The following is a 71,908-nucleotide window of genomic DNA, read 5'->3' on the forward strand; positions in this document are numbered from 1 at the left end:
AAAGAACCTTAAGATCATCAAGTTCCAATACCCCTGCCATGGGCAGGGATACCTCACACTAAACCATGTCACAAATCACTTGAATTTGATTAAAAAATTAAATTTCTGAAGGTTTAATAGTTCAACTTATTTTGGGTGGGGTAACGTGAATCCATTTGAATACCTCAGCTATATGTCCTGAGAGGACAGTAACCTCTGTGCAGGCAGGTAGTGGTGAGCTGGAGGAAGCCACTGACAGAATGTGACATATTAGTAAAGTCTTTTCATCTCTTTACTTTTGGCCTGAATCTGTATTCTTGACCATGTGTTTCTCTGTTAACTGCAAGAATCATATGCTCAGAGGATTTTTTATATAAATTAAATAGAGTATGAATTTAATATTTGCAATATTCCAGAAAATGGAAAATCTCTTCCAAATTACTCAGTCCAAACCATTGCAATCAAATTCATATGTTAATATATAACATGCTAACAATACAGTTTATAGAATCATAGAATCATAGAATAGTTAGGGTTGGAAAGGACCTCAAGATCATCTAGTTCCAACCCCCCTGCCATAGGCAGGGACACCTCACACTAAACCATCCCACACAAGGCTTCATCCAACCTGGCCTTGAACACTGCCAGGGATGGAGCACTCACAACCCCCCTGGGCAACCGATTCCAGTGCCTCACCACCCTAACAGGAAAGAATTTCCTCCTTATATCCAATCTAAACTTCCACTGTTTACGTTTTAACCTGTTACCCCTTGTCTTGTCACTACAGTCCCTAATAAAGAGTCCCTCCCAGGCATCCCTATAGGCCCCCTTTAGATACTGGAAGGCTGCTATTAGGTCCCCACGCAGCCTTCTCTTCTCCAGGCTGAACAGCCCCAACCTTCTCAGCCTGTCTTCATACGGGAGGTGCTCCAGTCCCCTGATCATCCTCATGGCCCTCCTCTGGACTTGTTCCAGCAGTTCCATGTTATGGAAATAGCTAAGCAGCTGTTAAGAGACGAGCTGATCAAGTGAACATGGGACAGAATTTTCTGTTGGCATGTTTTCTGTCCTACAAAACCAAGAAACTACAGTAAATCTTCTTGAAGCTAAATGATGATAACCTTAACTACCAACCCAGAGATCGGGAAGCTTGTTGATACCCTTTATAACAGAGTAAGAATTGTGTGGGTTCAGGTTCTTGACCACTAAAATTGGTGTATGGGAAGAGAGAGAGGCAATATTTTACTGAGCATTCCCCTTCACGAGTAAAGGTGGGATCATGCCTACATTTCAGTTTCTTCAGTGGTTTGGTGTAATGTGACAGTGACATAGTCTGAATCTAGTAGAGAGCAGATGGGAAAGAGGAAACAGTGAATTAATTGTGTCTCACAACCACAGTGCTTTTTGCCTCACCATTGCTCAGGGCCATATCTAAATTCAGAGTACGGCCCTGATAAATGATGACCACTGATGAAATAAGCGGTCATCTTTAGGGTGCCAAAATTTCAAAATTTGGTATTCCAGTTTAATTCCTGCAAACCTCAGAATTCTTGGGCATTGGATTCTGGCTTGTCTCTTGTTCACTGACAGATGGTATAACACCAATGGACTGCAGTTGCTTTGTGACTATGCCTTCGTGAGAAGCTACTAAGTCAGATATTGCTGAAAGGAAATGACATGCAACTTAGGAAACTTGTTTATACACTAAATACAAGTACGGAAGTGATTTCAGCTTTGTTATTGTTGATAATACTCAAGGAGAGGATACAGACATAAAAAAAAATCTGAATTTCTGTTGAATTAAAAACAGCCATTGAGGCTGTCTCCACACGCCATCCCTCAGTCTCAATGGAACCTGGACAGAATGCTCAAATGAAGTAGAAAAACTACTACCATAATTATTAGCAGCAGCTCTCTCTTATAAAACTAGAATGAAGAGATCCCACTGATGAAGGAAAGAATATGGAGATACAGGCAAAATTGTGGAATCCAAGTCAGTTCTTATTTCAGGCTCAGTTTCAACACTCTCAAAATACTGTCTTGCAGAGATAGATTGAAAGTGTTTCATTTTCAGTAAATATCTGGTTTACCTGAGTTGTTTAATAGCAGAGCTTTTTTATTTTTTAAAATGTGGCAAATTTTCCACTTGCTCACCTCCTCCAACCATGTCTTTGCTATTATCTAGCTGATAGCTAGCAGACTGGCCCATGTAATGATGTAAGGGGCTTGTGTCTTTTCCTGTTGTTATTGTTCCTCAGGTCTCAGAATCTGCTTGTATAACTTCATATTCCAGTCCTATTCACATGGAAAAACCCAGCAGCTTCTTCCATGTCTGGATATTTTAAACCACAACAGTCCAAGACCTTAATACTCCATCCTGCTTCTTTGGCACATGCGGAACAGAGAGGGAGAGTTATAAACAGAATGAGGGAAGAGAAGGTGGGAAAGAAAGCATCTACAGATCCTTCTATAAATTTAGGAGGTGAAATCATAGTGTGTGTATGTTTATTTAGTTGAGGCTTCCTTTGACTTCATTTGCAATTGTTTATGCAGTTAATGGCAATTGTTTAGATGACTATGTTAAGTATCCTTCCACTACTTCTTTCCATAAGTAAAAACTGCCAAACAGAACAAACAGAACTGGCATGACATTTCTGGTTGGAATTTCAGCCATATAAAAATAAGAAATGGCAAAATTCCCAGGTAGGATTTTGACAAATCTGCTAAAAAGCCTGGCATCTGGGCTAGACTCCACAGGATAATACGAATTACACTGTCAGAGGACAAACAGTTCAGTGGTAACGTATTAGCCTGGATGTTGGCAGGCTTTCCAGTAGAATGCTCTGTTTTACTGCAGGGGTCTTCCTGGGAAAGCACCCACTCCTGTCCCCTGACTGAGGCGATTAAGGCACTTACCAGTGATATGGGATGTATGAGTCTGAGTGCTGATGAGCTGAGGGAAGAAATGAGCAGTATTCCTGAAACCATTCTAGCTGCTTTGCTGATGTATAAGCTGGCAAGAGTCATGGCTGCGGTCTGTGCAGTCTCCAACCCAGCTGGAGGGCAACAGTGGCCTCAGGGCACAGAGTGGAGCAGTGTCCCAGGGCAGATGGGGAGGTTATCATTTCATTGGCATGAAACAGGCATCTGCTCAGCTTTGTCAAAAGTTAAGTGTTTCTGGGCACCATTGAAGCAGAACTCACGGACCAGTAGACCTATAGGTAAGACTAAAGTGCCATGTGAAGTCATCGCTTCAGATCAGCTCACCCCATTTAAATCAGAGCTGTGCCTTTGCCAATAAATCTTCAAGGTGTCCACTGACAAGGCAATTTTCAAGCATTTCAAGCCTTCTTATTAAAGCAACAACACAGTTTCTGCTTGCATCTTGTAGCATCATAGAACCATAGAAGAGTAAGGGTTGGAAAGGACCTTAAGATCATGTAGTTCCAGCCCCCCTTCCATGGACAGGGACACCTCACACTAAACCATGTGCACTCAAGGCTCTGTCCATCCTGGCCTTGAAGACCGCCAGGGATGGAGCATTCACAACTTCCTTGGGCAACGCATTCCAGTGCCTTACAGTAAAGAACTTCTTCCTTATATGCAATCTAAATTTCCCCTGTTAAAGTTTTAACCCGTTATCCCTTGTTCTGTCACTACAGTCCCTAATAAAGAGTCCCTCCCCAGCATCCCTATAGGCCCCCTTCAGATACTGGAAGGCTGCTATGAGGTCTCCACGCAGCCTTCTCTTCTCCAGGCTGAACAGCCCCAACTTCCTCAGCCTGTCTTCATACGGGAGGTGCTCCAGCCCCCTGATCATCCTCGTGGCCCTCCTCTGGACTTGTTCCAGCAGTTCCATGTCCTTTTTATGTTGAGGACACCAGAACTGCACACAATACTCCAGGTGAGGTCTCACAAGAGCAGAGTAGAGGGGCAGGATCACCTCCTTCAACCTGCTGGTCATGCTCCTTTTGATGCAGCCCAGGATACGGTTGGCTTTCTGGGCTGTGAGCGCACACTGAAGCCGGCTCATGTTCATTTTCTCATCGACCAGCACCCCCAAGTCCTTCCCTGCAGGGCCGCTCTGAATCTCTTCTCTGCCCAACCTGTAGCTGTGCCTGGGATTGCTCCGACCCAGGTGTAGGACCTTGCACTTGTCGTGGTTGAACTTCATGAGGTTGGCATCAGCCCACCTCACAAGCGTGTCAAGGTCCCTCTGGATGGCATCCCTTCCCTCCAGCATATCAACCGGACCACACAGCTTGGTGTCATCGGCAAACTTGCTGAGGATGCACTCAATCCCACTGTCCATGTCAGTGACAAAGATGTTAAACAAGACCAGTCCCAACACTGATCCCTGAGGGACACCACTCGTTACTGGTCTCCAGCTGGACACTGAGCCATTGACCACAACTCTTTGTGTGCAGCCATCCAGCCAGTCTAAACCCATGTTATTTTGAACTCTAAAAGCTGTTAATGTCTTTGGGGTCAGCTCAAGAAAGCAAGTTGTCCCTTAGATCCCCATGCAAGGGAAAAGCACGTTTGCTTACACATCCCAGAGCACGCAAGCTGCCTCAGGTGTGAAGTTTCCCCACTCGTGCAGCCAAACACATTCACAAGGCAAGACCCAGCTCCCCCTCCCAGCACTCACCAGCCACTCCATAAATGTCAGCTCAAGAACAAAGGCAATGGACTCTGGAAGGGGAAGCCAGCAGCTTTGAAGGAGCTGTAACATGCCTACCGTCATCCATGCAGAAGTCAGTGAGAAATAATAGTTCCTTAAACATTAAAAAGGGCTTGCTAACATGTTTGCCAGCTAGTTGTGCTGCATCTCACCGTTCTGACTGCTTTGCCCCAGATCCCCTGGACATGGCAAGCAGGGTGTTTACAGAGCATTTAACTGAAAGCAGAGATAAGTGACATATGCTAACTGTGGCTGCTAGATGCAGAGGTACAAATGCAGAGTTTAAAATGGCCCTGCTTTGTCTCTGAATTTCATTGCAGAAATGCAGACACCATACCATACAAATGAAGTTTGGGGTGCTGTTCCATGACCAACAGAGAGGTTCTAGTGTCCTTCCTGGCTGCCTCCCTGCATCCCCATTCCTATCTGTGATATCCCACCCTTTCTTCATACCAGCTCAGGTGCTCTTCTTACCCCTTAAGGAGCCAGTGCAGTTGCTAACCTGTGCAGAAAAATAACATTGGTGGGGTTTGGGTTATTTTTCTGGGCAATTTTCCTGTAGCTTCAGCCCTCTGAATCAGTTCACTGAGGGCACATTTGATATCAGAAGAGCACAGGGAAACAGCAGGCGTGCTGGCCAGTATGGGAGAAGCAGAAGCATACCGTTACAGCAGCAGCGAGCTACTGGCAAAGTCACCATCATCCTACTGCAGCCTTAGACATAAACATCTGTGCCACTTACCTCAGCAGCCCAGGGACCTGGGCTCTGACCCGGGTCAGGCATGCAGTGTGACCCCAGTCCAGCCGGGCAGTTCAACTCCAGTTTCCTTTGGAAGGAGGCCATCTGTCTTCCCCAGGCTACCTCACAGAATGCAGAGCTCAGCTGCTGTGGTGCTAGGGTTGTTTTTTTGAAGTTTCCAATATGTTTGCTCTCACTGGAAAAGTGTTTATTCCCCCTTCTTTTTCTCATGTTCAAAAAGAAGTAGGTTATTTTTAGCTCATATTTCTCCTTTTGAACTTTCATTTAGGACTAGGTCAACAAAGGACAATTCTGTTTCGAAAGGTGGATGTCTCAGAAATGACAGGCAAGAAAGAGGCAACTGACTGACAGTGGTTCTGCAACCCCTGCATTAAGTGTAATACGCCACATTCAGAAAAGGACATAATAACTGAAAATAGAGCTTCTGGTAAATTGGGGACCTTGGACTCTACAGCTCCATATCCACATCATCTTCCATTTGACTCTGGAGACATGTATTAAGAAGTTCTAAAGACCTCCACACCCCTGAGGTGGCTGTAGTTCTCTAGGGCAATTTCTGCTATTTCTTCTTTAACTGTGAAAATTCCCTTGGATGATAGGCTATGCAGACCAGGATATATGATCTGGGGTGCTCTACTGAGACCTTTACATTGTGGTGTGGGGGAACAAGGGGATGCGACCATAAATATGTGATTACATGGGCAAGGTAGCAGCACAGGTGATGGTTCGTAGCCGTTCTGGGATATCAGATTCAAGAAAAGAGGTGAGTTTGTATAATCAGCTATGTCACTAAAATTATCAGGAACAAGATGGGCTAAAGGAAAGTGTTCATCCTTGTCAGGCTGAGGTCCTCCACTGAGAAAACTGAGGGGCAGTTTCTGGAGGTCTCTTATCACATGCTATAAGGCATTACACATTGTTGTCCCTCAAAAAAGAGCCAGCTTTCTTTAGCACCACTGAAAAATGAGGCGGTTTTTGACCTAAACTGGTCCAGTTCAGGAATGAAGAAAAAAAAAATACTGTCCAATAATAAGATTGCGAAATCAGGGGTTTTCGGGCAAGGTAAAGTATCATGTGTTAACTTGCTTCCAAAACCAAATTTGTTTTCTGGGTTCCTGTGGGAAATCAGAGGATGTTATAAACTGAGTCATGCAGTTTTTGGCTTTAGCAAGCGCACAATTGATATAAATAGAGAAACACTGGTGAGTCTTGGACAGAAGGCAGAGATTGAGAGGTCTTCTAGCAAGGGCTGATAGGACAAGAAGGCAAAGATGAAGACAAAGATCCTTTCTTTCCTTGGGTTACTATATGTTGCATGTTCTTGTGCTTTCCCAGTGGGTCCAGAAAAGGAAAATGAAGATATGCAGTTTGCTAAGGTAAGGACTACAGGAAGAACTTAAAAAATAATTAATTGTGAAAATGAACACAGTGATGTGTTAATGTTCTAGAATATTTTATTAACAACTCTCTGCATTTGAAAAGAAACATTTATGTTCTTAGCTGTTGCTTTTTCCTCCCCATCAGAAATACCTGGAAAATTTTTATGATTTTAAGGAAGAGAAAAGTTCTCTCTTTAAAGCAAAGGACTTCAATCGCATGGCTGACAAAATCCGAGAAATGCAGTCATTCTTTGGGCTAGAGGTGACTGGGGAGCTGAACCATAAGACAGTGGATATCATGAAGCAGCCTAGATGTGGAATACCGGATGTCCGTTCATACAGCACCTTCCCACAGAGCCCTAGGTGGAAGAAAGAAGATGTGACTTATCGGTAACACACACTAAAGCATGTTTGGCTGTACAGCACTGAAAAGCTTTGTGAACACTTTCTGCTTTGTGGCAGAAGTGATGTCAACACGTTCTTTATTATTTATTCCTGTATTTCCCTATATAAAAGCTCCATTCAGAATGAAATGGCCATGAATGTGAGAACTATTCATATCCTTTGCTTTAGGCTTCTAAACAGTGATGAAAATACCAAATAGAAGTTTACATTAGTTAGTTAGCAGCCTACTAAATAATAAATTCAGTGCATAAAAGGGTTATAACTGAGAGCGCATGTTAGTATTTCTGAAAGACATGAAAGAAAACTGAAAACTTCCTCTGTTATGTAAGCAAATGATTGAAAATAAACAATCTGAGACACACAAATGATAATAACCACTGATTAAAATATTTGACCTTGATACTTTGTGCTCCAGCCATATGTGATATGGTTGCTTTTAATTCTTTCTCCTTATTTCACAGGATTTTGAACTACACTCCCGACATGCTACAAGAGGATGTAGAGGAAGCAATTGCAAAAGCTTTCCAGCTCTGGAGCAGTGTGACCCCTTTGAGATTCACCAGGGTCTACAGTGGTCAAGCAGATATAATGATCTCCTTTGCATCTGGATGTAAGGGAACTCTTTTGCTAGTGTGTAAGCAATTTTCACTTTTTCTTACAGACATGATGAAAAGCATCACCTTTTCCCCCTCTTATTTTTAGTTCACGGTGACTTCTATTCCTTTGATGGTCCAGGAGGAACTCTGGCTCATGCCTACCCACCTGGCAGTGGGATAGGAGGAGATGCCCACTTTGACGAAGATGAAAACTGGACCAAATTTACTACCTATAGTGGTAAGTAGCCCTAAATATTACAATGTCTGGTTTTTATTATATGGCGTGTCTTGAAGACATTGTAAAGTCACAGAACCTATGGCAGTAGTTCCAGTACTTATGGAGATGTAAAATGTCAGTGCAATTTATTTCGACCTGGGCTGCAGTCAGGACAGTCCCCTGAAGTTAACGCACAGACTGCAATTACAGCTCCATTGAAGGAAATGGGATTAGCATGAAACTGCTATGTTAGGTAATCATGACATTGTAAGGCAGGAGATTTTCACCCTCAGGTAATGACTGTAAAAGTTGGAATATTGAGATCTCACTTTGCAAAAGTTAAAGTTTTGCATAACTTTAAATAAGAAGAAAACAAAGGAAAAAAAACAATCTTGAGTTGGTAAACACAATTAAATAAAACAGTGAGGTGCTCTGGTTTTCAAGCAATGTCCAGGGATGATATTACATGCTACTGGCCTTTGTGAATTAGTTACCAGATTTTGCTGTTTCATTAAGATTGTGAACAACATATCATGTATGAGAGAATGGCACCTGTATCCCACTATTATGCGGGAGAATTTATTAGTTCTTTGTGCTGGATTTTTTTTAGGGTACAACTTATTTCTTGTTGCTGCTCATGAGTTGGGTCACTCACTAGGTCTTGGTCATTCCAATGTCTTTGGTGCTTTGATGTATCCTATATATATGGCCAGGGATACAAGGAACTACAGGCTTCCTCAGGATGACATTGATGGCATTCAGGCCCTCTATGGTAAGCCAGATCCATCGTTTTTTAGTGGATGATGGGTAAACATTTCTAATGAATTTTACTGAACAGCTAAAATGTATTGAACTTTCTGCTGCAAGGATACTGAGGCTTAATTTCATGATATTTTTGGGGCAAATGTCTTGATTTCTTTGTGGCTAAGAGTCTACATTTGCAAAATAGAATCTGTGGGCTGTATCCATGACAGTGAGTCAAAAGATAAGAGAGCCTTTCTACAATGATACCAGGTTGTGTCTGTAGTATTAAACTCATCTTCCACAAAAGGGTGGTCACATGCCTTTAGGAAATGGTCTTTGCTCTACCTTAGCCCCTGAGCACATACAGTTTAATAATTTGCCAGGACAAAACAATGCCAGAGACCATTTTAACAGTCAGTGTCATGGATTAAATTGCCCAGGAACTTTTTCTGGCGTTAATTTGCTAGATGAATTCTAACCTTAACAAACCCATGCATTTGGCTCCATACGGCACATCCTGAAGCTCTGCAACATGAAACTCTAATTCACCTTCCAATTCTACACTTATTTATTTCCCAAAGGACCCCCCAGGGAATCTTCTGCACTTCCAACGAAAGCTTTTCCCCCACAAGAACCAACTGAAATGACACCTGCAGAAGCACCAACTGAAATGTCACCCCGGGAAGAGCCAACAGAAATGACGCCCTCCAAACCCCCCACAAGACCAGAGGACTGTGACCCTCATTTGACTTTTGATGCTATCACCACTCTCCGTGGGGAAATACTGTTCTTCAAAGACAGGTAAGTGTTTTCATTTCTAGCAACACATTTTTGTGAGATTCACAAAGGCAAAGCATAATGTTCAGTTCAAGGAATTTATCTTCCCTTGGTAATAAAGGAAGGTATTTCTTTCTGAAAGTATTAAAGCAGCTTTGCAAAATTTTTCTAGCCCAGCCAGGCTAGGTGAGTAATATGGTTACTGACAGGTGAGTAAAATGTTTTAAGCCATCATACATCATCATCCATGTCTCTTAAAATTGTGCAAGGCTGAATAATCCCAGTGTCATTCCTGAGCCTGCAGCTCCTTTGTGCCCAGCGCTGTCCTTAGCACACCATCCCGTGCAAGGGTCAGGGAGCTATGAAATGTGTCAGACTTTTGGTGGCACTCTGACCTAGGGGTTTGCACTGGACCACTGCCCAGTACTGTCTGTAGGGATCTCCTGCTGTTAGAGGTGTCCATGTTTTGGGCACACTCCTACACTGGGCACTGTAGCAGGTTGTCAGCTGGGCACATCCACTCTGGGGAGGGAGAACAGAATGTCAGGCCAGTATTTCACCCACTTCTTGAGTTGGTAACTGTGTTTTGATTGAACAAGCTTCCTTTGATGATGTAGGTCTGATATCCCTTCTAAAACACATGATGAAGCATTGTAAGTTGAAAACTTCATGATTTTCAGGGAAGGGGAGGAAGGAGCAATTCCTCCTTAAAACGGGTTTTAACATGTTTCTTAAGAATATTTAATGAATATTTATAGCCAAACTGAAATTAAGAGCACAGCTGTGCCTACCTGTATGTGACATGGTGAAGAGAAAGCTGTAATTGTCAACACTACCACAGACAACATATGTTGTCTTGGGCAACCCATCAGGGTGCCAGTGAAGAGATCTACAGGGCCAGTAGCTCTAGGGACCTCTGGTTGAGCCATGGAGCTGGAATAGATGACCTCCAGAGTTCCCTTCTAACCTCAGCTGTTTTGTGAGCCCAGAACAACCTGCAGTAAGGGTAAATATCTATGAGAGGGCAAGTCAAAGTAAAGCACTGTATCCCAAAAGGGGTGATACCTCTGCCTCATAGAGAAGACTGGCTCCAGCACTCAGAACAGTAGATTTAAAGTCCATTTCTGGGCTAAGACAATGAAACAATGCTATTTTCATTTCTATCAGCTATGTTTGGCGTAAAAGTCCATATTTCTCAAGCATTGAGCACGACACCATCTCCTCATTCTGGCCATCACTGGCAGCTGGATTTGATGCTGCTTATGAGGTTGACAAGAGAGATCGAGTGATATTTTTTAAAGGTATTTCTCTTACATTTCCATCAGTCCTTTTTTATGAATGAATAAGCTTATAATAGTACAGCTAACGCTATGTAATAATATTGGCAGCATCATTACATTACATTAACGCTAACGCTAATGCTAATACTAATAGAAGATATTCTTAATGTTTGTTTAAATCCATCTACATTTTGAAAATGCTGTTTCTGTCATTAACTAATGCTGCTTCACAACAGCCCTGCAAAATATAACACTCTTCTTCTCAATGAGAGAGGTCACAGCTGAGACAATCAGTTAAGTCATTTTAAAACATTTTTAAAAGTACCAGACACAGCTAGAAAATACGTTGAGTTCTAACTATTGAGTATATGACTATGAAAAGTGGAAAATCCAACAGCTCTGAAGTATTCAAACCTCTGTGTGCTCCAGAGGGTAATGTTCTCAGCTGGGTATCTGTGCAATTTGGTGGCTTTTCCTACACAAAAACTCTGCTGCTTTGATGGAAAGGAGCTCAGCCTTCTCAGGAATCCATACTAACTTTTTCTGATTTTCCTGCAGATGACCAGTACTGGGCTGTCAGTGGCTATAGCATAGAGCCAGGCTTCCCTAAGCCTATTCAGAACCTGGGCTTCCCCAGCAGCATTGGGAAAATTGATGCAGCTGTTCATGATCAAAATAACAAGAAAACCTATTTCTTTATAGGCAACAAGTACTGGAGGTAAGGCTCATTCCTCTATTGTACAGCAGATTATCAACATAGATTTTTAAAATGTCAAGTTGTATTAGTATTTGTACTTAACTTCATGGCCTTTTGTTGTCAGCCTTCTCAGCCAGTATAAAGCTAAAATTCATCTTTTCATGCAACAAAGTCTGTAACGCCTGAGATGATAAACACAACATCCACTTGCTCTTACCAGTCTGTGATTAACAAACAAATGAGCTTTGTTTACTCATCAGGAAACAGTATTACATGAACTTGTTTTAAAAGATAATGTAAGTAGACTTTGTCATCATGTCATGTATTCATTCAGTGGCTTTTAAGGGGCCAGAAGTGCTGCCTAAAACTTACAAATAACAAATCTACCAAGAAAGTTATTTTAATAAACAGTTCAGCTAAGCAGATGTGTTAGGTATATTAATCTGTAGTATTATCTTGAAAGAGTATTATTACACCAGAAGTTTACATTCCTCTCATGGGGTCACCTCATAGATTGAATGTTGTAAAATTAAAATACTCTGAATAGTTATTTAAGTTTATTGGTCAGTATAAACCCCATCAAGCCTTATCAGTCTCAAGGAATGGAAGTAAGCTATTTACTCTGATGTTATGAGAACAGCCTTGCATAGGCAAGTAAAGATATAAATATTCACACAGCCAGGATTTATAGAGTTCTATGAGATCACAGAGATTCACAGTTATGGATTTTCAGCTGAGAGTAGCCTTTTTTAGTAAAAACCCCACCTGGTTTCAACATTGAACATCGCATGCTTGTTTCTTGTTTTCATGTAATTTTTTTATTTAGTTTCAATGAAAATACCCAATCAATGGAAAGGGGATATCCAAGAAAAATAGCTGCTGACTTCCAAGGAATTGGCCACAGAGTTGATGCTGCCCTGCAGAAAAATGGTAAATAAATTAAAATGTAATTAAAAACAAAAGACAACCAACCAAAGCAAAAAAGGTGTATGTTTCAAATACATACATATATACAAAATGTTTGTTCTGTTTTGGTTTTTTTTAATTGCTCAAGAAAATAGCAAATGTATATCAAAGGGTACAGAAAAAGGAAATATTAATTTGTCAATATTTTATCCTTCCAATTCTAGGACATTTCTACTTTTTCCATGGATCAAACCAGTATGAGGTTGACATCAAGAACAAGAAACTTGTCCATATAATGAAAAGTAACAGCTGGTTTAATTGCTAGAAATACCAAGTGACAATGCGGGGCTGTATTTGTACCAGATATGGTTTTCCATGTTCCTTGGTTATAAACAATATCACTCAGCTGTTACTGTGCATCTGAGTCTGAAATGATGGCCTTTGGTGATTCTAATTTAAAAACCTTAAAAACATAAAACTTCATGTACAGTTTTAAGTTATTTTGTTTTCCAACTATTTATTAATCAAGTTGTTTTTGAGTAATAAAGTATTTTGCTTGAGTATAGCAATGTTTTTGTGTCTGGTTCAGCCTGCTGGAGACAAGGTATCTGATATAACCACACACAAGCCTGGACGGTGCCAGGACCCCACCACCATTTTTAGTAGGGCTTGTTGTCTGTAGGGGGAAAGTTAGAGAAAAGCAGAAGCAGATGAGCAGTTTCTACAGGCAACAAGAAATGCCCTGAGGGACAGAAGAGGGAAACAGACACTCAGAAGCAATGCAGGGGAGGTAGAAGAGGTAGGGGGAGATACTATGCAACAGTGTGGGAAGGGCTGCGGAGAGACTGATGGCTATGGCCTCACCTTCTGTGACCCCAGAGCACAGGGACAGAGGGGTCAGGGACTGGAGGGGGCTGTGTGCCTGCTGGTAGATGGGCAACATGGCAGTGGGCTGAGAGGATCTGTGCTCCAGAGCCACTGTGCGCGTTGGTGGTGGGCAGAGTCAGTGCAACAGGTCATGAGCAACCAGAGAGAAGAGTAGGTGTCCAGTTTGAGGGTGGAGGCAGCATTCAAACAGAGTGGGAAGTGATTGAGATATAGTTATGGGGTCCCAGGGAGTTAGGAGATTACCCCTGCTGAGCTGTGACCATATGCCTTGGGAACAGAGTGAGGGCTGACAGTCCATCTCGCAATGCTGGACCAAAAAAATGCTGACAAAAACCACTTTCGAGAGCAAACCAACCAAAGTGACACGAAAAAATAACTCATTATTTTAATGTAACTACACAAAGAATTACTACAAACCCTCCAGAGGAAATTTGGTGACACACAGACAAAAGCATGTGAGCTTCCTCCATCCACCTTGTTTGGGTGTCCCTCATAAGGCAATAGCTCAATGACTTAAACACCACTTGGGCTATAAGAAACTTTGACTGAAGTCCACCCTCTCTTTGAAAGGATTTAATCCCATCTCTCACAACACTGCTCTGATGCTGTGATTTACAAGGAAGTCAGCTCCTCACTATTCCTCTTTATGTAGAAGAACTGGCAAAGGCAGCAAGAAAAGATGGCAATGGCTGATGAAGATAGTTTTCCAGTTGCCACAACTCAAACCCTGTTAGGCAGAGGTGAGATTCGCTCCTGGTCTTCTTCACAGGGCAGATCCCTCGGACATCTGGTCAAAACACCTGCTAATATTGGTTGCACATTCCATCAGAGCCAAAGGGGCCTATAGGGATGCTGGGGAGGGACTCTTCATCAGGGACTGTAGTGACAGGACAAGGGGTAACGGGTAACTTAAACAGGGGAAGTTTAGATTGGATATAAGGAGGAAATTCTTTCCTGTTAGGGTGGTGAGGCACTGGAATGGGTTGCCCAGGGAGGTTGTGAATGCTCCATCCCTAGTGGTGTTCAAGGCCAGGTTGGATGAAGCCTTGTGTGGGATGGTTTAGTGTGAGGTGTCCCTGCCCATGGCAGGGGGGTTGAAACTAGATGATCTTGAGGTCCTTTCCAACCCTAACTATTCTATGATTCTATGTGTGTACCCACAGACCCACTGTAATAGATGAGACCAAGGACAAGCTGCTGAGATGCTGCCATGTCTGATTTTGGAAAACCTTTTCTCTACCATGTTCTGCTCCTCATGTATGTTTTATACCACGCTAAATATGCACTAAGCACTGCTAAAGCAAGGGCTAAAACCAACCTAAGTGAGAAATGAAGCCATGAATCTCAGCAGGGCTTGACAGTCAAGTAGGGACTTAACAGCTCAGCATTGCCACAGGGGCAGTGGTACACGATGGTGAAGTCATGGACTGACAAGTGTGTGAGCTCACCTGGCAGCAGTCCAGGCAGGGCAGAGACACAGGAAAACTGGTGCTGCCCCAACATCTTCCAGTATGTTTCTCAATACTTGTGGTGTTACACAGCAAGTCCAGAAGAAACTTCCGTCCAAGGACTTTAGATGCCCCCAGGGTTAGGCAGGGTGCTAGTAAGTACTGCTTGTATATAAATAATATAGTTAACTCCCTTTGATTTTGAAAGTGCCTATGCACTGACATCCTAACTAAATACTTTCTTGTACATGAAGCTTGCCTTCAGAAATCAGGCCTTAAGGCTCTTTCAGGTTGTTTGCTGAGACTTGAAAGTGGTTAAGAAGGAATCAGAAAGAACATTTCAGCAATGGTGATGCACAGCATTGACAATGTTTACAGTGACTCACCTTGGCAGTTATATTAACTTATTTCTTTTATACAAGGTTAGTTCTGTTTTTTAGTTATGACCCCAAGAAAACAGCTCAATAAAAATACTCTCCCCACCTCCTGTATTAATTAGCTTAAGCTACTAGCATGTGAAAAATAAATTATATTTACTTGGATGCAAAGCAGAATCTAGAATGTGTCCTGTGTTTTGGTCTATAATATGGACCATAAATGGGAAACAACATAGCATGGATAAGGGGACTAGTGAGATATGTTAACCATGGATTTTTCATCTGTATTTCTGTTTTGTTCATATCTTAAACTTTAGCACTGAAAGAACATTACCCTTGGTTTAGGAAAAGAAATAAAAATGATGGCAAATGGTATAATAATATGTAATTCAGATGGGTTTGGAAACAGGAGTGCTGGAGCTGCCTGTCTACACTTAGTGGTCAAGAGAAGATTTCTTGTAACTATGATTTTGTTATAACTCATAAATGATTTTTTGTGTTAGAGGTCTCTTGGATACCAGCAGGGGAAATTTGCCCATAAACATACTTCAAGTACTCATTCTCTATGAATATGAACTTTCCCTGGAGTCTGAAAGCAGTCATGCAAAAATAGAGACACAAAAGTCTGTTAGGTCTGAAATTCTTGACTGCACAGCTGTTGTCCCAGACTCAATCTCTTGCATATGAAAACTCAGGCAAAAATGTCTTAATGACTTCACTGACAGTTTAACAGGATTCTTACAGATTATTAGCTGTGTTAGTTGTAACAGTACATATTAACACAAAAATGTCAGCGGACCAAGAAGCAAAAAGAGTCCAGGGAGCATCTGCTTTCCTGGCCCTTCAGTCACATATATCGGGCACTTCTAAATGCTATAGCAAAGCAATGGGTCCAGACGTGGACATCCAACAGCTCAGCCACAAGCATTTGCTCTGCAGCTCAAAGGTTGGTCTAATCCTATTCCCATTAGCAGCTGCTGTTATATGTTGCTTTTTGGGAAGACAAATAAGTGATTTACACAGAAGTCTTTGGAGATGTTGTGACAAAGATCTTCTCCATTGTCTCTTCTTGCTGTTTCTGTACCAGCTCTAATTTTGCATGACAGGATGCCCTCAATGGAGCCTGTAACACTCAAAAGTTGATGTGACAAGGATGTGAATGATTGCTGCATGACCTTGGGGTGACATGGTCTACTGTTTGGGCAACATGGTCTAGTGGAAGTTGTCCTTGCCAGTGGCAGGGGGGTTGGAACTAGATGATCTTAAGGTCCTTTCCAACCCTAACTATTCTATGATTCTATGATTCTATGATTCTTGGCCTGATTTTCAAGGCAGTTGCTATGATTGCAGAGGAAATTTGGATAAGTATGTCTAATGATGTTCTCTGTGCCTTGCATTCAAGACCTCTATGGGTAGGCTTTGCGTATGAAGCAAGACTCTACTCAGACAGCACTGACACAAAAAGAAAATGAAGAATTAAACTGCCAGGAGGCCCTGAATGCTCAGCGCTGGAGACCAAGGGTGACCTTGTGCAAGCTGACTTGGCCAAGAGGAGCCCCGTCAGTAAGCCAGCATTGCTGTGCTGAAGAAGGATGACTGTTATATAAAAGCTAGAAGTAGGACACACTCTTTTCGTCTGCAGTATGGTATTTCTGAGCCTAGGTTTGTGCAGCCAGATCTGGGGGTTTGCAGCAGAGCCAGGAAGCTGCCGAAAGCACCAAGTTAAACACTGCTTATCAGCAGCACAAGCTGAAGCTGCAGGTTTGCAGCACAGAGGCTTTCTTCCTGGAAGAAGGAAAGATAAAGTCAATATTATGGGATTATCCAAGTAGTTATAAAGGTTGAAAGGAGAACAGCAATTTTCACACTCACTTCTTTAATCCAAAACAAGAGATTGTTATTATATGTTGTACTACTTCTGGATGAAGTCACCTCAAAGGATGACATCAAAGAAGAAAAATGCAGTTATGAAATTTTCTTCATACAGCATATTCCAGGTGATTGAAAAATGCTTGAGGAGGTGATTGATCTTTTGAGGGCAACGGTGTACAACATCAAGAAAAGTGAGAAAAGTTGATAGAGTAGCAAAAAGATGTATTTGAGAAGGCCGACAATCAGAAAACTGTACAAATTTCTTCAACAGCTTTCTAGATGGTTTTGATGGCTTCTAATGGTCTTTACATTAGAGAGAAAGGTGAGTGAGGAAAATGTATCAAGCCCTATAGGCTTCAACATCAATTCCTTCCTCTAGAACCATAGAGATGTGTGACATTACTGAGGTAAAGGACTCAACTGAGTCAACAGATCCTGCACTGCCAAACACCTGTGGCCCTAATTTAACTTTTGATGCTGGCACCACTTTCTGTGGAGAAATAATATTGTTTAAAAATAAGTAAGTCAGCTTACTAAAATAGCTGGGTATCTTTATTATGCCCCGCAGCATGGAAAAATAACTTTACTCAGAATATCAGCCATTCTAGGCAGGAAGGTGAGGCAGGAAATCAGGGTAAGAGGTGGGAGGCAAAAACAAAGAGGGTGGTCAAGAACTGTGGATATATAAGGAGGAAGATGACCTTTGAAACAGGGCATGCTATGAACAGAAAGAAGCCTCCTCTGAAAACATGGGCTGTTTTCACTTTAGGCTGTAAACAAATCCAGGTTTTCGCCACCTGGAAGAGTTCAGCTTTGGCGAAAGACACCACCAAACCTGGGACACTTGGCACCTTCACTGATGTCCTTGCTTTGATAAAGGGTTTACCAATCCTGTAATAATACCTGCCGGAAGAGCCCCTGAAGAGGTGATTTAATATAATAAAAATGAAACAAAAGGATAATTGATTCAGTGCTAAATTCAGACAAACTAGCCTTCTCTAGGGCATGACAGTCCAAAGTCTCAAGGAGAAGGGGTAAAAGAGCTGATTCCCTTCCTCTTCGTGTGTCAGGGCTGTGCTTCCCTGTTTCAGACCTTCTCCAAAATCAACAAGTTTTGACCTCATAGTTTGGAGTCTACAAAGCCAGTAAAGTGTTATTTTGCAGATCATCAGGCACACCAAATGTTTCTCTAAGCTGGTGCTGGTAACCACAGGGTAGGGTTCCGTTCCTCAAATCTTACCCTATACCAGCCATGCTAGGCAGGTCTCTCTAAGCTCCCTTTCTGCGTAAGGGAAAATAATAACTGTTTTAAGAAAACGGTTCATCTGACCTAGTTTAGATGTCTGCATCAAGATGAGAGGCATACCACCGTGAAAATAACTTTATTTCTGTTGACATTACAGGGAGAATGTAGGGTGACTAAACCAGGATACATGGCTGGGTTTAGTCAGAAGATCCTACCCTGGTTGTTGTGATGTGGTTTCATGCATTAGTGTGTGTGAATGTCTGATTTTATTTAAAACCTGTTTTCTATTTATGTAAGGCGTTTTTGGAGCAAATATCCTGCAGTCAGAGCAGCCGATTTCAATTCAGTATCTTCATTCTGGCCACGGCTGCCACCTGGTGTTGATGATGCAAATGAAATTCCTGAAAAAAGGTGAAACTCATTTTTAAAGGTAAAAAGTTGTCCTTTTATTTTCCTATGATGCCTTTCCAAGTAGCCTTAAGAGTTTGTATATGATTTGAAAAACAGTAGATCTCCTTCTGTAGGATTCCACAAGCTTTAATTTAGTCCAGTAAGTTCTTGTATTTCAATTACAGATAAAAAAACTATTATCCAACATAAGGAACATGTCCTTGCCAAAATAAATGTCATTATTTTCCTCTTTTTTTTTTTTGCCTGGAAAATTATCTATTGAATTTAAATATTATAATACATGCTTCTTTCTGGTTTGTGGAAAAATAACGTAACTATAAAGGAAGCCTTCCAGTATCTGAAGGGGGCCTATAAGGATGCTGGGGAGGGACTCCTCATTAGGTGACTGTAGTGATAGAACAAGGGGTAATGGGTTAAAACTTAAACAGGGGAAGTTTAGACTGGATATAAGGAGAAAGTGCTTTACTGTTAGGGTGATGAGGCACTGGAATGGGTCGCCCAGGGAAGTTGTGAATGCTCCATCCCTGGCAGTTTTCAAGGCCAGGTTGAGCCTCCGGTGACATGGTTTAGTATGAGGTGTCCTTGCCCATGGCAGGGGGATTGGAACTTGATGATCTTAAGGTCCTTTCCAACCCTAACTATTCTATGAGTCTACGATTCTATGAAGACTGAAATTTCAGTTTTCATAAAATGTGGTACAAAGAACTATAACTTTTTTTTCCTCTCTTTTTTTTTTTTTTTTTTTTTTTTGGACTCTAGAACTAGCATATAGAGTGTTTTCAAGTAACCATTTGTCCTGGGTTCAGTTATTTTGATGGTTTGGTTCTGAGTTACCATCCGGGCTTAAGACACAACACCATTATTTTCACTGCATTTTTCCATTTTCCAAAGATTAGCTTTCATGAAAAGGATTGTGTGATTCCCAGGAGATCTTGATAAATGTTTTCATCAACTTTTCTTGATAGGGAATGAATTCTGGGTTGTGAGAAGAGACACCACACTTCCTGGATACCCCCAAAAAGTCTACACCTTGGGCTTTTCAAAGGATGTTGCAAAATTGGTGCTGTTTTTTAAAATGTAAATGAGAGGAAAACCTATTACTTAATAGCAGAAAAATTTTGGAGTTAATATTTCCTGTGCTACTTTCCTAAATAGGAGCAAACATAATCACATTATCAATATCCTGTCATGATTTAAGACGAATTAGTCACATACTTTGGCAATCTCTTTCAGTGTCACAACTGGCTATAGAAAAATATTTGAAAGGGAGTGAAATAGTGCTTTTAGCTTTCCTTTCGATCGATTTAATTATTTAACAATTCTTTTAGTTAGTTGGTTATTTTCATTTGACTGCCTTAGGGAAAAAAAGCCATCCAGCTCCACAAGTCAGCTCAGGAAATCAACCGGAACCTCACCATTTATATAAAAAAAACATTTCTGTGGGGTAAGAAGGAGTATCAAATCCTTTTTCCAGCTACCAAAAGATAATTTCATAAAGTTGCTGATAAATGCCACGTACTGCAGAGAATTATCTGCTATGCATGGTTAGTATTTCCTCTTTTCAATCCAATCCCTACTGCTCAGGTTTGTGTTCAGGACACGTATTTCTAACAACTGAATGAGTTGCTCTTATAACAGAAACAGTAGATAACTTGAACTTTTGCAGATGAATAACAACTTCTCTCTTTTCTGCTACTACAATGCCCAAGACATTGCACATACAGACATCAGACTTCCACATTTTAGTTTGAACTCTCATAGCTTGAAGAACTTCAGCTGAGCAGTTTGTCTAATCACTAAATCTCTTACTGAGCAAAGGTATCAGAAGGAAAATGCTTTCAGAAGACTTCTTATCACAGCACTAATAAAATGCACTTCACTAAAAATGTAACAGCCTGCTATCAGTAACTTCAGTAAAATGACTAAAAATAACTCATAACTCATGAAAAAGTTTTTTTCCTGATAAATATTTCTTACACAGAGGGAACATGAATACAATTTTTTTATAATCTTACAAATCTCAGTTATGTTTAAGATGATGTTATCTACCTCTCCTTTAGGTACAATCTCTTAGAAAAAAATATTTAGCAGATTCATGATGATGGCTCAAACATTAGGTATTCTTAGATGTATCTTGAGTTGATATAAATAGAAGCAATTCTTGCAGTGCAATTAATAGAGTAATAATTATTTATAACACATCATGTCTGTCTCAACACTACCTAAATGATACTGAAAGTCTTCAGTGAACTGTTACCTGTTGGTAGGTAGAAGGTAATCAGGTGAACTGAAATAATCACGAGCTGTTTGCAGTCTTCATTGACACCAGGTTGTTTATAATTTTTCTTAGTTATGACAACAGAAGTCAATCTACAGGCAGGAAGCCCACACTTATAAGAGAAGCATTTCCAGGAATTAACGGGAAGGTCGATGCTGCTTTTCAACATGAAAGTGAGTAACATTCTTAAAGTCTGTATGAAGTGTTCAGGGTTATAGGGTCATGAAAGTGCTCAGAGAGAGTGAGGAACTTCTAAATGCAGCTCATAGCCCTCAGGATGACAAATAAGACCTTGAAATAGTCACATAATATACCCATGCATCACTTTACCCCCTTGAAAAATAGTGATAATATACATTTGGTGACAGCTTCACAGCTGGAAAGGCCAGTAAAAATATTGGTACATCTGTATTAATATTGGCATGCACATCACACCATGAAGGGCACCACTCAAAAGACAATGACATCTCAACAACATAAGGTCTACCTGCTATGAACAATGCTACCAGCCTGGCCCTCTGACATGAAATGGCACTGCTTTGAGAATAATAATTTGCATTAGCTTCTCCTGCATGAAGAAGAATGTTACTTAGACAGGAGGATGCTGGAACAGATTCAAGGGTATGTCCACACTGCCAAATGGCAGAGCTTCTTGGTTGTCTCCTGGCTCTTCATCCCCTGACCACCAAAACCCACGTATGTTAATAGTTTCCTAGCTTCCTCCAGAATAAGTCTTACACATGGTGCTGGGGATCCTTAATTACAGCCATCACTCCAAGAGCAGTGTTAGAGGCAGATGCCCCAGGCTGGATCTCTCCATTGCTATCTAGCAGCACCCCAGCAAGCTTGTACCTACTTGTTCCTTGCCATGCTCTGTGCCAGGCTCCAGGCTGTGCAATACCTACTCACAGGTGCCTAAAAGTACACCCTTCTGGAGGGTTTAAACATAGCCATTGCATAACAGCAGATATTTCAAACTGCAGGAACACGCAAGATAAATTTTTGCAGGGTTAGTTCATGCGATGCATTGAGTTATATTATGTAGTGTGCTTGCTATGGAAGGTAAGCCTGTGCTGCTGTGCACCATTTTGCAGAGGTTACACGTGGGAGAGGATGCTGTTGGCAACATAAGTGTAGCCAAATTTTTTCTGAGCTCTTACCAGATGCTGTTAAAGCACACTAATTAACTAATCTTTACACCTGCAATAACCTAATTCATCTGTTTGTTGTTTGGATTTTGTCATTTGTTTTGTTTTTTTCTTTTTCTTAGACAACTTCTATTTCTTCCGTGGACAAAAGCAGTTTGAGGTTGACCCTGGTAAGAAGAGAGTTACATGCCTCCTAAAGACAAACTTCAGGTTTCCATGTTAAAAAAATGAAATCTGTAATGCTGTTGGAAAGCATGCAGTACTGCACTAGAAACACTTCTTTTATTAATATATGGAATGTGTAGGCACTTAGTCAGCAAACCTAAGCCCTTGCATAATCTGTGTTTCTGCAACTGACAGAACAGTATTTAACATACTGATGTGTATATATGGATGTAATTAACGGCAGGATTGCTAGCTTAACAGAGAATAATGTAGTTTTTACTTTTGACACAAAATTGTGTCTTTTACCACCATCTTCTCCTCACTTTTCATGCTGTACGTCACCCTACACAGAGCCCTGCAAGCCAGAAGTCCATGAGGAAGAGAATTTCTGTTCCTAGAGCCAGGACTGTGTTCAACCATTTTCAGGTATTTCAAAGTTAACCAAGCAGGCTGATCAACACTATTGCTAATTACAGAGACAGACAAGAGCTGCAGAGAGCAATCCCTCCAGCTTGAACTGCACGCCTAAGGATAAAGTGTTCCTTTTCATTACTGACTGGAGAGGCAGACTGAGCATTTTAAGTTAGACACTTGATTATAGAATGCTAAGCTTAAGTGTGATGAATCAGAAGCAGAGGAGCACTGGCCCCAGTCATCCCCAACCTGCACCTGCTCCTCTCCAGCTGTCCCAGGACAGCCATCACCGTATGTCAAAAGGAGAGGTTCTCCACCACCTCATAAACTGAGCGATCACTGACAGGGTGACAAAGATCAGTGTCTAGGGAAAGAGCAGTTGGGTCATATTTGAAGGAGACTGTAGGAAAGAGCAGAATTTAAGCATGTCCAGAGAGGGTGATTCTCCCACCTGCAATAGTCTACTCAGTTCTGAGGATCGCAACACAAGGGGGATGTGGAGCTGTTGGAGCAAGTCCAGAGGAGACCATGAAGATGATCAGAGCACCTCTGCTATGAAGACAGGCTGAGAGAGTTGAGTTTGTTCAGCCTGCAAAAGGCTCCAGGGAGAACTTACAGCAGCCTTCCACTACTTAAAGGGGCCTACAAGAAATCTGGAGAGGGACTTTTTATAAGGGCAAGCAGTGATAAGACAAAAGGGAACAATTATAAACTGCAAGAAGGCACATTTAGATATTAGGAAGAAGTTCTTCCTTGTGAGGGTGGTGAGATACTGGAACAGGTTGCCCAAAGGAGTTGTGGCTGCCCCATCCCTGGAAGAGTTCAAGGCCAGGTTGGATGGGTCTTTGAGCAGCCTGGTCTAGAGGAAGGTGTCCCTGCCCACGGCAGGGGTGTTGGGTTAGAAGGTCCCTTCCAACCTAAAACATTCTATAACTGCACGATAATAAGGAAAGGGCCCAGCAGATTTGCCCCCACACAAAGACCACACAAGGCAAAAGAATCAGCCAATGGTTCAGGAACCAGAAAATTTTATTCCAGGTCAGTTTCACACAGGGAGGGTGAGCGGTGCAGGGCTCCCCTTATCCATGGCTGTGGGGAGCCTCCAGCTGCCTGAGGGAAGGTGACGTGGTGCAGGCTGATGCTGTCTGTGCTTCCTTGTCCTTAGGTCAATGGCTTTATGGAACGCTACAGAAACCTCTGAGGGGCCATGGAGAGAAGGCAGTGAGCGTGCCATGGTCCGGTCTTGTCCTTGTCTGGGCCTACGTAGTTCAGGTAGTTAACTTTTCAATTGTGTTGTGTCACTGTCGATATCCTCATTCTCCTCAACAGCATGAAAATCAGCTGCTTATCCAGGACCTCTGTGTGTGTGTGTGGCTGGGGACAGGAGTCTGGTCTATTTGCTGTTGGGCCTTGTGGCTGCAATTGGAAAGATAACAAGCAGAAGCAGCAGCCACCCTCATTCACACGGGCAACCCTTGCCCAGGGCCCTGCCAGATTCCCATGACTTAACTTTGTATCAGCACCCTTTGTAGAGGGAAGAGAATCTTCCTTCTGTGTGAGTACCCCATGGTCTGGTCCATTCCCTGTCTGGGTCTGTGTCTGCAAAAAGCAGAACAAACCACACAGCAGCTGCACTGGCTCACCATGGGAAACCCCTGCCCAGGGCTCTGCCAGACCCCGTCACTTAACTTTGTGTCCTTATGGAAGGTACCGAATCTCTGCACGAGTGGCTGAGGAGCGGAGCACACCAAGGTCTGATCCTGCCCCGTTGGGTGCCTGTGGCTGCAAAAGAGAAGATAACTGCAGAGCAGCCACCACTGCCCACCACGCGCAACCCCTGCGCAGGGCCCTGCCACACTCCGAGGCTTAACTTTGTGTCCTTGCAGCAGGAGGCGAGTGTCTGGCTGTGTGGCCGCGGTCAGGAGTGCGCCCTGTTCCGGTCCTGCCCTTGTGTGAGCTTCTGGCTCTGGAAGTGAAAGGAGGAGCGGCCACCATCTGCCACGCATGGGGCAGCCGCTGCCTCCCTGCCCGGGCCCAGCAGCCCGGCCCTCCCCTCCCTGCCTTCCTCCTGCCCTCTCACCTCAGCCCTGGCTCACGAGACTGCTCGCCTCCAGGCTGCTCTGGCCCTTGTCACCGCGCAGCCCTTTATATACCCGTGCTGGTATCTATGCTACCAACCATTGTGGAATGGAATGGCCACACCAGCATTCCATCACTTGGGATACAGCCACCAACGTTCTATCCCTGGGACATGGCCAACACCAAAATTCTACCCGCTGGAACACGGCCACCAAAACCCAGCCAACCCAGAGAGCTCGCTGCCACTCCTGTCTGTGCTGGGACGCAGCCTCTTGACCTGGGGCTGTGCTCACCCCACAGGTCCTCGCTGTCCTGTTCCACCCCAGTTCCCCTGGGCCTCCTGCTCGCTGTCAGGGCTGGGGCAGAGCAAGATGGAGCTCAGCATGAGGGTGCTCACAACCAAATGTGATCTCTGAACACCAGCAGCAATTCAGGTGTTTGACATTCTGCCCTAGTGCCACCTGGGCTGTCTTACATCCCAGCATCCCATGGATATACATGAAACTGGCAGACAGGAGACGGGACCTCGGAAAAATGCATGCCTCTTGAGATCAGGCAGGAGCGATACACGAGGGCATCTCTCATTGCACTAAATGCTTAATTCCAAATGTAACAGCTAGAATTCCTCTGTCTCTTTGAGTTGCTCAAGGATATGGATTAAGTGAATCTCCATTATTTTTGCAGTTTCATGTGTATAGCCTTGACCGAAAGACAACAAAAGGCAGTCTTCTGTGACCCAAACTATTTAGAATAACAGGACACAGAAGTAGAGGTTTCTCAAAGCATCTTTGTATCTAACTTCTTAAACCCTTACAGGTCTGTCTCTAACAAAGAAAAAAAAAAAAACCAAAACCTGAAAAGAAGATTTAGATTGGAAGTTCATATCCCCTTTTACCTACAACTTAACGATGACCACATAACCATAGAAAAATCATAGAGTCAACTAGGTTGGAAAAGACCTTTAAGATCATCAAGTCCAACCTTTATCCCAGGACTAACAAGTCCATCACTAAACCATGTCACTGAGGGCCTCATCTACATGGTTTTTGAACACTTCCAGGGACAGTGATTCCACCACTTCCCTAGGCAGCCTGTTCAAATGCCTGACTGCCCTTTTGGTGAAGAAATTTTTCATAATATCCAGTCTAAACCTCCCCTGGCAGAGCCTGAGGGCATTATCTCTTGTCCTATCATTTGTTACTTGGGAAAAGAGGCCAGACACCTCCTGGCTCCATCCTCCTTTCATGTAGTTGTAGAGAACAATCAGGTCCCCCCTGAGCCTTCTCTTCTCCAGACTAAACAATTAGCTTTCAAGGGTACTTTCTTTCCCCAGAAGGAGTATGCAAAAGCAACTACTAACGTTACGGGTGTCCTGGTGGACAAGCACCTTTATAAATCATGAAGCAGTACTGCAGTTCTATAAGTCCCACCTTCAACCAGGACAATGCCATGCACAATCCCAACACACAGCTGGGTCTGTACATGCACTCTACAAGAAGCTTCAATCCCTATTCTTTGCCAGCCTCCCACTGGACAGTTTGACCACATAGTCCTTCCCTAGGCTTGTCAAGAAGTAACAGAGTCAGTAACAGGAGAACAGCTAGCACAGATTACAGTTTGATAGCTCTACATTGCACACAAAATGGCAGAAGGAACTAGTGCTGCTTACAATGATTTGGTAAATGGCACTAACATCTACATGATCTATCCTAAAAAATGAAAGCTGAAGCACAGCTTCAGCTTTGAAGTCTGCAAATAATACTGGGGAGCATAGAAGAGTCCTGATGTAGCAAAATTAATCTGCTGTCTTTGGGCAAAATATTATTCTGTCATTGAACATGTTCTAACACAACAGCAAGTACAAATGAGATTACCTCAAAAATAAACACTTCTGCATTATGAATAGGACTACACAGAATCATAGAATGGCTTGGGTTGGGAAGGACCTTAAGAACATCCAGCCCTCCTGCCAATCATCAATTGCACATTCAAAACACCAAAGCAGTACAAGCTAAAGGCAATGCTGCTAAGAAAGAATACAAGTTACACTGTGTGATCTGAACACAAACAGTAAGATCTTGTCCCATGGAACAGGAATTTTCTTCATGCCAGTACCTGGAAATGATGAAAAAAAAAATAAAATATTACTTTTTCACAGGTTTGTTTTGTTGAGGTTTTTTTCAATGTGGAATGTGCATGGGGCTTTTAAAACAAAACAAGGTTTTCATACTCAGAGACCTTAAAAACCTGATATTAAGGACCTTTGAGCCTTGTGGAACTCTACCACAGCTGCTAAATAAGACAATAATTTAAAACACTCTGAGAATTTGAACACTTTACTTACTCACTGCATACTTACATACGGTAGGCTCACTGTGCCACTGAACTGTAGGGGCAGAAGAAAAGCATAACGCCAGTTTGACAGGCCTGTTAAACCACTTTTCTGCTTCTGTCCATATACCCAAATTTTCCTGTTGACTTTCTTTCTACAGTTTTGATTATGGCATGGCTGTTGCAAGAATATAATCAAAATACATTTGACAATCAACTGGGTACTTTAAACTTCTAGAACTTCTGGAAACTTCCTAGCAGAGTAGGGATGACATAAAAGGATTTTATTATTTTAGAAAACATTCTCTAATGTACTGACTTGTGAACTAAGTGGCCAAATCATGCTGAATTTCAAAGGAAATGGAATACAGGTCTTTCCCCTGTTGATGCTACTGCTGAACTCATAGTGCAGCTTGTAGTGAAAATGCAGCTTGTAGTGAAAATGCAAGTGATTCCTATTGGAATGAGAAAAAAATCTGTAAGGAAATCCATATAGTTTTGTACTTTAGGGAGGTCTCTGGACAATAATCAAAACCAACAGCTTATATCTGGATAAACTCTGGGAGATAAGCGGATTGAGAGCAGCAACGTGGAGAACGACTTGGAGTGTTGGTTGATGAGAAACTGAACATGAGCCATCAGCGTGCACTCGCAGCCCAGAAAGCCAACCGCATGCTGGCCTGTATCAAAAGAAGCATGACCAGCAGGTTGAGGGATGTGTGGCTTTTTGGATCTGTGAGACAGACATACAGCACCTGTCAATTTGGTACTGCTGACAATAATACCTCTGCTGCTGAAGTCAGGCTTCACTTGGTAACGATGTGACAGGGCCCATAAGTATTCAGGTGGACAGCTAGCAAAATCTAAGGTCTTAGAGAAGGTATATTTTATGCATGTAAAAATCCCAACGAGAACCCACTGTCCCACTTCATTAGACAACTTCCCTGAAAAAAAGAAGAAAAAAAAAAACCCAACCAAAAAAACAACTCAGAGAAAATATAGTTCTTCTATTTGATTCCTCTTCTCCATGAATCACAGAACCACAGAACCGTTGAGGTTGTTTGGACCTCTAGAGGTTGCCTGGTTCACACCTCCAGCTCCAGCATAGTCATCTAGAGTTGGTTGCCAAGGCTATAGGTGGCTTTTGGAGATATGACTTTTGGATGTATACAAACAGGAAGACTCCACCACCTTACTGGGCAGCCTGCGTCAGTGCTTGGTCACTCTCATAGTAAAAATGTGTTTCCTGATGTTTAAAGGGAATCTTCTGTGCTTCAGTTTGTATCCATTTTGTCTGGTTTTGTCAGGATAAGGCAATTGTAATTTTACATATAACTGTATTGTATGATTGCAATGAAATAATTCAACATGGTTTCTGGAGTTTTTTTCTGATACATTTTTAAAACCCCTGGTAGCAGAGCTACTTAAATGAGGAACTCCAGGATGGATCTAGACATTGAGAAAGTTATATCTGAACTCTGTTCAGGTCCAAAACATATGATGGCATTCTCAGTCTTGCAGGATAAATACTGCTGCCACAACCTCCTATGGAGGTGGCAAACAAGGCTGTTGACCAAGCAGAACTTGAGTCAAAATTGTTGGTTTTAATCACAGTATCCCCAGAAAAAGAAATTAGTGGCCTACTAATTAGTAGCCTGATATTGCCAAGGTCCGTGAAGCAGGTTCAAGTCTTCTAACTTGAATGTTTCTATTGAATTTAGTAGAAAATATTTCACTGCTAATATTTGTTCCTAATTATTCACCTCATGCTATTCTTGATTTCTAATTCTGGTTTTCCTTCAAGTTTCTGGTATGGCTTTTTTGAGTGGTCTAGCTTGTTCTAGACCTTTCATGATTGATTGTTTTGTAGTTTTCTGGCTCCGAAATACTTATCTGACTAGTTCTTCCTTGTGATGACTTCTGATTAGTTGAAACTCCTTCCTATTTCACTAACACAGATGATCATACTAACTGTTGAATATGAAGTCTTGGATGTGTAGCTAAGTGGAGCTTAACTGACGGTTTAGTACTGTCTTAATATAATTTAGCTGGTTTAGTGTTGGTTGTTGGTGTCTTTTGCCTCACAATTCTTATTTTGAAAATCTCTGTTACTACTGACAAGTCAGCCTCACCATTTGAGTGAAAACAGGCTTCTGAATAGGGCACTGAGGTATTTGATATCCTGTGTTCTTCTGAGATACAGTTTGAGGCCTGGACTCTGATTTGATATGTTCATTTTGTTACACTCAGTCCAAGCATTTCAGTTATGGCTTTTTCAGTCTTCTAAACACATCAGATTTTTCCACGCTACAGCAAATTTTTACCCTGTTTATATGTAAAATTGGGTGAAGACAAAAGTCTCTCAAGGAACAGGTTTATCATGTGACTCTTTTTGCTCTAGAATTCAGATCACAAGCAGTTTTCCTTCAATGTTTTATTTCTGAAGGTCTTTCTTACTTGTTTTACCACTTACTTGTGGTTTTCACCGTCTCATGTTGGAGGACATTTTGCCAGCATCTGAATGTATCTTTTTGCCTTTTGTTTGCTAAGGACTCCACAATGTGTCCATCAGACACAGTCCAGGAGGTCTAACATGGAAGCCTCACCACTACCTACACCAGGAAAAAACAGTTTGGTTTGGATGTTCTTTTTCTTGTCATTTATTGGTTTTGTTGGTTTCACACACCCTGCCTGGAAGGAACAAATGCACTTTGATATTGTTCTTGGCCAGATTACATATCTATTATCGCAATAAGTAGTGCTGTGGTAGTGAATCAAAGAACTATTGTGTAATGATTTGGACATGCAGAACTAGAAGACCAGAGAGTTACCATCTAAGTAGAACAGACAAAGGTAGCTGATATATCCTGGCAGAAAAAAAAAAAAAATAATTAAAATTAGTCCACTTCACTACTCTTTGCACTGTTTGTAGTGAAATGTTGGCTTGGGTTAAGGAAATGCAGGGGGGAAAAAACATTTTCTTGGTGACAGAAGCAGCAGATTTGTGGGTTCAAAAGTGCTGAAGGCAACTCGGAACTGCAAAGATGCATCTCTCAGCTGCCATTGTTATTCCAGAGAAAATAATAAAAGCTGCCAAGGTGCAGACTTTGTTTCCAGATGATTCCCTGGCAGCCTCTGAACTGCCATCTGGCTGGTCTCCTATCAGCTCATTTGTGTTTGCTGCCCATCAGCAAGACAACTGCCCTTGCAGGTTCACAAACAGTAGCAGTCTGAGATGTGTTGGAGTTGGTGCTGTGCATCCGACTGGGGGCCATGAGCCTGTAGCCTTGTATGCCCCAAATGGTCCAGAGTGCGAGAGCATATGTAGATTTATTTTGTAGATTAGTGTGGAGACACTGATCTCTTCTCGCTGCCTATTTCAGGGCAAGTTTTACATCTGGACAGCTTGCATGACAACCACAAAGTTTAGAAGCAAAGGACTTCAAGCTGGTAAGGTTAGCCCTATAAGGTCTGTCTGCCATCGAGGAAGTCATTCCTGGGACACAGTGGAGCAGGCTCCCAGCCCAAGCAACAGATCACCTGCCTAATGAAGAATGTGATTTGGTTTCCCTGTGCGTTGAGAAAACAGGTGCTTAGCATGGAAAGTGGCACTCCTTCCCTTCTCTTACTGAAATCATTGATGATGCAATGTCTGAGACTGTGTAAGTCACTGAGGTGTAACTCAGGTACTGCCCCAGTCTGTGACTTGTCATGTTGAATTGCTTTTCTACAATAGAATAATTAGGACTGATTCAGCACCTGATATCCTGAGCCCTATCACGGTGGACTTCAGACTTCAGCATGGCTTGGACTATACCACTGTGCTCCTAACAGTCCTCAGCACAAAACTGGTTCATAAATGGAGTAACTGACATTCTCTTGGAGCAATATAAGGAGCATTTCTATAAAGTAAATGTCTAACATTTGGTGTCATTAAGCCATGAACTTTTGCAAACTTTAAGACATCTGACTTGGAGGGTCGCCTTTGGCTTCCTCATCTCAGTATTAAAGTGTACTTGGCTCATTAAGAGAAAATTTCTAATGAATTCTCTAACTTCATGTGAATATCTGGCAACCAGATGGATCTTGCTGCACAGTGACGTGATTTATATCTTTGACACTTCAGTCTTTGCACGAAAAGTGACATCCTCCAAGGAAAATAGCTTGTTTCAGGATAACATTCAGGGTTTAGAGAAAGATTTTTATTTTGTTGCTTCAAAATAGATTGGAAACACATGAAGAGATTAAGATATGCATGAGAGTAGAATAGGCATAAAAGTGCTTCCTGCAAGAATGATGGTTGTACTTTGTAGGGCCACCTGCTGCTGAGAAAACGATTGCTAATGTAATTGTAACAAATTGCAATAGAAAACGATTGTTAGAATTATGAAGCATTGCGTTTATTATTTTTTTTAATTACAGAACTACCAATTAAACTTCCCTTTTCTACAGTAATTCTGTAGTGAGAGACTTTGATTTAGGGAAATCCCACTACAATTCACACTGTGAATTTATTTGTTTCATTATTTAGGCAGGGGTGTGGGTGGAAGTTTCTCCTTAAAGAGAGAAGAATGAAAGCCATTAGAACATTTTAAAATGTTATCAGATATAACTAGGGGAAAAGGGAAATATCCTGAAGAGACAGATGCAAGCCCTAGGTAAGTGACATACAAAGTAAGTGGAAATCACTGATGCAAAAAATTGTTCAAGGTTGGAAAGCTCTTCTGGGGAAATATGTCTCCTCTTACGCTTCTGCCTAAAAGTCCTTTTCAGTCTGCTATGTATTGCTAATATAGGGAGATGCCAGCCTGTGTGTACAACAGAAAAACCCTTGAAAATGCTGGCCCTTTCTTAATAACAGTGTCAGCCCCTCCTCTTTAAGCACCCAGTCTGGTTTTAGCAGTGACTTAGCAGATGAGTCCCAGACCTGTGGACTGATTCTTGGCAACCTCTGTGAGGTACTAATGCTTTTGATCCAGGCAAGAGCTGCCTCTGAAGAACAACTGGGGGTAGGTAAAGGCAAAATTTCCTTCTTTCCATTGGTTACATGGAGATTTTGGGCAAACTTCAGGCAGGACCAATGTGTTAAGAGTTGCCCAAATCTGGTAACCTGATAGAGGTGAATCTGTACCATCCCCCCAGGTCCATTCCAAGCAGGCACATGTACACACACATACACATAGGTACACACACACACAAAGATACTATGGATCCCCAGCAGCTAGGCTTAGACACCCCACTATCCAGCAGATGCCCTGGGATATAGTGGTGTCCCCTGTTGCCTCAGGCACACACACATACGGATCTCTCTCCACTGACCCCAGCTCCCACTGCCTCCCTAGTTCATCAATGGCGAACCCACAGAACCCTGGTCTCTCCAGTGTTCACCCCTGGCTTATGGCCACTTTTGCACCTAGCTCCCAACATCTTACCCTGCTCACTGGCTCGTTCTACTAGAGTGCTCACACACATACATATGTACCCAACTGACATGCATGCACCCCAGTCACTCCAGTCATAGTACCACAGACACAGGGGCCTCCAGCCTTTGGTCCCATCCCAGGGGCTGTCACTGTGATCCCAGACACACACCTCTGCACACAGGACAAAGTCCTGGCTCTGGAAAATAGCTATAAATGAAAGGGCAGGACATATTGTGCCAGTCAGGTGCAGGTGCAAAACAATGGTCCCACGAGCAAAGTGTAGACACCAGTTGTCACTTAATAAAGATTCTCATGTATTTTGAAGGGTCTCAGTTTCATTTTGGCATACTCATGTCTCCTTCTGTTGGGTTTTGAGGTTTTTTTGTCTGAAGGCAAGTTCTTGGAAAGGAGAGGATGGCAATGTTCTAGCTGCCATAGCATGGGAAGAACAGATGAATGAAACCTCTTCTTCCCTCATTCAAGGGAGATGTGCAGAAGAACACGCAGTAGAAAGTTAATGCAGATGGTGAAATGTGATGTGACTTTGCAGCCCAACACTGTGGAAATTCCCAAGATGGAGAGAAGCCACTGCTTCTGCTTCCTCTTCCTGATTCTGTTTAAGTTTTTTCACTTGATGACTCTTCAAATGCATAAACAGCTCCCACTTTCTGTTCCTGCCTTGGAAAGTAATTTATTCAAAGTTTCCTGGAAAACAAGCAGATGTCCCCTCTCATCCTCTGCCTGACTCAATATCCTCTTGGTCACATTAAAATTTGGCCATAGACCCCTTGCAGAACCGTGCAAAGCAGCAGAACCTCTCTATGCAAGGCACCACACATGAATTCCTATCTTTCCCATCTCGGCCACCGGACACATTTGATTAATCTGCATCTCTTCTCTTCCTGTGTGTTTAAACATGTCTTCAGAAAATTAAAGAAAAAAGGACAGAGGAAATAAGGAGTTAACTACTCCTTAGAGGAAAAAAAATGGAAGAAAGAAATTTCGGCATTGAATCAGGATCTATAAAAAACAGACTATAGAAACACGCAAAGGAGAAATATTTACAGGGAAATTACACTACTTCAGAGACAGAGTTAGAGAAATTAAGTAACAGTTCACAAATCTCAGGATCATGTGAGCTGTAAGAGAGACTTTGGAGAAGTATCCACCACATGATTCTTTTTGTTCATATCTGAAAATCCAGATGGATTAAGAATAATCAACAATGAATCACAGAATCACAGAAGGGTTGAAGTTAGAAGGAACTGAGCACTCCAGTGCTCAGTCACTCTCACAATAAAGTTCTTCCTCATGTTCATGTGGAACTTCCTGTGTGTTAGTTTGTTCCCTTTGCCTCTTGTCCTACCGCCTGGCATGCTCTCCTCATACATCTTGACACCCTCACTTCAGATACTTACACACATTCATCAGATCCCCCCTGAGACTTCTCTCTAGGCTGAACAGGCACAGTTCCTTCAGCCTTTCTTCATGTAAGAGATGCTCCATACCATTTATCATTCTAGTATCCCTTTGCTGAACTTGTTCCAGGAGCTCCAGGTTTCTTTTGTACAGGGAAGCCCAAAACTAGACGCAGTACTCCCTTGACCTGCTGGAAATGCTTTGCCTAATGTAGCTCAGGGTACCATTGGCCTTCTTGGCCATAAGGGCACATTTTGCTCACTCATGGTTAGCTTACTATCCACCAGCACCCCCAAATGCTTCTCTTCAGAGCTGCTTTGTAGCAGGTCAACTCCTAACCTGTAGTGGTGCATAAGGTTATTCCTCCCTAGGTGCAATACCCTACACTTGCCTTTGCTGAACTTCATTAGGTTCCTCTCCATTCACCTCTCCAGCCTGCCCAGGTCTCCTTGAATGTCAGCACAGCCTTCTGATGTATCAGTGACTCTTCATAGTCTTGTATCATCAACAAACTTGCTGAGGGTACACTCTATCCCTTCATCCTGTATCGAGCTCCTTCAGAGCAAAACTTGCTCATATATCAGAAAAAATTATAGCGGCATATATTTGTACTTTTTCAAGGAGACTTTTTACCTCCAACAAGAACCATATCAAAAAACCATTCTGAAAGATGTCCTTGACAGCTTCCAGCACCAACAAATATGCAGCCATTTCAGACCATCTCCTCTGGTACTTAGCTGTCCGTCCAGTAAAAAACTTTTTCCTCAATTTAGGGGGCTGCATGGCAGGTTTCTATAAGTGTCTGGGGTATTTAAACTCCTCTTACCATTGGCAAAGACCTATCCAATACAATCAATGAAGTATAGAGAGCAATTCTTCTCATCTTCAAGTCCAAGTCATATGGTCAGTTGAATCACTCTGTAGAATCTATTGTCCAAAATGGGAGCTTAGACACCTAAATAATTTATCTACATGATGAAACACTTAAAACTCATTCCAGCTCATTACTCATTTGCCTATACTTGAGACACCCACCTGGGACTGGCTGCCATGACACAGGAGCTATGCATTCTTCCAGGGCAGCTGGAGGTCAGGTAGGATTCTCTTCAGCATCTCAAATGGCTCTAATGCTCAGGCAGCTGAATCTCAAACCTCAGGTCTAACTTTAACCACTGTTGTTTAAGACCATTCTAAAGTCTTGGAGACCGCTTCCCTTTTAGGAAAAACCTTTCATATACATAATAGCATTTGTCATGGTTCCACTCACTCTTCTTTCAGTGAACAGAGAGTCAATTACTTACTTTAGTTACTTTAGTCTTCCTACTCCAGACTCACAGAAATTCCTGGAGTCCTTCCAACCCCAGCTCATCTCTCTGACTGGATCCAAACACGCTATTGCAGCTGAGACGTTATCCATTCTGGCAAGAGTAAAACCATTATTTTACTTACCATGCAAATGGGAACCCAGTTTATGCATTGCAGGAAAATTACTGAGTTTTGTTAGCATCAGTAAAAAAATGTTGAATAATTTTCATACTCAGTTTTTCTAGCATTATAAGATTGTTTTAGATACAACAAGTTAGTTGACAACACCCCTCCTGGAGTTATGATACTGATTATTCCCAGAGAAGATCAGCTTTTTGTACTATCTTTTACATTTTATTATTACACATTATAACATAATATGCTATATTTTGTTAAATAGTAAAAAAGATGTATCATGTCTATAGCATAAAGTTATTAATTATAATATAATATGGGCCATTACTGTTATGTGTTATTTCCTATCATTTTGCCAGTTTGTCAAATAATGAAAAAAAAAGAATAAAAAACCCTGTGAAATGTAGCACCATGTTTTACCTGAAAAGCATTTATCTATTTAATAAACACATTACAAAATTGCCTAAAACAGAAGGCTCAGGCAAAATAAGGACAATAACATTAGTTAAACACATTGCGTCACCACCTGATGATGAAACTATTACGCATCATTTTTGCTAATCAGAGGATATTATGCAACATGAGTCAGACTGTCAATGATCTACAAATTAGCTATATAAACAGAGCTGAGAAGTGTGTTCAATAGCTTAAGAGTGAAACTGTGGCAGAAAACCTTAGTCGAGGATGAAGACCCTTTCTCTTCTCCTGTTGCTATACATGGCTGTCTCTGCTGCTTTTCCTGTGGCTCCAGAAGCAGAAGATGAAGGTAAAACCCTACAGCTTGTGGAGGTAAGTATCTTTTAGTGCATTTCCAAATTAAACGTAAGGTAGTCTGAGAGATAACTATAATTGCAATTCTTGTTGCAGAATATGGCTTGAAATTAAAAATCTGCCATTTTGTGGAGATAAAGCTTTTCCTATCAGTCTAGAAAACACACGAAAATTATGTGGAACTTATTTACACAGAAGTAATCTGTATATTGCACAACTTCATTTTTGATGCTGTCAGTAAAGTAATAACAAAACTACCAAAGCATGAACTCTAGCAGCAAGGGTGTGTGGCTGTGTAGAAATAGTCAAACTCAGCAGCAATTTAAATTTCAGAATGTGCTTTGAAACTTGTGATATGATTAGTCTCAGTAAAATAAGGGGGGAAAGTTGCTTGAAGCAGGGATGTATTTCAGCCTTTTGCTGAGTAGATCTTTTGTGGAATACTTTGAAAAAAAAGGACATTTATGAGAAACCCCTACGTAGACACGACACTATTTACTGGAGGCAAAACTGTTGAAATTTAGTAGGAAGACCTGAGTTCCGGATATCATATTTAGTAGCAAAAAATAAATGGCTTGATTTGCCAAATGCTGACTGGTAGTAGTCACTTGCTTTGCTGGGAGTCCTGGCTGTGTGGAGTCTCACTGCCAATCTCTATTTCCTTGAGTGAGACCAGCTATAAGTTTCCTCATAAGTTTTGTTGTTAGAGCAACTAGGCAACATAAAAATATGGAATTAATTATTAATAGTAAATATTGGAATTTAAATACATTTTTTCCTATAAGTGAAACAAGAAGTTCAGAAAACTGTATGAAAGCTCTAAGTTGTGTCTGACTCTTCACACAAATTCCTGGGACAAAAAGGTGCTATTCTTGCTCCTGGTAAACACAGGACATGTTTATATGTGAATAGTTCAAGATCAATTTTAAGTGTGGCTGAAGACAGTACTGATATGCCACAATGATCATTTTTTAATCTTTCATTCAGAACTATCTACAGAATTTCTACAATCTTCAAAGGGATCACCAGCCTCATTTAAAAAACAAGGGTGAAAATCCCCTTGCTGCAAAGCTCAAGGAAATGCAGGCATTCTTTGGACTGCAAGTGACTGGGAAACCTGATCTTGACACTTTGGAGATTATGAAAAAACCTAGATGTGGTATACCTGATATAGGGCAATATGTGTTCACAGCAGGAAATCCCAAATGGAAAAGAAATAATCTGACATACAGGTAACCTTTCCTTTTCTGGTTCAAAAAGATGTAAGTTTAGCATCCCAACTTTGGGGGCTCCCAAGTAAATACATCATGCCATATTTGGGCATCTAGAGTGATTAACTGATTTCTGGAAGAAAACAGGCACTCTAGAAGGCGGTATCTAAAATGAAGCCATTATTAATTTTCATTCATGAAAGATATATCTAAGATTTCCAATTTTTACACAAGTTATTATTTTTTTCAGCTATAATGTATTCCTAACAATATATAGTGTGTCGGGTTTGTCTTGAAGGATTTTGAATTACACTCCAAAGATGAGACAAGCTGATGTAGATGAAGCAATCCGAAAAGCTCTCAGTGTCTGGAGCAATGTGACACCACTGACATTCCGGAAGGTTGAGGACAAAGAAGCAGATATAATGATCTCTTTTGCTTATAGAGGTAACATTGATATCTTTATGCATTAAGTAGCCATTTGCAGTCATAGAAGTAATTTAGGATTTTGAGTGATTTTTTTCCCTCTTCATTTTAGATCACCGTGACAACTCTCCTTTTGATGGCCCCAATGGGCAGCTGGCTCATGCTTTCCAGCCTGGTGAAGGTATTGGTGGAGATGTGCATCTTGATGAGGAGGAAGCCTGGACAAAAGATGGAAGAGGTAAGGACTTTGTAACTGGATCCATTTACACAGTTTTACCTCGTAAACTCTTAACTCATATGATGCTTAGTTTATGAGGCTGATTACAGGCAGAAAGTGAGCAAAAGTAGCAGAAAGCAGAACTTGTCCTTGTTTTTTTCTGGCCAGACATTTTTAAAGTATTCATATAGATGTTCTGTTACAGCATTTTTGAGTTGTGATGTTGATAGCATTACTTACAGCCTCCCTTATACATGTAAAGTATTTTGGGAGGATGCATAGGTGTTTCCCACTTAATCACCTGTGGTGAACACTGAAATAGATTTACCTTGTTTCATATGATTTTTATCCTACAGGATACAATTTGTTCATTGTTATTGCCCATGAGCTTGGCCATTCACTCGGTCTATCTCATTCAAATGATCCTGGAGCACTGATGTATCCAACTTATTCCTACACGGATCCTAATGAATTCCTTCTTCCTCAGGATGACATTGATGGCATTCAAGCCATCTATGGTAAGAAAAAAATATTTCTATTTAATATTTCTAACCGGGAAGCTGGTAAACAGTAATAGGAATATATTTAAAATTTTCTTATTCCACCAATTGTTGCTGAACTATGAATGACAAAAGAGAAAATTCCTGGGAGCTAATTTCAGCTGAAATCCAGTCCCGAAAAAACTTATTTTGGAAAGGATGAACGCAACAGGTTTTATCAACTTAAAGGCCTGTTTTTAGTGACAGACCTTAGCTTAAAAACATATACCTTTTCATTGTCTGTAAAGAGGGCTCTTGGTGTCCTCATAGACCTTCTGAACACTGTCTTCATATTTCTTCATACTAAAAGATAAAATATTCTTTCTATAGGACAGTCAAATGCTGCTGTGCAGCCAACAGGACCCATAACTCCACAAGCTTGTGACCCAAATTTGACATTTGATGCTATTGCTACCCTACGTGGAGAAATAATATTCTTCAAGGGCAGGTAACAACAATAAGCATATGTATTATCTCATTAAAATATTCAGTAGTTTTAAAAAAATATGTAATCCATTATGCAAAATTGTCTTTTTAAAATGTAGTGCAAAGAGAAGGGAATGTAGTAGAAAGAGAGTCACTAGAAAACCACTATTTATTTAAACAAGCAAGAAATCTCAAATCATTAATCCTAAGAGCCTTTGCTGACGAGAGCAGTGAAGGAGATGAGGGCTTGTAGGCTGTTTCCCAGCTCTTCTGCTGCTGTGGCCACTGCTACAACAGGCTTGTCTCTGAGTGCAATTAAGCTAATAGCAAAGCAAGAACATTCATATATCCCTTAGCAATGTGTTTGTGGGTCCCACACTGTTACCTTTCTACTATTCCCCAATACAAGAGATAGGACAGAACTGAAAGCCGTGTCACAGAGAAAGACATCTGTTAGGTGGTTACTGAAGCCAACTCTTTGCCTGCTTGTCCTACAGAGAAACAGAAGGGCTTATATTAATTTTGCCTGATTTTAACTAAGGTGTTAAAATTAAGAGTGTGGCCAGTCTAAATTTCCTTTACATTCAGTGGAGGGGATATTCACACCCACGTACCCATCTCCTGTTATACTCCAGGAGCTCTAACAATTATTTTGCACTTATGATTGGAGGGTAACTATTTAATTACATAAATTTTGTTTAAATCAGATATATGCTGCGCAAACATCCCACAAGGACAGAGACAGAGCTCAATTTTATCTCACTGTTCTGGCCAAAGTTACCATCAGGAATTCAAGCTGCTTACGAAAACGTTGAGAGGGATGAAGTTTTACTTTTTAAAGGTAACGGAATCTGAAATCCTCTCCTTTTTCTAACCAGTTACTCCCTGCTCCCTTGCAAACTATACAATTGCAGAATTCAAAGTGTTTTTAAAGGAAGATCAGTGAAATAGAGAATCTAGTTCTCTTAATTTCTAGTTTCTCTTAATCTCTAAAATACGTCACTTTATGCAGAAGAAATTGTGGTGAATCCAGTTAGCAAATACAGGCATTTGTACAGTACTGTTACTGATATGCTTATTAGTATTTTGTGATATTTTGACAAAAAAAAAAACAAAAGCATAATGTGAGAGGAAAAGTGTTCATTGAAGAAAACAGTCCATCCTTTTCTTTAAAGGTGTTAAATGTCTCAACTTCATTATGCACGTATTACAATATCTGATACATTACAGTACACAATATATTACCATTTATGAGTATGTTAGAGTATCCAAAATTACAAAGCATTTTTATTAGACATATGCCCTTCTTAATAGTTTAATTTAATGCACATTGTCTAGTTTTCAAAATATTATATGGCTCTAAAATAAAATAATATTATAGGAATCTAATAAACTCAGTATCCCAGAACAATGTGAGTGGACTAGCTCATCAACCTCTTGCCCTCCCCAGGTTGTTACCTAGACAAATACTTTATATTCCTTTGAAAAAAAAAGTGGGAGAAATACTATCCATACACCTTATGATTCTAATGTTTTACTCATAAAAATAAAAGACATTGCCATTACCTTCATGATGTAGTTCCAATGTAAGAATTAGAACAATTTTCTAAAGTAATAAACTGAAAGGAATAATACTGATGCCTAACACACACAACTCCTTATTGAGACAAGATCATTATCTAATACACAATTAAATGCTCTTTATAAATAGCAAACCCAAACAAAATGTGCTTGTATTTTTCAGAGGATAAATATTGGGTTCTCAGGGGATACGACATTGCACCTGGCTATCCTAAACCAATCCATCGTTTGGGGTTCCCGAAGACTGTCAAACGAGTTAATGCTGCTTACAGTGATGAAACCACAGGAAAAACATACTTCTTTATAGCTGACAGATACTGGAGGTAAGATTTTAATGTTCATATACTAAAAGGCATATTTTCACTTGTCCCTAAGAACTGATGTATTACTATAAAATTCTAGTGCAGTAATGTTCAAACCAGGAATATTCCAGAAATATAAACAGGATTCCCTGAAAGTTTAAAAATTCTAACAATTTGCTAGGAAATATAACTTTTTCAAAGGACATTTTTCCTATACATTTGTGCCAGGAGTGTAATTATTTGCAATTGAATGAAACATCTGCTCAACTATAGAGCGATTTTTCTAGGAAATTATTCCTTTTTTTTTTTTTCTCCACAATGGTGGAGCTGCTTTTCAGTGCAATGTTGTGAAGGTGTCCGTTTTTTATTCACATTTCAAACAAAATGAATTGGTAGTAAAAAGTGTTAAAATTTAATTTCTCTATGAACAAATTATAATTATCCTCCAACTGTACAGTTGGTCATATTTATAATTCAAGTGTAGCCCGCGACAAATTTCAGAGAGTAATTTTGTTTAAGTATATGGTTGACACCAACACATGTATGTTTCAGGACTGTGCTACTGTCTTCTACTCCCAAGTTATATGTTTTGCTTTTAAGCTGAACTGGATATCCACTACTCATTTTATGTGCAAGTGATGGACAAGGCTCTGGTCAGTCCAGAAATGCATTCATGAGTTCCTGGCCTGCATTTCCAAGGTCTGCAAGACCCTTCTTTTAGCAAAGGCAGATTTTTTGAATCTCAAGACACTCATAATGTGAGAACCTTACTACATAACAGGAAGAATCAAAAAGCTGCTTTAACTATTCTTTATAAGACTTCTTAGTAACTACAGAGTTGCATATGTGTATGAATTTGCTTTGGACTTTCAAAATACTGTCTGCTTCCTCACAAATTGTAATGATGTTTCTTCTGTTAAGATATGATGAAAACAAAAAATCCATGGATCATGGTTATCCCAGGAAAATAGTCTCCGACTTTGGAATAACTGGCAGAATTGATGCTGTTTTCCAAAAAGATGGTGAGTAAAGCATACCTTTAATCTAGGTTTACTTGAATATTTGAGCCTCTGTAGGTAGGATCATTTGTTTTCAAAAAAACTGTTATTAGTCTTAATGAGAAGGAAATCAAAAATAACAAGCATACATGGGCTGCTCATCTTGGGGATTTTTTTGTTTTCCAAAATACTGAAAAGAAGTCACCTATGAAATATAACTGTATTAAACATTATTTCTAGGCTATGTCTACTTCTTCCGTGGAACAACTCAGTTTCAGTTTGATCCTCGTTCCAAACGGATTGTTGGAAAAATGAAGAGCATCAGCTGGTTTAATTGTTAATTGTAATGTTTTTCCATATGCACAGTGTATGTTTTTATGTGCTACATTTTTCAGCACATCAGGACAATCAGGTCAGAATGAATTTCTGCCCCAAACTGTTTGGGAGCATAGCCTTATTTATTGCATACCAAAGATATTTATATAATGTGTCACAATATCACCTGCTACATTTAAGTTTCCTAATAAATTATGGTTTTCATATCATTGTGTCATTTATGTCTTATTTGCAGTAATACTTAAGAGCCAAGTCTAGCTTCCAAACACCAGAAAATGTATTCTGGCAGGAAAAGTCAGATATTTTTCTCAAAGCCAGAGAAAGGAGCAGCCAGCTGGCTCTGATATCCATCATTTCACACAAGCCCTGGTGAATATTCTATGGGTAATTAGGCCAGTTGTGCCTCATTAGCATCAGTCTACAAATCACCACTTTCTGTTCCTCTTTCCCTAGCTTCTACTCTTAGCCTTCCCCCCAGGATGTATGTCTTTGGAATCGTAGGCTGGGGTTTTTTCCTCATGTTTTTTGGTTTAGGAACTGAGTTTAAGCCTGAGAACATAGATTAGAAAGGACCCCTGTGATCACTGAAACAAGCTTTTTGCTATCATACATAGCCACATCACATAACAGACAAATGAATCTCTTTACTCAAAGCTCTTTCGAGTGCTTAGTCCTCCAGTAAAGTCTTCCTAATTTCAGTGGGTTAAAGAATGAAAGTTTTTCTTTAAAAATAAAAATTCTTGGCAAAAAATATTTTTTATACAAATGGTTCATGAAAAAGAAAGCTTTACTTCCATCTTAACTGCATTATTTCAAATCTCCTAAATTAAAATAGTGTTTGAAAGGTTATCCACTTTCTCTTTAGTCTTTGTAGCTCAGCTGATAACACTAGAAGTCATGTGACCATACAAAAATGTGCTATCTTGTGCAACATCTATATTATTCTGAACACTTCAGAGGAAGGTTTCAGGTTACTGTAATAGAACTAATTGTATTTTGTGGAAAGAAAGTTACCTTAAAAAAAGACATATCTGTTCAGTTTTTTTCATTACTTAGCTGTCTGTATTAGAAGTCTGTTAAATTTGATTCTTCATAAAGAACAGGCTTGGTAGTTTTTACTTTTATTAAATTCAGAAGTAAAAACATACTATCAAAAAACATAAAAACATACTATCCAAAGATAAGAAAATGTATAATTGAAAATTAATTTGAATAGATTATATTCTTTATAAAATGTAAAAAAATAAAATAAAATAAAATTATAGTGCATAGAAAGCTTTAATGAAGAAGTTAATTTCTGTGAATCCTGTTCTCACAAGGTGATTTAGATACCAGTTCTTTAATTCAAAACATTAGTAGCAATTCTATTTAACAATATTTTCTTGTGTAAGCCAGTGCTACTGAACTACAAATGACAATTAAAAATTGTTTTAGAAGCATATAAATCTAAATTGATTCTCCTGTTTTAGCAGAGAAGGTCTACAAACATAACACAAGGTTTACAGGGAAAGATAATATTTCTTATTAGACTACTTATATATCTAAAAAAAATAAAAATTGAGGACATATGTTCTCTTTAGATATGAAGCAAGAGCAGAAGGTCTCAAGACAATGCCAAAACAGCTCTTCAGACTTAGAGGAGTACACTAATCCCTCTCTACACAAAAATAGTAGTGAGTACTCATGGAGCAGAAACAGTGCTAAATGGAAGAAAAGGGTTAAGGAGACGGTTATGTTTTGCAGGAAAGACAGAGATAAAGTGTAATTTACAAACTACGGAAGGTGAAGAAGTTAAAGAGAAGATTAAGTTTATAATGGCATATTTTTAGTCCATGCTTTTTGGTATTCCATGACGTTCTGATTTTTAGTTGCCAGGAACACTTTTTTTAAATTTATTTTGCATAATTCCCCTGAACAGGAAGACAGAAAGTTCAAAATGAGGTGATTTCTTTGTGAGAAATATTCCCCGTACTTATGTGAGTGAAAATTTCCTTTGTCTGGGTGAGCATGGGTATTGCTTCGTCCCACACCACTAGGAGTATGGCTCCGACAGCTCTTGCCTGACTGCAGGCACAATCACTACTTTAAGTAATCTGGAATCTAAGTGTTGTTTCCAGCTCAGTGCACACAGTCACCTGCCATTTTCTTACTCCTTTTTAATAACTTTAAGGTCCTATTTGCTAATTACTGTACTATGGTAGCGTACTTTACCACTCCCTAGTGTCTGGTAACTGGTTTTGTGTGTAGTCATAGCCCATATACTTATTAACTGAGACAGATTTGCCCAGGCAGGACTCCAATTCCCTAAACATGTTCAGTGCATTTGGGGTGCTGTAGGGAATCAAAGTCACCCATGCAGGTATGAAATGGAGAGACCAGCTCCTGAGAGACCAGCATTTCCCAAAGTCCCAAAGAGCCTGCACTGTCCCTTGGCACCTATGTTTAGGTGGTTGAATCCTGTCTTCACAGGCTGCACTGTTTGTTAAAGGTTTGCCAAGAGTCAAATACATTATTTCAACTATTTCCCACTGGCCCATGTTTTTCACTTAAGCTGATAATGATTTAGCTTTGTTGACCCTATGGTAGGATTGAGCCTACAAAGCAGTGGTTCAGTTCAGCTGCTTGAACAAGTATCTAGTGCTATTAAGGTCCCTGAATGTTTCCAGTTCCAATTACCAGTCTAGAAGCCACATGTCCTCTCTATGTCCTGGGTCACAGCCACTAGGCCTGTGTCGTTGTCTCAGATACTCTAGACTGCCTCAAAAGCACAACAAATCACTGTTTAGGCAGCTTAATTGCAGCCTAAGTGTTTTCATGTGATCTCAGGTTTAGGCTCTCTTCATAGTCCATAGCGTTGGTCAAAATATTTGGTGAGATCCTGAGAGCTGCACAAATCATCCTAAGATTTTCCTACATATGGTCAGATGAAATGCTCTCTAGATGTCATTTGACCATATTGGTTAGATGTCTATTGACATAATGCAACCTTAGGCAATTAATTCACATGCAGACACCCATGTTGTGAACACTTAGAAAGCTGGATCCCTGCTGGTGGTGTATTAAGATCACCATGATGCAGCAGTGTAGCATCACTTGGTGCTAGAGATGTGATGAGGAGAGGCAGTGACCTTTCTGGGTTAAAACACAGGTCACATTACTGCAGTCTGTATAAACCAATTCTAGGACAAGAAAAGGAGTCACGAGGTAGATCAACATCCACCAACTCTAAACAAAGTCAAAGGCAAGCATTATGAAACCATAACCAGCAGCTGCATATACAGCTTCTTCTTTTCCCAGACCTGAAGGCCAATTATAAGTCTACTTGTGAAACATCACTTGCAAAAAAAATGTGCTCAGGCCTCTCTCTCGTGGGCCATGGGAACCGGCCACTATACTGTGTAGTGGTCAAGTTTCAAATCCCTAATTGTATTTTGAGTGACATAGGCCCCCATCATCTGACACTCAAATGTTTTCTAAGCAAGCACTAATGTAGCATGAGCTGTTAACTGAAATTAGAAATGTAGTCTAAATTAGCTGCTTAAGCTTCTCTATGTTCAGTGAAGACAGAGAGCACTTATAGAGGCCAGTTCATCCTATTCTAAGATAGCTGGTTGAATCACACTCCAGAGATATGCATTTCTCCATTTTTCTATAGAAGAATGCTTAGCTAATAAATGTATGAAGTTGGGTGCAACTAATCTTAATCTAACTGCTCTCATTGTCTCTATCTTTCCACTGCTAGACAGCAGACAGTTACGTGGATCTGATGGTCAACCACAGTTGATAAAAGACAACTACTTTTCCCAGTTCATATCAAATCTGCTCACAGTGCTGCCTTGATTTTTTTTCAAAATTCAATTCATATCAGCCAAAACATGTTTTCCAGATATATGCCATTGGAAAGTATATTTGGTGCCAAAGCTATGGAATGGGGTTTTGTCTTTTGTTACCAACGCCATGTATATAGTCAGATGAAAGCACCATGGACATTCCTTCTAGCTTTAAAAACTTTGAGACAAATAAATATATCCATTTAAAAACATGAAGTGGATCTCAAAAAAGAAAGTCTGTATTTCTGCATAAACACACGTCATTCCCATTTTCAGTTCAGCTGAGCTCTCCATCTTAGAAAAATCATTGTCACAGTTTTTATCTCAGTTACAGAACTGAATAGGATCCAGATCTTACTTTACAATACAGTGATAAAAGCAAATTAAGGGAAGTGTTTGGTTGTTTGGTTTTTTGTTTGCTTGTGGGGGCTTTTTGTTTGGTTTGGGTTTTGGGAGGTTTTGGGGGGGGGGTGTTTCTTGGTAGCTAAGAAATTATATTAGGGAATAAATTTAACTAACAAGGCTATATTGTGAAATTTGGGGTAGAAAATTCATCAATAACACCTCCGGCTGGAGAAAAGTTGGCTGCAAGTGACAACAAAAAAAACAAAACCTCAGAAGCAAGGATTTCCTGAAAAAGCCACAGTCCAACATGAGGGTATTTCTTACAACTGTTTTGTAAAAGTTGAGTACATGCTGTCAGAGCTCCTCTAAGGCACCAAACACTTTCAGCTCCAATTGCCGCCAGTGGAAGAGGAAGGTGCTTGCCCAGCACAGGGTGAAATCCCATAATTTGTCACAGCTTGTGTAAATCCTGAAACTTCCTTTATTCTGAATTACTTAAGACAGGAAATAATCACATCCCCTGTGGCTAATGTGGTTAAACTGAAGAAACCTTTTGCGATGAAATGGCAGATAGATAGATGATAGATAGATAGATAGATAGATAGATGATAGATAGACAGACAGATGCATGCATACATACGTACATAAATAAGTACTTTAGGTAAATACAGAGATATAAGAGTATCCACATTCCTTAGGCTGGATTTATAGGTTAAAATCTTTTTAGTTTATCTGTATCTTGTATTCCACCAGCATAATTTAAAGGGAACACACCTTTTCAAAGAGTTGTTGGTAAGGGTTGGGGAGTGATTTGAAGTTTTCATCACTTTTCTAAAACACCAAGTCTCACTTGACGGATCAATTTAAAAAGAAAATTTCCTGCTTACAGTAAATTCTCCCAAAGTGGTTTTATTTTATTGTTTTTGTTTGTTTTGTGGGTTTTTGTTTGTTTGTTGTTTTGTGGGTTTTTTTTTTTGGGGGGGGGGTGTCATATTCAGTGCATAGTTCCCATTTTCTAGGCTGAGAATTCTGAGGAGTCCCCATACATCTGTGGGCCGCATTTCACACAGCTGGGTCTGGACAACTTGGAAGGTTTTGCATTTGTCCATTTGATCTGCCACGAAATTGCTGAGGATCACTAAAATTCAGTGTCAAATAACTAAAACTGAGTGCCAGTTTTGAAATAGTAGCCAAGCAGCTTGGAGTATTCAAGTGCTAACTGACTTCAGATGTCTGCGAAATTGAATGGGCTTAATCAAGTTTTATTGTGTCAGCCAGCGCAGCGTTATAGGATGTGGGAGGTAATCAGAACATGATAAACTCTGAGTCAGTCTACAGCTGACTCTATAAAGCACCCCATAACCGTACAAACTGGAATGCAGGAGAGGATGTACATGGAGCAGAAAGCAGACTGCTCACCTACCAGGACAGAGATGAGAATAAGAATGAAGGCTCTTTCACTTTTCCTTTTAATGTGTGCAGCTGTTTCTAACGCTCTCTCTGTAAACCCAGAGAAAGACAACAAAGAAGATGCAAAGCTTGTACAGGTAACTACATTGTCCATATCTGAAATCTCTTGAGCCCTTTCTTTTTAGATATAATCTGCATGTCCCAGATACACAGCAGTTTGCTGTCTTTCTGAGACAATGCTATTACACAAAATTCTGCTGCCCAAACTTTACTAAAGTGGGATTAATCTGTACAAACTATAAATGTCAAATAAATAAGAGAGATAATGTTGTCTGTTTCTGTTTAGCTATGATCCTCAGGAAAACATCTGTTTTGCTCCAAAATCACAAGCAGATGCTTTTGCCAGCAAAGCACACAAACAATACCAGTCCTACGGTATTTGTTTAAGAACATACCAAAATGTGAAATGCAATTGCTTTACTTTTTCACTAGGACTATTTAAATAAATTCTATGCTGTTGAGCCTGACCCAAATCAGCTTGGATGGAAATCAAATGCTGAACCCACATCTGAAAAGCTTCAGAAAATGCAACAGTTTTTTGGTTTGAAAGTGACTGGAAAACCAGACACTGAGACATTGGAAATGATGAAGAAACCCAGGTGTGGAGTTCCTGATGTGGGTCTCTACGGTGTTACTCTGCCAGGATGGAAAAAAAACAAGCTGACATACAGGTAGTATTTCAATAATTGCTTTTTTGAATTAAAATTTTGGGTTTGTGGGTATTCACATTTGTTACAGTTAAATACAACTTCTACAGCAATTGTGTCCAGTTGGGAACACAAAAGGGTTTCTCTTTCCCCAGCTGTTAGCTATGCGTATTCCTGAGAGGGATTTCTGAGATTTGGGCTCAGTCAACCACAGTATTTTGCTTGTCTTTCACCATTCCTGACAAACATTCTGTGACCAAACAGAAATACCCACTGCACCCTGTACAAGCCCCATTATCTTCAAAATTTGCTAAGACCAACAGTTTAGTAGTCACAGGAACCTGAGGACATGACTTTCCTCAGGCTCAAGAGATGGCCTCCTGGTTAAAGGCCATTTTGAGAAAATCTGATATCATGTACACAAGTATTATTATGAAAAAATATAATTAAGTATTGCATGATTAGTTGCATCATGTAGCCTTCATGTATGGTTCTGGAATTGGCTTTAGAGCAGCGACAAGAGTGTAGAAAATCAGGTTTGGGTTTTTTTGTCAACTGGCTTCAGACAAGACTAAAACCATATTGTGCTGCAGACTTTGAGCAGCTATTTTGGCTGGTTATCACATTCCTCAAACTCACTCAATCCAAGATTAATCTTGGGAACTATTAGACTGTAGGTTAAATTAATTACCTGAATCTTTGTTCATCATCTTGACAATATTAGACATTTTTTTTCTGCAAACACTAAGTATTATTACTTGAACTCTCATAACCATAGAATTGTTAACCGCACACCAGATATGACCAAAGAGGATGTGGATAAAGCAATCCATAAGGCATTTGAAGTGTGGAGCACTGTCACTCCATTGATTTTCACTCGTATTCATGAAGGAATAGCAGATATAATGATTGCTTTTGGGACCAAAGGTAATACGCTGACTACATACCAATGTTAAAATTAATGTGAAGATTTTGCAATAGTCACAACATAAACTTTGTATTGTTTCAACATCACCTTATTTAGCTCATGGACGTTGTCCTCGTTATTTTGATGGCCCCCTTGGTGTCCTTGGTCATGCGTTTCCACCTGGCAATGGTTTTGGTGGTGATGTGCACTTTGATGAGGATGAAGATTGGACCATGGGCTCAGCTGGTAGGTAAAAAGGTCTTTCTGAAGTGTTATGCAGATGGGTAAATTCCTTTCTGATTTTATTTAACTGACGATATAGACTGAGATGAAACACAGCATTAACTATAACAGCACTTTGAGGGTACTACAGGCCATCCTCCAACCAGGGTATTTGCAAAAATAACAATTGCAATGACGTAAATCAGCCTGATCTACTTTAGTTCTTATTTAATGCTGGTAAAGATACCAACAGACAACCCTTTTCAAATATGAATGCTACGAACATGGGCCACTCTTACCTGAGGGTTGCTAGGACCCATGCCCACCAGAGTTTCACAACCTGTGGTAAAAGCTTTGACTTTGTCCCCGCCTGACACACACACTGGCACCAAGCCTGGCACTACCACACACTGCAGAGGAAGCACACCATGCCTTGTGGAAGTCCTCAGAGGAGATTCCCACTACCTAGAAAACATTACAGCCACCAGTGATAATGAAGAGTCTTCACTGATAATACATTAGGTCCAAATATAAGCTAGGATAGGCTTATACACAAAAGAGTACTCTAAACAATTTCAGCATCCTACCAGGAGCTGGGAGTCTGAACGTGCTGTTCAGGCCACCATGGGCTGAGATGCAGCATGCAGAGCTGACTGCAGATGTGTGAGGCCAGGCTAGAAGAGAGGGGAACACCGAGTGCTCAACTATCTGTTCCCTTCAATCTCCAGGCTAGCCAGACAGCACATACGGCCTCTGACAGATCTGTCAGTACACAACAACACAGCTGTCATTGTGTCTACGGTACACACCCTGTCGTACTTCAGACCCTTACCCAGTTTGGGGGATGGAAAATTGCATAGGATAACTGCAGCAGACTACCTGAGGTTACACTGCAGGAAAAGCAAGGAGTTAGCAAACAGAAAGGTTCTGTAAGAGCACTGCATAAGGGGAAAACGTCTGGGTTTATTGTGGTGGAAAAAAAGAAGGATGAGAAGTGCACATGTCATGCTGATAAAATGTAATGTTCTCCCCACACTGGAACTGAACAAGTCAACTTCAGTTTTGCTGCTGTTTCTCAACAGCACAGCTCCAGAGGCCAGGCATTGCAGAACCCGTTGGAGAGTGTGGAGGACTTGTTAGAGGGGAAGACTGGAAATATATGTGGAAAAATTGAAACTCTGTTTGATTTTTTTAGAAATGCATATCTTGGCTTCAGCCAGACTTTCTTGGGCAATCGATGACCAGTCCTCTGCTCTGCCACAGACTTGTGATCTTCACTACGTCTGTTAACACTGTTGGCTCTTGGTCTGCAGGGCAGATGATCATTCTTTCCTAACTGAGAAAGGCGTGTTACTTGGAGGGATGCATGTCAAAGGAAATTCCATTTTTATCTATTTACTATGTTAACATATTTCACTGGGAATAAGCATGCATAAGCATATTTTAAAAAGCTATTTTATTTTACAAAGCCATAAAGAAACCATACTCTTTCAAGTCCTAATGATAGAAAGTTACGCTGTTCTGCTAACATATTTTTCCTCGTCTACTTATGATCTCACCTTTGTTTCTCAGATTTGTAGGAGGGAGGGTGATACACAGAGTGACACTTCAGCACCTCAAGTGAACATGAAGTGCATCTTCCTATCCTTGCCCTGGAGAGCTCTTAGCTTGTTTTGACTCACTATCTAATTTTCTAGCTCAGCCAGGAAACCCTGCCAGGACATTCCTCAGAGCTGCACCCACATTCACCCCCAGACACTACTCATGCCACACACATACATTCAGTAGCTAACAGAAAGAACAGCAGGAAAGAGGGCCAAAAGTCACTCCCTTCTAGTGGGGGAAGAACACAAGCCTCACCTGTACAAAAAATATGTTTATGTATATGCATACCCTCATGAATTTCAGTATATTCTATGAACACTGTCACTGAGCAATAGTCCTGCTGTGCTCGTATCAGCCATTTGCAGACCAAACTTAGACTGATCTCACCTCTCTATCCGTTTTTAAGGGTTCAACTTGTTTCTCGTTGCTGCTCATGAGCTTGGCCATGCCCTGGGTCTCTCCCATTCTAATGACCAGAGGGCTTTGATGTTCCCCAACTACGCCTACATCAGCCCCAGCGAATTTCCCCTCTCTCCAGATGATATAAATGGCATACAGTCCATTTATGGTGAGTAAAATTCATGCCTTGGAAACAGAAGTAAGCAGAAGAGAAATAATCTCTATCACAAAGTTTCACTGTAAAAATATTTGTCTTCTCGTATTATCAAAAATGCAATTCTATATGGAAACCTGAATGTTTCTCTAAATTTGGTGTATTCTTCCCATAATGTCTCATTAGGATCTCCACCAAATGCCCCAGATAAAAGGCCAGCCATCCCTATCTTACCTAAGACTTGTAGCTCCCAGATGTCTTTCAATGCTGTAACTACACTCCGACGAGAAGTCATTTTTCTAAAGGGCAGGTAAATATTGCTGTGCCATTGGTCTCCATGAGGTTTCTTTTTTCTTGGTTTCTACAAAGACTGAGTGGTTTGCATGATTTTGATTATGGGACTTATGAGACAAATAGACAGATTTCTGTTCATGGAAATAAAACTTTAAGCAGATATGAGTTATATTCATATTTTTACAGGATTCCCTGAAAAAAAAATGCTTAATTTTTCCCCAAAAAACATCTCAGTCACAATAAAGCTTTATTCCCACATGTACAGATGGTTACACAAAGTAATACGTAACTAAATGATGCAACCATTTTCTAAGAAAGTAGTATGTTCTACCCTATAGTTGGGCTAATCTATCCTTCAGTCACCTGCTCAAGCCCAAAGTCATCTGGGTAAATCATATAGGGAACAGCTTACAGTCAGGCTTACGTGGGACCCTGTAACTGTCTTACTGTATGGTACGGAAACAACCTGCATTTTTCAGCTGCTTGTAGCTGATCCCATAATCAATCAGTACCAACAAGGGCAACTCCAGAAAGAATCCAGAACAAAAAAACCCTTCACTTCCCATTGAGGGGAGTGTTTTCCTTTCTGACGCATCGACCTAGGTAGCTCCACTGACAAGAAACAGCTTGTAAATCATGATGTTGTTCACATTCTTATACATATATAGAAATGCCTGTGGTTAATTATTTACTTCAAAAACTGTTTCATATTTAAATCAGGCACTTATGGCGAGTCTATCCTGATAACTCAGAAGTTGAGCGTGAATCAATTTCTACCTTCTGGCCAGCTCTCCCACCTGGTATTGAAGCCGTGTATGAGAACATGAAAGATCAGATCCTATTTTTCAAAGGTGAATTATGAGACTTTCTTCAAATTTTTCTTACTTTTAATTTTGAGGGAGGATAGGAGGGAGAAGGGGTGCATAAAATTCACTGTTCAAATAAACAAAAAATCATGACATTTCATTGGTTTTTCCTACAACCTACACTAAAGGAGTGAATTTTTCCTTTTAGTTTCTGAAAATCACAGGTGAAAATAAATATTTTGATTCTTTTTAATAGGCAATAAATTCTGGGTTATCAACGGATATCAGGTGTTGCTTGGTTATCCACAGAATATCCACGCATTGGGCTTCCCTAAAGGTGTCAAGAAAATTGATGCAGCTGTTTGTAATAAAAATACAGGCAAGACATACTTTTTCATAGGTGACAAATACTGGAGGTAAGAGGAACTGAGAAATGTTTTCTTACGATTGACTTCAATGTAGTCTGAATAGAATTAAAATTGTCTATGTGATAAAAGAGAAAGTAGACTTTTAAGTAATTACATGTAACTACATAATTATAGCAATTTTACTTTTCATAGAAATTCTTTGACTCCTTCACAAGGAGAAGAATATAGCTTTGACTTTTGAGAGCTTAAGGGTGTCCTGAAATAACCACTCCGGATATGGACCCATTTTGATGCATTATGCCTGGAAGCTAAAAAAACTCTGGCATGTAGAGAATTTTTACAAGTACAGTAGACAAAAGTATCTCTAGAAAATAAACTGAAAACTCCTAGATTATTTTACCCGGTTTAGAGAGACAGAAACGATAGTTCATTTTCCTTTCTTTGACTGGTTAGCATTGGAATTGCAACATGATTCTTCTAAATGTTATTTAAACTGTCGTGAGTGATTCCTGATACCCAAATACCAGTCAAACTGAAGCAAAAAAGTCATTTTGGGGAAGCTGATAGATTCCTTCTGAGTTCAAGAACAACTCCTGCGAATGCCTTGTCCAGGCAACCAGGAGCATGTGTGGGTCAAACAGACTTTATTGTGGCTAAGTGGGGGGGTTCTTCAGTGGCACATAAAGTGTTAGCTAGATTTTGTGCTGCATGTCATTTCCTGTCCTTTGGTTTTGATAGTTTTGGAAAGAGTATTTACAATATATTTAATTGCTACTTTACTGCCTTGGTCACAAGACAAAGGCATGCAAGAAAACCACAGCACGGATTTCTTAGTTAGTAACTCCTTATCTTAGTCTCATGTCCCTGTGAAAAGTATTTCTTGTATCCACGGAGAAGTAAAACAAAGGCGTGTTTGTTTGCTTGCATGTTTTTCCAGGGAGGGTTCCTAAAAGCCCCCAGATTTAGATCCATCTCATAAAAATTGTCTTGGCTTAGTTAGGAACAACTTGATTGTATTAAGAGTATGTCAGCTTCCTTTCCTCCATCTAAATCTGTCAGATATTAAAGGACTATGCACAATATCACATCAAAGTCTAAGAGGAGTTTAAAATTCATGCAATAAATACGTGCAGTCCTTGTAGCAGCAATCAACCCAGCCAGTTTCCATGCACTGCCTGTCACACTGATATCATTAGAGGTAAATCCCATCCCTGCTGTCAAAAATTTGGTGTCTTCCTTCACTTTCTCTCACTCCAAATGCTTCTCGGGATCTGTGCCTGCCTTTATCAGCGAACAAGTATCTTCCTTGTTGAAAACCTGAGCAGATTACTCTCTGTAACCCCATTCAAATCAGTCAAACTACAGATGGTGGACACCTTTCAGCAGCTGATTAATTCTTTGCAGAATTGATGTCTAAACTCTAAAATTACATGTCTCTCTTCATATGATTTAGGTTTGATGAAAACAGCCAGTCCATGGAGAAGGGTTATCCTAGACAGACAGTCAATGACTTTCCAGGAATTAGCCAGAGAGTTGATGCTGTTTTCCAACAGAAAGGTAAATGAAATGAGCTTTTAAGTAAAATGGGTGTACTTGTAAAGGACTTACTTGAGTTCTGGAGGACATTCTGGATAAATGTTGTTATTGATGTGTCCTGCAAAAGAACTGAGGAGATGCTCTCCTGTGTGTATAAGGGTGATGTTCCCTGCTTTGTCAGAATGAACCTGTTTCTTTTATTCATGTCGTGATGCCTTACTTTTTTATTTCCAGGGTTATTCTACTTCTTCCATGGATCAAAGCAGTGGGAGTTCGACCCTACTGCTAAAAAAGTTATCCGTGAAATAAAGAGTAACAGCTGGTTTAACTGTTAATATCATTAAACTTTTTTACACACAACAATTGAGAATAAAAATCATTCTCAATTTCTCAAAGGTTGTTCATATGAACACTACTATACAGAAGAGGAAACAGGACTCGTTTTCCTATGTGTCTACTATTTTAATATATCATCATGTCAGCTCTAATGGTACCTCCAAAGGCTAGAATAAAACTGCATTTTTTCTCCTGAATAAGTGCAATATATCCAACATAATATATCATTTTATACTCCAGATGGGTTTTCAAATATTCTGGCAATAAAAGGTTTTAGGTTGATGTCAACTATATTCTGCTTCATTTGTTTGAAGGTGTTCTATATTTCTGAGTGTGAAAGACTTTAGGTTAATATGCTAATATTCTTCCAACATACAATGTTTGTATTTTTATTCTTGGATCTCCAAACAACTTCAGAAGCCAGTTTTTTCATTAATTGCTTGTTTTTCTGTCCTCTCTCCTGTGTCCTCCTGTGTCTTCTCCTGCTTTTCCTTGCTCATTGCAGCTGCCTTCTTTTCACATCATATCAGTATATTGCCACCAAAATCATTCTCCAGCCCCAGTGCCTATATACATTAGCTCACAGTCTATCTTTATAGCTATATAACAACTAGCATTTCATCAGTAACCCTTTTTGTGAATCTATGAATGCCATCCTTCAGAAATCAGTTGTGTCCTATTCAAGAAATAGAGTTAATTACCATGTCATGAAGCACAACCTCTGCTCCCCTAACGCAAAGCATGTGCTTCAAGTGCCCATATATCTGACGTTTACTACATACTGCCATTGCGCATGAAGCAAACTCCTTGCAAAATCAGACAAAATCTATAAAGTCACAACAATATCCTCTCCCAAGTATTTCCTTTACATTTAATTCTGGAAACAGGCCCAGAACCTGCTGCCTGCATGGTGGGGTGTATCTGAGAACATGATCTCATTAGAACTGGCTTGTCCTTCTGCTCCCTAGTTCTCACATATCTGGCTGGTTTACACACCTGTTGCATGTTAGAGTAAAAAGATCCTTTTTGCTATGTATTTTTACAGTACCAGGTGAACAACACAATGATCCCAGCCTGATCCTTACCTATTTGATTTGGCTGTTTGGTACCATTTGGTACTGCTACATTGCTGATATTGTTATGAGAATCCCACTGGCTCGGTTCCCACCAGAATGTCAAAATAGAGGCTCAGATATGCTGTTTCACTGATCTACAAGACTAATCAAAATTTAAACGTGGAGTGAAATGGCAGACATTTGGGTGAGATTCATCTGACTTAACTTTAGCTTTCTGTCTGTCTGCACATCTACTCACACAAGTTACAGAAGATGCCCGTACTGAAAAAAGAGGGAAAAGTTCTCTGCAGTGTTACATATCTCTTCCTAAGACTGTGATGGGGCAAACCGGTATATTCAATCCCTGAAGAAAACATCTCTTTGCAGAGAAAGGGTATCCAACTAGCTTAGAGCAGCTAACTTTCAGAGAGCTAAAGTTTGGTGAAATTTATAGTGTCTTTGCTGAGTATCTGTCAGTTTTCATGTGATCTGAAAGAGAAGGACATGCTACTTTTATCCTCTCCAATACTCACTTTTTGGCAAGATACATCAGCAGCTACTTACGTCACCACAAGCCAGTGATAAAGTTGTTTGAAGGCACCTGCTTGGATTGACACTGCCTGTGAAGTGACCATGATATCCCATAAGACAAGAGTAGAACATGCTGGAGGCAGGCAGGATGGAGACACTTCCTTACCTATTATTGTATTTCCAGCTTCCTTAAACTCTTATCAAGCATTCAGTTCAGTTGTTGGCTGTGTAGAAAGCAGAGTTTAACAGCACAGCCTCAGAAGCTGCCAAGTCACACCCAGGTGTTTATACTCAGAGGATTACTCTTTCACACCCACTTTGCTCAGTGCTTAATACAACTGTAGTTTTAGCTGCGAGAAAAGTTTAATCACTGAGTCATCAAGGAGATTATTCAGTCCTTTGTCATACATAGTCAAGTTCCTTTGTCTTCAGATACATAAACAAACATCATAGCTACTCTGTGCTCTTTTTCTCAGGTGAAACTTTGTTTCACACTTTATATAAATCCTTTGTTTTAAGGAAAGTTAATCTTTAACAGTGAAATGCTGTCAAAGAAGTTCTCTGACTGGCAGCTTTGATATTCTCTTAATCCAGCACGGAGTGTGTTCCCTACACAAAAAGGCTTGACTTTTGATTTGTGATAACAGCTTGGTTACTTAGTTTTCCCTCTTCGCTTCTTGTTTCTTTGAAGGAATATGAACCAGAATAGGAGTGACACGGCAGAAATCCAGTAAATACTAAGTATTTACTGATGGTCTTTTCCCTCATCTCTGCCAGGAGCCTGGCTAACAAAGCGTAGTGCCTTGCATCTCACCATATCCTCCCACAGCTCTAGGCAGTTCCTGGTACCACCTCTGCTCTCTTCTGCCACCTATAGCTCCTCATGATGCATATGCCCATACTACATTTAGGTTACTAGCTGAGTAAACACTGTGCAGCTACCCATGGGCTGGTCAGCAACTGGCCCCACAGCCCAGCCAACAGATGAATTATCCATGTTCCCATTAATAAGGTTATTTCTCTTTTATCCAGCTGCCATTTTCCACAAAACCTCTAGGAACTACAGTCTCAGTTTGACTTGGCTGAAGTTGGCCAAGACCTTCAGTTACTGTGAGATCAGATGGACAACAAAAAACAGGATCCCATGTGATCGAGCTAAAATTGTTTTCTTGGTGTTTTCACTAGACATCCTTCTTGCCTTCCACTGCACATTTTCATTTGGTTTTGTAATGTCATATTCCTCCTACTGTTGACCAGAGCAGTTTGGAAGGGCAGACAAGGCAAGACAGGAAAGACATATAAAAACAGTGTTTCCAGTTGTTTGATATCACGAAGCAAAAATGCTCATTTGTTTCTTGGCCAATTCATGTTTTTTAGCAGCTGTTTTCAAATCAATCATAAGATACTGATGATGAGATTGGATTAGGAAATGAGGAAATTATGCATCCTAATGTCATGTGTTGCTGAGACACACAATTGGTAGATTGTCCTGAACAGTCCTTCTCGCTTCTCAGACTGCAAGAACATGGTCTTCTAGCACTGGCATGGGAGTGCTTTATGGACCAGAGTGGAGCAGGAACTGTCTATGGTAAAATACTTGCTAGAGCAGAGCTTAAACCCCAACTCTTTCCTTTATGCTTTCAGGTGAGAAACATATCCCCTGTGCTCTTGGGTAGCAGACGGATAGTCCAAAAGCCTTGAGAAAACTGATAATCTCTCTAAGGGCTTGGTATCTTAAAAGAACAAAAAAGACAAGTGTGAGAGCTTATGTATGGAGAAAGAACTTGTCGTTATGTGGATGTACATAACCACTCTTCCCTGACCTTGCTCATAAATCCATGCCTCTTGGGGCTAATTGTCCAAGTTCTGATAACAGAAGAGGAAGCTGCAAGGCTGGTATTTAAATGTTGGTAGGCAACACAGTCTTTGAACAGGTTATGAAGTTTGAACCTTTTTGAACACTGAACCTTCAGACATGCCAGGAGCATACCCAGAGCAGTGTACTAAAACACAGTGTAGCCACTGCAGGTACCAGACATGATGCCAGCAAGGACTGCAGATGAGCTGCCCAGTGTGCCTGGGTAAAACAAAGAACATTTCTCTGAGGGCTACAGATACCCTTTGCAGCATGACAGCTCTCAATGACAGCCATCTCACTGACATTACTGAGTGTATCCTGTGCACATTACTTTGCAGAGAGGACCTAAAGGTTTGAGACGTGGGTTCTGTGGTTCTGGCTGTGAATCAGAGTTTTTCATGGTCTGGCTATATTCATTCTTTAAATAAGCTTATTAGGGGTGGGGGGAGGGTGTCTGTTGGGGTTTTTCCTTACGCATCATGTGCTTCATGTGTTTTAATGATGTGTTAGCACTGTGTCTTGCTACCTTTCAGTAAATGAAAAAACATAGATACGTGTGTGTTTGTGTGCTCCAATAGAGGTGCCTTGCCCACAGGCGCATGTGCATCTGTACGGTCTCTGTGGGGCTCTGCAGGCTGCAGGGGCTAAAGGAGCAGGGAATCCCAACAGCTGCACAGAAATTACTTTTGTGTATTTTACATTTAAAATGCTGCTTGTAGAACCGAGGGGTAACACAGCCTCCACAGAGCTGAGCAACACAAGGTTTTAAACCATCAAGGAAAAAGCCAACATGAGCTTTTAAAGATTAGACTTTATCAAAGAGTGTTAGAAACTATGTCCTGAAGGACTGAGTCCCCTTAACTTTCAGCAACTTTTATGGGAGCTGGTAAAATCTGCTTTACCCCAGGTTGAGAAGGTTACACTGGTCAAGATAAAAAATCAATATCTAAAAATGAAGGTAGTTGGACAGAAAAATAGCTTACAGGCATATGGTAAATGTCATTATCAAACAGAAGAACTTTGCAATAAAGATGAAAAATATGGAGTTTACAAAAAGCACCAGAAAACATTTTTCAAATGTGTGTCTGTATATAATACATATATATATGCATATTTACCTGTAGCTGTGTTTCAGACTATCATCATTACTTTTACAAGCATTGGTTTTGATTTTCACCCAAGATTACAGAGGAAGTGATGTACACAATAAATATATGAATTCTTTTCTTTAAATCATGGTGTAATTTAGCTTAGGTTATTATTCTTAGGCTATATTATATTTCTCCAAGCAGCTAAAAAATGTACTTATCACTTCACACTACTGCAAACAGGATTATTGTGAACAAAACAGGCTCTAAGAGCAAAAGAAATGCCCATTGTGTAAGGAAGCAAGGAAGGCTTCTCAGGAGGAAACCAAACTGCTACAGGTATGCTCTGGAGCAAAATTCTACAAGTTAAAAAGTGTATGTTTACAGAGATGTACATAAACATCACCTGGACATGTGTTTTAACAAGCATGAAATATGGAAGGAGAATGGCTATTATTAAAGACATGTTTTTCATTTCTAAGAGTGATAAACTCTTTCCTCATTTCCAGGATCACAGCACAGCCTGTGTACATTATGAGCTAGAAGACAGGCTTTAATTAGAGACTAAGGTGCTGATTCAGCAAAGCCTTTAAGCTCATGCCAAAATTCAAACACGTTTAAGTAATACTACTTTTGAAAACTTTGACTCGAAAGTCCTGATGAAGACATCTGTGCTTATTGTGACCATAGAAGTGTATTGCCATAACAGAATTCAGACAAAGCATTCAGACGTCAGCCATTCCTCAAGCACTTGGCTGTAGAAACGAGCATTCACACTGTTACATTCAAAATGATCTGCACATGAAACAAGAATGGACTCCACTATCTTCCTTCCCCTTGCAGTCTCCTCAACTCTCATCCCCAGAGCCTGCCACCTTGAAAATCTTTCTGCCTCTGCCTCAGGTGCAGACTATTGGAGGTCATAATTTTGGGAATCGGTGGGAAGGCGGAAGGCTAAATAAAATGCAAAATGTACCAAAGGAAATACAGAGGTTGTTCATTGATTTCTGAATGTGCTGTGGGATATTTTTTCACACGTGATATTTCTGTAAGAATTTGGTTAGACTGTGAAGGTCAAATTCTAATTACCTAATTTCCACCTATATCCTTGTATCTGGGTGTCCTACTGACTGGATTTGAGACTTCAAAGATGTTTAAGCATCAGGAAAATACACGTCCCTGCAATTTAGGGTGAATTTGACCATCTGATGCAGAGGGTTAACCAATATACAAGGGGGTTAGAGGAATTTGCTTGCTTAAACAAAAGTATTGTCTGTTGTAAACACCTATCATGCTTACTAAGCAGAACAAAGGCACAAACTACTGATAAGGGGAGAAGCAGAGATCTGGTTCTACTGATAAGCAACTACTGACAAGGAAAAGCGGATGTCTGAGTCTATTGATAAGGGGGAGAAGCAGTTTATGGCTGGGATACCGACCAAACCCTAAGGCCATGCGTGAAGATTAAAAAGTGAAAAGTTTAAGAAGAGGAAGACCCATTTACTTCATCTTGAAAACCCCTGCCCACAGGAGGAAGACTCATTTACTTCATCTTGAGACCCCTGCCCATGACCAGAAGGGGGCACTGCGCAGGCGCAAAGGACCTTCTAGCTCATTCTAATACGAAGCGGGGATAGATACTAAATAACAGTAATCTAATGCATATGTATACCTTAAGAGAATAAATGTAAAGGAAAAACTCCCCTGGGTGTGCATGCTTTGGAGGAGCTATCCCCATGCACCTCAGCGCGGCATAAAGCATACCTACTTTACAACTTTAACGAGTTGTGGAGTCAATCCGCGTATCACATCGTGACCCCACCCCTGTGGCAAGTGTGAAACAAAACATTCACGGAAAAAGGATCCGGAGCTTAAAGAACATACTGGCAACAGGCAGGAATAAGGATTTTCTCTCTCAGAGCATCTCTCTGGGGCAAGGGACAAGGGAACTGTGAATTTTAATACTAGGATAAGCATGCCTAGAAAGGCTGATTGTACGTTAGCGTTTTGGTTCAGAGCAGTGTGGTTTTGAAGTCAGCCTCATTGTCCTCACTTGCCATACATGGGTTTAGTTTGTGTACAAAAAAAACAGATTTCTGGGGGAGGAAGCTATCTGGGGGGCTCTGCCACAGCTGTCCACATGCCTAATGGAGAGAGATCGGAACTGAGAACAGAGAATGATCCGCAAACCATGTGGCCAAAGGAGAGTGTTTTAGGGCCAGAAGTCAGTCCCAAGTCTCCTACTGAAAGCTTTGCCTGTGTAGCTAACAGCAGGGAGTTGTAAAAAAGATGGATTTAGCCCTCGGGTAATGTTTCTCTCAGCAGCAGTTGTAAAAATGCAATTGTACATGCCTTGGATCATGCTGGAATATGTTTGTGGTATTCAAAGCAAATAGATACATACCCATCAGGGTAAGTTTCTCTGACAAAACTGTGTTTACGTTTGCTGGCGGTTACCACAATCACCTGAATTGATAATAGTGTATAAGCCTTCATTCACTTGCACCTTTTTATTTACTTAGAAGTTACAAAATCAAAGTCAGCTTTGTTGCAACATGGTCCTAAAGTGCCTGGCAGGAGTAAACATTTAGCTTAACACATTGATTCTAAGCAGGTAAAACAAATGTGCACTGGGAGGAGAAATCAGGAGACCTGACATCTGCATGCACAGTCAGGTGGTGTAACTGCCCCACATAGGTTACCTGTGGCTATCTGAAATCCCATAGCTTCTTTTCAGGGCTGTGCTTTGCAAGGTTATTCTCTGTCCAGAAGAACAACAACCCCTGTGTCATTAACCAAGTGTGGGAGCAGTAGCTGAATCCTCTCTTACAACCCTGCTGGAAAATCAAGAGATTGCTCAGTTTTACACAGAAAGGAATAGAACCAAAGAAAAGAGAAGCTGCTTATGGAAATCTGTGTAAGAAACTTGTAGGTTCCACATTCCCATGGCCGTTCCTTCATCTCAGGTTATCAGACCTATCTCTAGAAGTTATTACTGCATTATATGTGTTATTACTGTGTTATATGTATTACTGAGTTATTTGTGTGTGTTTAAAAACTGAATCTTGGCGTTTCACATTTAAATAAAAAGCCTCTTGTAACTTGCAAAGCACCAAAAGGGCTGCTTGTAACATAGCTTCAGGCACTTGCCTCTGCCTTGGGGCAGCGGGGCTTCCCCATCACCACCAGGCAGAAGCGTTCCCGTCTCTGCGGTCTGGCACAGAGAGCCCCCGGCTCATGTTATGCAGCAGCTATCCCCCCTCCCCCTGGGTTTGCACTGTTTCTGGAGAAACCTGACAGAATGTCAGATTTGCCCTGATTTTGACAAAGGTGTGTGCTCAATAGGAAGCTCCTTCTCAAGATCACCTGCAAAGCCGTCCCTCCACCATGCTTAATCACAAGGCAATCAACGGAAGAAAGCACACCACTGACAAATCACAGGGTTTCCATGAAGACTTCTGCAGTGTCAGAGTTCCCAGGGTTGTGATCAGGCTTGAGATACAATAACAAATACATTCTCCACAGTGACAGAGTAATTCCAAGTGTAATCCAGACACCTGTAGCTAGTACTGCTTATTCATGCAACTCAAAGACTGCAAAAGAGAGCCCTTTCCCTCCCAAAAATCACTGTGTAAGGCTGAAAAATTAAACCTCAGCATTTTTATTGTGGCAAGCATACAAAGCAGATCTCTGTTATGATCAGTGGATGGCTGATACCCTTATCCTTTCCAGGGACATGGATAGGGGAACTTTACAGAGTTTATATCCACCCCAATTCATAACCAATCCCTTCTCTTTCTCAAGATTTGAGTGTCACAGTGATTACCAGCCCTTTCCCAATTGGTTTAGATTATTTTTGTTGGTGGTGGTTTTTTCCACTGCAAACCTAACCCACATTTCTGGGAAAGTAGGAAGATGACAAAGAAGGGAACTGAGGATTACTGCAGATGAGGGGCTGAAGGTGTGTTGCAGCAGGACAAGCATAGATATCTAAATATAGGTATTTATAAAAGAGCCTCACTTAGGACCACTGTTGCAGGATGATTGGCTTTAGTCATCAGTAAATTTCCACCCTGGCCACAGACCAGGTGAGAAATTACTGCAATTTTCAAGGTTCTAGTAACAGTCATACTGTTCCGCACGAGTTACAACCAAGGTGCAGAATGTTCCAAGGCTGTCAACGGTGACTGATTATTCCCACTCTTACTTCCCACCTTGGCAAGCAACAGAACTTCCTGGTACAGTCAGTGCCGTTCCCACCTTAGCCATGCATCCTAGTACACTCAAGGGACATTTAACCACCAGCTCATTACCCAGGGGACAAAGCCTAATGGGAATTCCTGAAATTGTAGAGCAGCCCAGAAGAGGTGGGGGTCACAATGCACCACCACAGTAACTTGCCACACTTCAAAGCTCCTTCAGTAAAATGTGAGAAGTGCTTCAGCACAAAGGGCCTCATGCCACCAACCTCCTTTTCAAAGATCATAACTGCACAAGTTCTCCCTGTAGAAGAAACCTTAGCTACATGCACAGCAGATTCATCTAACTTAAGTATGGGTCAACTGATTCTGTTGCCTCAACATAAGCATTTAGTCACACTGACTACAGGGTATCCATGATATCTGAACATATCTGGCAGACATGCTTCCTTTGGAGATGATTGAAAGACATAGGTTCTTTCAGATGATGAAGACGCTTTTCACAGAATGCCTGTCTTAGGATAAGGTGAGTCATTCCTGGGGGTACCTTACCTCAGTCTTTAGATCAGATCTAAATATCTGAAGAAAGACATCAACAGGACTGCCTATCATCAAGGATGTTCTAGTGTTGTGGTCCAGCTATTCTCAAATATATCACATGCTGCTTCCATGTAACCTCTTTACTATGCCCTTGCCTTTTTCTTCAATAACTCTACAAATACCCATCATTTCCCTTCCATCTCTACATCTCTATGTATTTGAAATAGAAATCAATCTATAGACTACAGTGAAGTTATTGTTTAGACTTCTTTGACAAATTTCTGTTTGCCTTAGAGAAAACTCACACAAATACACTAAACTTGTCACAACCTAAAAATGTTTGATACCATAGAAAACTCCAGAATTACAATTTCCTTTCATTCTGAATCAAGCCTCAATTCAGCATATGATCTAATTTCAAAATAAATATGCTGTGCTTTTTGTATGCCAGTAACTGCCCGTTTTTCATTGCCAGTCTTTACTATGTTCAGCAACACTTTTTTTTTAATCAACATTTCACACTGTACAAACTGTGGGAGATACTCCATTTACCTACATCAAAACATTGACATGTCAATGAGCAATATTTGCTTGAATTTTTCTGGATTTTTAGGAGTACCTTGACAGGTATCATATGCAAAAAGGAAGGCATCAGGCTGTGGAGATGGCAGCAGCGCATGACAAGGAATCTTAGAGACATACAGGCATTCCAATGTGTTCAGGTGACCAATGATGTGGACTACAACACTATGAGCATGACTCAGAGACCATGGTGTGGTGTTCCTGACATAGCAAACTACCAGCTCTTTCCAGGAGAGCCCAGATGGGAAAAGAATACATGAATGCACATATGTACATGAGATGATGAGTTGTGGGGTTTCTGTCTTTGGAAATGAGAAGGCATCACATGGGTGATTTAAAAAGGACCATTAACTTATTTTAATTTATATCAGTATTGTCTCCTCTTTGTATTTCAAATATTTTATCTCCCTTATAATGTCAGTGGAGACTTTGCAATGAGTGTCTATGATTTTGAGAGAAATTGCCAGTACTTAGAATTAAGAGAAGACTGCATTATCAAAAAGCATGAAGCAAGTTCAAATGCACAGTCCTTCACCTCTTTAAGTGAGAAGCACAAGCTTCTTACTGCACCACTAAGTGCATTGCATTACATTAAGAAGATTACAAAGTTTAAAATGCAGGCTGTCTATCACAAAATTACGTTGTCTTATTACATGTTAATGGCTAAAATTTTCCCATGGTGCGACATTTCTGACCACCTCTGGCTTTATCGTTTACGTCGTTACTATTACAGAACGCTGCCACTAGATGTCAGGCTATGAAAAGGTCCCACTAGTTCCTACAAACGCGGATTATGAATTACTGTTTTAAGGACTTCCTGTGAAACAGCCCTTGAAATTTACATCCAGAAATCAGCCTATTGCTGAGCTACCTTGGGAGAAACGATGTGGGGTGTCAGTTTAAAATGTGGGAGTGTGAAATCCTTCATTTTGGGATAAATTTGAGGTCAGTTTGGAAAGTAAATGCTACATGGACAGACTGACAAACCTTGATCCCAAGGAAACTCATTGAAACAAGTATAAAGAAAAGGATCTAATATTACAAACTGGACTAACTCAATAAATCCTGGAAAAGCTATTTCTGGCCTATCATTTTGTAACAGGAACTAGGAGAACAAAATTTGATCCATCATTATCTGTGACAATAATTTAATAAAATAGCACAATCCACAGTTTTATTGCACTAAGGTCAGAATAGACGTAGAAACACATTGCTTATTATTGTGCTTTACTAAGGAGCCACCAGATAACAGTCTTGCTATTGTGTGACAGGTAGTTATATGACCCTGAAATAGGTGATTGCTGGTTTAATGCTAAGCATATCCTGGAGAACTTTGCAAGATCAACACTGGTATCAGCTTGTAGTGTTGAGGAGAAAAGTCCTGAAATGTCTGGGGGACTTACTGGTTCCATGTCCTCAGCAGAGTAAATTAAGCAGCATCAGAGAAGTAATGATCTATACTATATTCATAGAATCATAGAATAGTTAGGGTTGGAAAGGACCTTAAGATCATCTAGTTCCAACCCCCCTGCCATGGGCAGGGACACCTCACACTAAACCATCCCACACAAGGCTTCATCCAACCTGGCCTTGAACACTGCCAGGGATGGATCACTCATGACCTCCCTGGGCAACCCATTCCACTGTCTCACCACCCTAACAGGAAAGAATTTCCTCCTTATATCCAATCTAAACTTCCCCTGTTTAAGTTTTAACCCGTTACCCCTTGTGCTGTCACTACAGTCCCTGATGAAGAGTCCCTCCCCAACATCCCTATAGGCCCCCTTCAGGTACTGGAAGGCTGCTATGAGGTCCCCACGCAGCCTTCTCTTCTCCAGGCTGAACAGCCCCAACTTCCTCAGCCTGTCTTCATACGGGAGGTACTCCAGTCCCCTGATCATCCTCGTGGCCTCCTCTGGACTTGTTCCAGCAGTTCCATGTCCTTTTTATGTTGAGGACACCAGAACTGCACACAATACTCCAGGTGAGGTCTCACAAGAGCAGAGTAGAGGGGCAGGATCACCTCCTTCGACCTGCTGGTCACGCTCCTTTTGATGCAGCCCAGGATACGGTTGGCTTTCTGGGCTGCGAGCACACACTAAAGCCAGCTCATGTTCATTTTCTCATCGACCAGCACCCCCAAGTCCTTCTCTGCAGGGCCGCTCTGAATCTCTTCTCTGCCCAACCTGTAGCTGTGCCTGGGATTGCTCCCACCCAGATGCAGGACCTTGCACTTGGCATGGTTGAACTTCATAAGGTTGGCATCAGCCCACCTCACAAGTGTGTCAAGGTCCCTCTGGATGGCATCCCTTCCCTCCAGCGTATCAACCAGACCACACAGCTTGGTGTCATCGGCAGACTTGCTGAGGGCGCACTCAATCCCACTGTCCATGTCAGCGACAAAGATGTTAAACAAGACCGGTCCCAACACCGATCCCTGAGAGACACCACTCATTACCGGTCTCCAGCCAGACATCGAGCCATTGCCCACAACTCTTTGTGTGCGGCCATCCAGCCAGTTCTTTATCCACCGAGTGGTCCATCCATCAAGTTGATATCTCTCCAATTTAGAGAGAAGGATGTCGTGTGGGACAGTGTCAAATGCTTTGCACAAGTCCAGGTAGATGACATCAACTGCTTTACCCTTGTCCATCAGTTCTGTAGCCCCATCATAGAAGGCCACCAAATTGGTCAGGCAGGATTTCCCCTTAGTGAAGCCATGCTGGCTGTCACCAAGCACCTTGTTGTTTTTCATGTGCCTTAGCATGCCTTCCAGGAGAATGTGCTCCAAGATTTTACCAGGCACAGAGGTGAGACTGTCTGGTCTGTAATTCCCCGGGTCTTCCATTTTCCCCTTCTTGAAAATGGGGGTTATATTTCCCTTGTTCCAGTCGTTGGGAACTTCACCTGTCTGCCATGATTTTTCAAATACGATGGCCAGTATATATTAACTTGGTCCCTGGCACAGCTTTATCCTGGACAAACTAGCAGTTGGACATGATTCTGGAGTCAGTACAGTTCAAAGACTTCCCTCAAGAAGCAATTTGCATGTACCTGCCCTCTTTTGAAATATAATTTTACAGAACAGGTCTATTTATTTTGTTAGTTCAGCAACGGTCAGTGCTTGCTTTTTGCATGTTGATGGCTTGGCACACTCACATGGATAAAGTTGACATGTCTGACCATGTTTTTCTGTTTATATCATCAGATTTTCTTCCAATCTTACAGGTTGTCTATCATCTGCCTGGATCTTATCCAATCCTTTCCCCTTCAGGGTGCTCTGATAGCATACCCAAGTTTTCATTATCTTTGTTTTGGGAGCTGATAAGGAAAACAAACCTGATTCTTAGAGGTCCAACCTTAAAACCCTGTAAAATATTGCAAAAGTACCAAAGATTATCTCTCAAGCAGACTCTTCAGTGACTATGTGGGGTGAGAATGGATGCACATTCTTTCTCTTAGAGCATCAATCAAATTATCACTTAAAAGAGGGTAGGTAATGATTGCTTGGATCCATTTCAGCTCAAGTTTACAGTCGAAATCCCCAAATTAATTCTTCTGCTGAGCTAGGACAACTTCTCTCTCTTTGCTGGCCTGCCACTCCAGCTACTGTGAAAGTAGGGACCAAGGAGACTGAGAATTTATTCTGCAAAGAAAACTGAAAGTTCTTTCAGGTATCAATCAATCAGCATTCTGCTTAAAGCTCCAACAATCACTGTTTCCCCTGGGCTTTCCAGACTTAGAGTGGTCAGCATGTTTGTACCGTTTTGGAGCAAGTCCATTGAAATCCCACATACTGCAGCCACACTTCACCACAGGCTACCATGAGCCGGTAAAGAAGTCATGCAGGATTTCACTGGACTTGAGCTTTAATAGCACTTTGCCAAAAATAATCATTGTCAGCAAAATACTTTGGAAAACAAAGAAAACTTCCAAAAATGAAATTTAATTTGTGTGATTTTCATTTTTCATCAGGAACTGAAAAATGCCCCAGATTTCATAAATTGGTTGCCATATCCTCTGTGGCCTGTGAGTCATTTCCTAAATCTGTGAGATGAAGAATTATTATTTTTTTTTTTTAAGATTTTTATTACCACTCAGTCTCTCATTCTGAGACTCAAAGAGGAGCTACTGCCTGCAAAAATGCCTGACAGACCAAAGGTAACATGATCATAGCTGGACTAATGCATTAATCAGTGTTGGGGACTGATCTCCAGCTGTAGATATACCCAGTATAACCAGATCAAGGAGAAATCATAAGACTGATACGATGAAGCTACTAGGTTGAAGTACATAAGACAGCTTTTCAGATGGAGCCTAAATCCTAAGGCTAGATCTATAGCAGGAAATAAAATACAACTGGGACCATTCTCTGACACGGAGGCCAACAGGCATGAAACACCTCATGCCCATGCTATTGAATAAACTTAAAGTCCAATATAGTCTTGCTACATCAAACATGGTTATTGAGAATTGTCCCTGACCCATGACATGTCCTTGAACTGTGCCTGGAACCATTCAGAGGGCTGACCTGAAATGAAACCATCCAAGAGGCACTCCAGCAATTTAGCAGTGCAAAGGATTGAGATCTATCTAGTGCCTGGGAATTTTTCAGTACCACAAAATTTACTAATAGCAGCCATAGCCTGCGCAACCATCCATCTCTCCCAAACTCTGTCAGACACCAGGCTCACAGATGCCAGTGCAGCAGCTTCCAGTGAGGCCCACAACGCAAAATGCTTTCTGCTCATCTCACCTACTCTCCTTCCTTTTAATTTTACACCTATTTAGCTAGTTCCCATTTAGTTTGATGCCTGGCAGTGTGACAAGAGAATTTAGATGACTTTGACAAGAATTTCAATGAGGGCTGCAGCTGCTGCGACCGTTTCACATGAGGCAACATAACAGTGGTTTATAGCAACCACAACACCACAATAAAAAAGGGAAAAATTATGAAGCAGGATATCCTTTGGAGACTGCTACTGCTCCTTCAAAACAGATGTGAAACACATTGTTCTAGTGGTAGGATGAGCAGACCCAAGGTTATCTTGGAGATCTGGCCCAGTAAAATAGCACAGAATCTTTATAGACACACACGAGAGCACATGCACACACGTGTGTATTTTTATATGGCTTTGAGGAGAATCCAGCTAACATACTACACTTCGCAAATCTCTAGCTCATTAACTCTTCTGTTCCTCTTCCCACCCCACACAGCTTTTATCAAAGCAGTTACGGGTTTACTATGACCAAGGCAGCAGCCCTTGTTGCAGTGAATTCAGTGCAGAATTCCTATGGCCTCTTCTTGATAGATTGTCTATAGACTAAACCTGTTTTCTGCCAGCCAGATGAAAGTCCTGCAACATCCATCTTTTAAGTATGTTCCACTGGTATCATATGTTTAGATTCAATCATGGAGGAGGTTTGCAGACAAACTAAAAGCATTGCAATGGTTTGACAAAATGTAGATATCTACAATGCATATGGTATATATGAGTATTTCAAGCAAGACTCCCATCATACTCAGTCTTTACCTGTGATTTACTCCAACCTCTGAATACTAATTTAGGGAGTACCTCCATTGAACAGAGCTAAAGCCAGATTGTTCTGCATCTCTCCAGCCTCCCCAAGCCTGCAGATTTCATAAGCAGAATGAGATACGCTCTCAAGCCATGCTTAAACACAAAGCACAGGCATGGTTCATCAATTCTTGGCTCTTCCAGTTTCAGAGGTATGAATGTTTTGAAGAGCCACAAAATACTGATCCCATATTCCAAGTAGTACAAGGCAGAAAATAGTCCTAAAATAAACTGTTCAACTGAAAATCTTCTGTAAATACCAAACCACGCCAGAAGAGGTAGCCTAAGTCCTAAGCTCTTAATCAGCAGAGAAAGTGTTAGATATGTGTAGTAGATCTCTTCTTAGCAGAAGCACCTTTTCCACCCTCACTACTACTCATTCTCTCTCCAAGAGGTTGCTAGGGAGAAATAAGCACAGTCCAGAAGCCAGTCTAATCCAACCTGCATTTAAAATAGAATTAATAATCCTTACAATTTTCTAGCTCCTTGTAAGTAGAAGTGCAATTTAAATTACTTACAATAGTTAAGAAAATAAAGAATAAAAGTATCTTAAAATTGGTAAATTCATAAGACAGTCGGTGAAAACACAATGAAACATTATTAAATCTTTGCCTTACTACATGATTTTGATTATTTATCTCTCTTTTGCAACATATGGCTTTTTTTCTGACATGTCCAATTTATTTTCATTTGCTTTACTTGTTTTTCGTAATGAAACCAGAAAAACCAATGGTAACTAAAAATTGAAGAAAGAGGCAGTTACTCGAAAAAAAAAAAAAAAAAAGTCCATGACTTTTTCCAAGAAAAGATTTCTGGAAAATTCTGACCCACCTATTTAAATTCAGCTCACACTTGCTAAGCAAATGAAATAAGGATGCATAGTGTGTGCAATATTATTACAGCTGTTCAAACTGCTGAGCAAACACATTTATTCATTCTAAAGAAACCACATTCAGAAAAGCTATGAAATCTTCATAAGAGGTATTAAATTTATTTTATTTGGTGAATACAGAGCATGTGTATTTTCTGGCATAGGCATGGGTAATAAAATAAATATGGATGAAGTAAACCAAATGTCTGTGCTACTGTAGTTAGTACTTAGCAAAGTTGCTATGGAGATCATCCAAATTTCCTTAAAGACCAGCATTAAATGTAGTATCAAAGCTTTTAGTCTGATTTTCTATTTTATTGACTTGACAGTGGGATACTAATCTTAAAGAAAACCAACCATGAACTGTTTTTCATGAGCCTTTTCTACCAGTCCTAGAAAATGTCCGTTATCATAAACCTAATTATGTTTCTTACTTGCAGTGCCTATAGCTTTCTTTTTAGATCACATAGTTTCCTATGGCTCCCTATAGATTTTCTATTTTGCACATTTAACTGG

At 40.6% G+C, this 71,908-nt stretch overlaps 3 protein-coding genes and 1 pseudogene across 3 annotated transcripts; all 4 read left to right on the forward strand.

The window, feature by feature from the left end:
* The first annotated feature begins 6,618 nt into the window (after positions 1 to 6,618).
* LOC136014003 (stromelysin-1-like) lies at positions 6,619 to 12,989 on the forward strand. Its single transcript, XM_065678688.1, has 10 exons — positions 6,619 to 6,799; positions 6,948 to 7,192; positions 7,669 to 7,817; positions 7,910 to 8,041; positions 8,631 to 8,792; positions 9,346 to 9,565; positions 10,709 to 10,842; positions 11,380 to 11,539; positions 12,345 to 12,448; positions 12,649 to 12,989. Exons 1-10 carry the CDS (start codon positions 6,695 to 6,697, stop codon positions 12,747 to 12,749), a joined length of 1,512 nt encoding a protein of 503 aa, XP_065534760.1. The 5' UTR covers positions 6,619 to 6,694; the 3' UTR covers positions 12,750 to 12,989.
* Positions 12,990 to 17,398: 4,409 nt separating this feature from the next.
* LOC136013404 (stromelysin-1-like) lies at positions 17,399 to 22,315 on the forward strand (annotated as a pseudogene).
* A 13,681-nt stretch (positions 22,316 to 35,996) lies between these two features.
* LOC136014004 (interstitial collagenase-like) lies at positions 35,997 to 42,379 on the forward strand. Its single transcript, XM_065678689.1, has 10 exons — positions 35,997 to 36,152; positions 37,122 to 37,366; positions 37,644 to 37,792; positions 37,884 to 38,009; positions 38,345 to 38,506; positions 38,858 to 38,975; positions 39,661 to 39,794; positions 40,698 to 40,857; positions 41,758 to 41,858; positions 42,075 to 42,379. The coding sequence occupies exons 1-10, from the start codon at positions 36,048 to 36,050 to the stop codon at positions 42,173 to 42,175; spliced, it is 1,401 nt and encodes a 466-aa protein (XP_065534761.1). The 5' UTR covers positions 35,997 to 36,047; the 3' UTR covers positions 42,176 to 42,379.
* Positions 42,380 to 47,734: 5,355 nt separating this feature from the next.
* On the forward strand, positions 47,735 to 55,323 carry LOC136012826 (matrix metalloproteinase-27-like). Its single transcript, XM_065675875.1, has 10 exons — positions 47,735 to 47,892; positions 48,248 to 48,486; positions 49,241 to 49,389; positions 49,487 to 49,615; positions 51,603 to 51,764; positions 51,936 to 52,059; positions 52,764 to 52,894; positions 53,106 to 53,265; positions 54,671 to 54,774; positions 54,988 to 55,323. Exons 1-10 carry the CDS (start codon positions 47,740 to 47,742, stop codon positions 55,086 to 55,088), a joined length of 1,452 nt encoding a protein of 483 aa, XP_065531947.1. The 5' UTR covers positions 47,735 to 47,739; the 3' UTR covers positions 55,089 to 55,323.
* Positions 55,324 to 71,908: the final 16,585 nt, after the last annotated feature.

Source organism: Lathamus discolor, chromosome 4 (assembly GCF_037157495.1).
Source record: "Lathamus discolor isolate bLatDis1 chromosome 4, bLatDis1.hap1, whole genome shotgun sequence".
NCBI lineage: Eukaryota > Metazoa > Chordata > Aves > Psittaciformes > Psittacidae > Lathamus > Lathamus discolor.

Bases quoted from the DNA above. Each gene is read 5' to 3' on its own strand.
- LOC136014003 (XM_065678688.1), top strand. From the start codon at position 6,695: ATGAAGACAAAGATCCTTTCTTTCCTTGGGTTACTATATGTTGCATGT. The intron at 7,193-7,668 runs GTAACACACACT...CTTATTTCACAG, and splicing joins AAAGAAGATGTGACTTATCG to GATTTTGAACTACACTCCCG. The intron at 8,793-9,345 runs GTAAGCCAGATC...TATTTCCCAAAG, and splicing joins TGGCATTCAGGCCCTCTATG to GACCCCCCAGGGAATCTTCT.
- LOC136014004 (XM_065678689.1), top strand. From the start codon at position 36,048: ATGAAGACCCTTTCTCTTCTCCTGTTGCTATACATGGCTGTCTCTGCT. The intron at 38,507-38,857 runs GTAAGAAAAAAA...TTCTTTCTATAG, and splicing joins TGGCATTCAAGCCATCTATG to GACAGTCAAATGCTGCTGTG. The intron at 40,858-41,757 runs GTAAGATTTTAA...TCTTCTGTTAAG, and splicing joins ATAGCTGACAGATACTGGAG to ATATGATGAAAACAAAAAAT.
- LOC136012826 (XM_065675875.1), top strand. From the start codon at position 47,740: ATGGAGCAGAAAGCAGACTGCTCACCTACCAGGACAGAGATGAGAATA. The intron at 53,266-54,670 runs GTAAGAGGAACT...CATATGATTTAG, and splicing joins ATAGGTGACAAATACTGGAG to GTTTGATGAAAACAGCCAGT. The intron at 54,775-54,987 runs GTAAATGAAATG...TTTTATTTCCAG, and splicing joins TGCTGTTTTCCAACAGAAAG to GGTTATTCTACTTCTTCCAT.